We start from the raw sequence: 72,089 nt of genomic DNA, 5'->3' as shown, positions 1-72,089 counted from the left end.
AATCCGAATCAGATTGTAGGCCCCCCGCAGGTCCAGTTTACAATTTTTTTTAGCCCCCCGTATGCGATCAAACAGTTCAGAGATCAAAGGCAGAGGGTACCTGTTCTTCACCGTGATCTGATTTAGGCCTCGATAGTCAATGCAAGGTCGTAGCGATCCATCTTTTTTCTTAACAAAGAAGAACCCCCGCTCCGGCCGGGGATGAGGATTTACGAATGAAACCCCTCTCCAGGTTCTCCATAATGTAGGCCGACATGAACTGGGTCTCTGGCAAGGAGAGAGGGTACACTCTACCACGAGGGGGAGACGATTCAGGAACCAGGTCAATCGGACAATCATATGCCCGGTGTGGCGGCAAGGTCTCAGCCTCCTTTAATTCCAATCCAGGACGGGGGCGTGCAGGCGGAGCCAAGGCAAACCCAGCAGCATGGGCTTGACGGCCTTGGAGAGGATGAAACAGGGAGATGAGCTCAGCATGAAGAGCTCCCACTTGGAGTCTCAACGGCTCGGTTACGGACACAACTGGGTCAGGCAATGGCAGTCCCAGATGAGCCGCCGAGGCAATGATCAACGGCCTTTCAAGCAGCATAGTAGGCAACTGAAGAAGATCCAGCAGGTCTTGACAGATGAAATTGGCTGCAGAGCCAGAGTCCATGTAGGCAGAGACCGGATGGGGCCTCTCGCCAGCTATGATGGTTACGGGAATGAATAGTTTGGAAGAGAGTTCTTGATTCAATGTGTTGACGCCCAGGGTTGTCTTTCCAACCAAACCTAGGCACTGGGGTTTTTTGGTCTCTCAGGGCACAGACGCACAACGTGGCCAGCGAGGCCGCAATATAAGCAAAGTCCAGCGGTGCGCCTGCGCTGTTTCTCCTGGACCGATAGTTTTAATCGGTCTGCTTGCATCGGGACCTCGGGCAAAGCTATAGCAGCGGGCAAGAGGGCTTGCTGGAAGTTGGGCGCCAGTCTAGGGCACCGTAGCTCCTGACGAACCTCGTGAGATCTCTCCCTCAGCCTTATGTCTACCCGAGTAGCAAGCAGAATCAAGTCGTCCAAGGCAGGAGGCAGGTCTCGAGCGGCCAGTTGGTCCTTGATCTCGGACGACAGGCCATGCCAAAAGGATGCCACCAAGGCCTCATTTTTCCAGGATAGCTCTCCTGCCAGAGTCCGGAACTGGATTACATATTCGCCCACAGAGGTGTCCTCTTGGCGTAGGTTGAAGATGGCAGTGGCTACCGACGAGACTCGACATGGCTCCTCGAAAACAGTCCGGAATATTCGTACGAACCCCTGGAAATCTTGGGTCTCGGGTCCCTGACGTTCCCAGATAGGATTACCCCATGCCAGGGCCTTACCAGTCAGAAGGGATATGATAAATGCGATCTTGGCTCCGTTCGACGGGAATGCTCGGGAGTGCAGGGTAAAATTAATGTGGCATTGGTTCAGAAACCCCCGACATGCACTGGCATCTCCATCGAACCGAGAGGGCAATGGCAGCGAGAACCGAGGATCCGGACCAGAACTGTCAGGAGAAGTAACAGGAGGATCGGCTTGAGGTTGCATAGAGGCAGGAAGAGAAGCAACTAGCATCCCTAGCTGCTGCGCCATAGTCCACTGCCACAAAGAGTTGATCCTGCCTAGCTCGGAGATCCAGCAGGTCCGCCTGCATGGCTTGGGAGGGTGACATGCCTTTGAATTGACCAGCGGAGTCCATGACCATAGCGTACTGTCGCAAATCGGGGTGTGGACCCACTGGGCCGTAGCGCGTAGCGGGATGACAGCTGGCCAAACAGGTAAGGTACAGAGTACAATAGTTCAGTGAGGGTACCTGATGCAACGTAGACAGTAGTGAGGCAGGCACGTCCGGGACCAGGTGGCGGGAAGATGTCAGGTGAGGCGTAGCAAAGCAAGCGTAGACTGTAGCACAGCAACGGCTCAGCACGGAACTAGAACAGGATAGCACGGAAACAGGATACGAGATACAGGAACAAGGTACACTGGGAAACTGGAAGACACTGGAAAACCATTAGCCCGACAAACTATGGGTAACAAACAATGCTCTGGCCGAGAGCAAGAGGGCAGAGCCCTTTTTATAGCCCAGGGCATCCTGGGTTAGATTGCAGACTTCCTACAAAATACGCGCACTGGCCCTTTAAGATGCTGCACACAGGTAAGATGTCCATGGCTACGGCCGTCGAGGTTTAAGTCAGAACGACGAGCCGTGGCCATAGACGTTACACTCCAGAGATGTTCGATTGCTTTCAAGTCAGGGCTCTGGCTAGGCCACTCAAGGATATTCACAGACTTGTCCCTAAACCACTCCTGTGTTGTCTTGGCTGTGAGCTTAGGGTCATTGTCTTGTTGGAAGGGGAACCTTTGGCCCAGTCTGAGGGTTTTCATTAAGAATATCTCTGTACTTTGCTCCATTCATGTTTCCATCAACCCTGACCAGTCTCCTGGTCCCAGCTGATTAAAAACACCCTCGCAGCATGATGCTGCCACCACCATTTTTCACTGTAGGGCTGGTATTGGGCAGGTGATGAGCAGTGCCTGGTTTCCTCCAGACATGACGCTTAGAATGGAGGCCAAAATGTTCAATCTTGGTATAATCAGACCAAAGAATGTTGTTTCTCAAAGTCTGAGAGTCCTTTAGATGCTTTTTTGCAAACTCCAGATGGGCTTTCATGTGTCTTTTACTGAGGAGAGGATTCTTCCTGGCCACTTTGCTATTAAGCTCAGATTAATGGAGTGATGGCTGACATTCTGGAAGTTTCTCCGATCTGCACACAGGATCTTTGAAGTTCAGCCAGAGTGACCATTGGGTTCTTGGTCCCCTCTCTTACCAAGGCCCTTCTCCTCTGATTACTTAGTTTGGTGGGGCGGCCAGATCTAGGAAGAGTCCTGGTTGTTCCAAACTTCTTCTATTTAAGTTTATTAATTTTAGTAATTCAATACAAAAAGTGAAACTCATATATTATACAGATTCATTACACACAGAGTGATCTATTTCCAGCAGTTTATTTTCTTTTAATGTTGATGATTATGGCCAATAGTTAATGAAAACCCAAAATTTAGGCTCTCAGAAAATTGGAATATTAAATAAGCCCAATTTCAAAAAAGATTTTTAATACCGAAATGTTGGCCTACTGAAAAGTATGTACTGTATATGCACTCAATATTTGGTTGGGGCTCCTGTTGCATAAATTACTGCATCAATGTGATGTGGCATGGATCAGCCTGTGGAACTGCTGAAGTGTTATGGAAGCCCAGGCTGCTTTGATAGCGACCTTCAGCTCGCCTGCATTGTTGGGTCTGGTGTCTCTCATCTTCCTCTTAACAATACCTCATAGATTTTCTATGGGGTTTAGGTCAGGCAAGTTTGCTGGCCAATCAAGTGCAGTGATGCTGTGGTTATTAAACCAGGTATTGGTACTTTTGGCAGTGTGGGCAGGTGCCATGTCCTGCTGGAATATGAAATCAGCATCTCCATAAAGCTTGTCAGCAGGGGGAAGCATGAAGTGCTCTAAAATTTCCTGGTAGACGGCTGCGTTGACTCTGGATTTTATATAAGACAGTGGACCAACGCTAGCAGATGACATTGCTCCCCAAACCATCACTGACTGTGGAGGCTTCACACTGGACAGCAAGCAACTTGGATTGAGTGTCTCTCCACTCTTCCCTCAGACTCTGGGACCTTGATTTCCAACTGAAATGCAAAATTTACTTTCATCTGAAAACAAGACTTTGGAGCACTGAGCAACAGACCAGTCCTTTTTCTCCTTCGTCAGACGCTTCTGACGTTGTCTATGAGTCATGAGTGGCTTGATGTCATGTCCATGGCCGCGGGCTGTCAGGCTCACTGGCCCCAGTCTCCTCAGGAGATGCCAGGGCTCTTTTTCGCTTACCTTGGCCGGATCGCGTAGGGTGCGCACGCTCGTGCCCGCTCTTAAAGGGGCAGCGCGCGCACCTGAAGTTAATGTTAAAATTAGCCCATGAGTACCCTGGACTATAAGAAGGGCTCAGCCCCTTCCTCCCTTGCCTGAGTGTTGTTGTCATACCCTACGTTTGTCTAGCAAATGGTCTCCTAGTGTTTTCCAGTTCCCAGTTTTCCCCGTTCCTGTACCTGTATCCTGTATCCCGTGCTACCTGGTCAAGTGCCGTGCTGAGCTGTAGTCATGCTGTGCTGTATTCCACGCCTGTCCTGCTACACCACGCCTGACGTACGCCTGCTGCCTAAGTCCCAGCTGAGCCTGTCATTGCTACTGTGTGAGCTGCCACAGGTACACTATACAAACTATAGACTGTGACCTGCGTCCTATTGGCCAGCTGCCATACCGTGAAGGCAGTAAGGCCCAGTGGGTCCATGCACCCAACGTGACACTTGACACAAGGAATGCGACAGTTGTAGCCCATGTCCTGAATACGTCTGTGTGTGGTGGCTCTTGAAGCACTGACTCCAGCCGCAGTCCACTCCTTGGGAATCTTTCCCAGATTCTTGAATGGCCTTTTCCTGACAATCCTTTCAAGGCTGCGGTTATCACTGTTGCTTGTGAACCTTTTTCTACCACACCTTTTCCTTCCTCTCAACTTTCCATTAATATGCTTGGATACAGCACTCTGGGAATACTCAACTTCTTTAGCAATATCCTTTTGTGGCTTACCCTCCTTGTGGAGGGTGTCAATGACTGTCTTCTGGACAACTGTCAAGTCAGCAGTCTACCCCATGATTGTGTAGCCTACTGAACCAGACTGTTGGTCCGTTTAAAGGCTTAGGAAACATTTAAAAGGTGTTTTGCGTTGATTAGCTGATTCGAGTGGGACACCATGAATCTACAATCTTCAACTTTTACCCAATATTCAAATTTTGGGTTTTCATTAACTGTTACCCATAATCATCAACATTAAAAGAAAAAAAAAACTGGAAATAGATCACACTGTTTGTAATGAATCTATATAATATATGAGTTTCACTTCTTGAATTGCATTACTGAAATAAATTAACTTTTTGATGATATTCTAATTCATTGAGAAGGACCAGTATATAAATATATATATCTATATATACATATAAATAGAAACAAAAAAATGTTAACCGCACAGTCAGTTCATAAAGATGAGGGTGCGAGCCCGCCAGGGACACGACCAAAGTCACCCAAAGTGTATATTCCAAGAAACAGGCAGCACTCCAGAGATGTAGGAAAAATAGAAAAATTTGCTTTATTCCATCAGTCAAAACAGCAACGTTTCAGCTCTACCATAGAGCCTTTCTCAAGCTAGTTTGAGAAAGGCTCTATGGTAGAGCTGAAACGTTGCTGTTTTGACTGATGGAATAAAGCACATATTTCTATTTTTGCTACATCTCTGGAGCGCTGCCTGCTTCTTGGAAAATATATATACATATATATGTGTATATATATATATATATATATATATATACACACACGGATGTAGCCATCTTTATCTTGACTCTAATAACTTGCTGCAGCGTGATATCACTCAACAAAAGCCATTGAAAAGTCATTGCAAAAGTCAAGATGATCTTGCCACTGTGTATTTAATGCATTAAAAGTCAAGATAAAGGCGGTTATATCTGTATATATATATATGTCTATGTGTATATGTATATATGTGTGTGTGTGTGTGTGTGTGTGGGTGTGTATTTTTTTTAGCACCTCCTCCTACACCATGCTGTTTGTAGACATTTTAAGCAAGTATATAGATGTTTTAGCTTAAAAAGTCTGTCCTGGCAGATCTGCCGACCCTGAGAATGTTGGTCCTTTGAGAGTACTCTCCATTATTCTCTTTACGGCATATACACAAGTCACCAAAAACACACAATGGCTTTTGGCTTTTTCCTTATCACCAACAAAGTATAATGCATAATGCCAGCCGAACCACGGCCAACTTTTCTCAGCATATAAGGGATATGGGACTGCCATTCTTTGAATCGGTTGGGTTCCTAGTGATCAGACATCAGCCACTTGAAATCAATATTCTTGAAATGTTTGCAAAACCCCTTTAAGTAACACTCCAAGCACATACTTAAGACATTTCCCTTTAAATGCTTGTAGAAAACAAAAACTGTAGTTTGTTACATACAGTTTAACGAAAATCACACAAGGCAATGTTAAAATCCAAATATGCGAAAGTGTTAACTGTGTACAAGCTGAAGTCTGTATGGCCTATGCATTAGCTTGCAATTATTCTCGAGATGCTCTTTGTTGTTTACTGTGACACTTTGTGGGCACGACTCAAGAATTTTAAAGTGGCTGATATTAGACATGATCATATTCTTGAAATTAATCTCAAAGGCTTACTGCTCCGCAATTCACATTAATTCACAATAATCCCCTTATTATGTGGGTGAGATATCTTCACTTCAAACATGATTTACTTCTGAAGAACAGCCAGATGTTTCACGATGCCCTGTGAGGGTAATGGAAAGTGTCAGGAAGTCATCCCTGGAATTATTTAAGACCGGAAAATGACAAAGATAGTGCTTTCCCTTTATGCCTTGGGCTAAGAGCAGAGACAAAATTCTATTATAATGAGGTGGAATAAAATATATATGTTTTTTGCACTTTTGTTTAAGAAGTTTTATGCCCTGCTAAGAGTCATAGGACAATAAGTGTAACAGTTTGTCAATATTTTTGGAAATAATTCATTTCTATTATAACTTTTTTATGGTTCCAATTACTGTGATAAGATGATTAGTTGTTTAGGATTATAAAGTGGTTGCCTTCACATAGCCTATTGCGCTGAAGAATTAGGTTATTATTATTATATAAAAATAACTGTAATAACTGTAGGTGCAAAAGTGTCAAAAAGTATCATTAATATTCTAGCGCCTTTTATAGCTTGTTCTATTAAAACTGGGCATTGTACATTGACATAAATAAGTGTGGAAGCAATAAACATTTAGAAAAACCTGTACAATTATAAGAACTAGACGAAGGGGAAAATAGATTAGTTGCACAAAGCTACCATTTAGGTTGCTGCTTTAGAGGGAACATGTCAGGTCTAGGTTTGGAGCCACTAAACCAACAGCATGCCATTATGAAGCTAGAGTTTAGCGTTTAAAACCTGCCCACTTCAAAAATGGTGGTTCAGGGAATAGTTAGTAAAGTAAATTACAACTTTCAAGTGGAGTCCGGCAGCATCAGACAATGTCGCTCCTGGACTCATCTCGGTAAATGTAAGTTAATTTAATAACTACTCCTGAAACTTCAGTTTTTGACGGGTGCCGGTTGGAACAATAAACCCCAGCTGCATAATGACATGCTGGTGGTTTAGTGATTCCGAACCTGTTTAAAATGTTTTCTTTAATTTTGAAAAAGGCCTCTGAGAAATGAGAACTGGAATCGGATTGATTGATTTTTATAACTCGACCTACGTATGTTGTTTTTAGAACGCTCTACCTTAGAATGCTCTATTTGTGGCTTTTATGTGCTGATATAGTAGAATGTATATTATATATTTCATTTTAATAAGCTTCTAGTTTTGTACCCATGCTTTTATATATGAATTGCAGGATAGCTGGGATTTTTCTTCCTTCTCAAATTCACATTTTGTAAAATTGCTGTAGCAGACAGAAACATATTTTCCTAAGTAAATATATGTCTTAAATAAAGGTCATGGGGGCACTTTGTGGGTAATATGTAATGTCACGCCTTAAAGATGTATTAGATGTATTCCAAATATGAGCATGATTCCTGTTACTCCAGGAACCTATGATATGCTGCCAAGCACCCTTGTGTCGCCTTGTGAATGGCTATCTTTATATAATGATCTCCCACAAGCTTTTGTATAAATAAAGGAAGCTGACCATTCTTGGGCAGACTTCATTGTATCTTGACATATGCTGTCTAAATGCTTTGGTTGTCTCTGATGGCCAGTGTAAACACTATTGATGATTAGGAACTACTTGAGTGAACTCCATGCAGACTTACTACACAATCCAAAAGAAGTGAATTACTTTGACAGTGGAAATGTATGGGTGATTTCCAGGGGCGTAGCTAGAGGCTCATGGGCCCCGATGCAAAAATTCTTACTGGGCCCCCCCCCCCCCCGCAAACTTCTCATGGCCGACGGTCCGCTTTCAGCTGCATCGCTGGGTCTCCTAAGTGACCCAACAATGCAGCACTAGCAGCCGGGGCGTCACTAAGGCTGGGTTCACACACACTATTTACGGACGTAATTCGGGCGTTTTAGCATTGAATTACGTCCGAAAATGCGGCTCAAAAGCGTCGGCAAACATCTGCCCATTCATTTGAATGGGTCTTACGATGTTCTGTGATGATGGTCATTTTTTTTTACGCGCCGCTGTCAAAAGGCGGCGCGTAAAAAAGTGCCTGTCACTTCTTCAGACGTAAATGGAGCCGTTTTCCATGGACTCCATGGAAAACCAGCTTCAATTACTTCCGTAATGGACGCAGCGAAAGACGCCTGCACATGCCATTACGGCTGAAATTACGGTGCTGTTTTCTCCTGAAAACAGCTCCGTAATCTCAGCCGTAACGGACGCTGCCGTGTGAACATTCCCTCAGGGCTTAAAATGTCAGGGAAATAGCCCCAATACATATGTGTCCGCCCAAAAAAAAAAGTGTGCATAGGAGACAGCATAGCATATCTATAGCACTACGACCCTATAAACTATGGATAGGATTAGATACAGTGGCTCAGCAGACAGTATCACACATGATAGGATTAGATACAGTGGCTCAGAAGGCAGTATCACACATGATAGGATTAGATACACAGCTCAGCAGACAGTATCACACATGATAGGATTAGATACAGTGGCCCAGCAGACAGTATCACACATGATAGGATTAGATACAGTGGCTCAGAAGGAAGTATCACACATGATAGGATTAGATACAGTGGCTCAGCAGACAGTACCACACATGATAGGATTAGATACAGTGGCTCAGCAGACAGTACCACACATGATAGGATTAGATACAGTGGCTCAGCAGACAGTACCACACATGATAGGATTAGATACAGTGGCTCAGCAGACAGTACCACACATGATAGGATTAGATACAGTGGCTCAGCAGACAGTACCACACATGATAGGATTAGATACAGTGGCTCAGCAGACAGTATCACACATGATAGGATTAGATACAGTGGCTCAGCAGACAGTACCACACATGATAGGATTAGATAGTGGCTCAGCAGACAGTATCACACATGATCGGATTAGATATAGGGCCCAGTAGACAGTATCATACATGATTGGATTAGATACACAGCTCAGCAGACTGTATCACACATGATAGGATCAGATACAGGGCTCAGCTCGCTGACATTGCGGCTCCAGCTCTGGACCCAGGATAGGTAAGAACAATAATTTTGCTTCTTTATGTGTTACTGATTATTTTTGTGTGTTTGTGTTTTTTTTACAGGTTCGGTTGTTGGACTTCGGATACGAGGACTTCAATGACGGCGTTTTTTTTATTCTCAATAAAATGGTTAATGAGGGTTGTGTTTTTTTATTTCAATAAAATATTTTTTCTATGTGCTTGTATCTTTTTAAACTTTATTATCACCGCCTTAGTAATGGCCGCTGGCTGATTGACAACCTCCATTACTAAGGCGGGGCTTAATGTTAGCCGGTGCAGAGGCTACACTAACCCCCATTATTACCCCGGTACCCACCGCCACCAGGGGTACTGGGAAGAGCCGGGTACAAAACAATACCCTACCATCTGTAGTGACGGGCAGGCACCGGGGTGGCCGCAGGCTGGTAGTATTAGGCTGGGGAAGGCCAAAAACAGTGGCCCTTCCCACCCTTGTAATGCTGCCTGCTGCTGCTGTGTTGTATCTGGCTGGTTATGAAAATTGGGGGGGACCCGACATCGTTCTTTCCAATTTTTTTTTTTTTAAATGACGTGGGGTCCCCCCCATTTTCATAACCAGCCAGATACAATAAAGCAGCAGCAGGCAGCATTACCAGGATGGGAAGGGCCACTGTTTTTGGCCTTTCCCCTCCTGATAATACCAGCCTGCGGCCACCCCAGGGCCGACCATCACTACAGATGGTCAGGTACTGGATCGTACCCGGCTCTTCCCAGCACCCCTGGCGGCGGTGGGTATCGGGGTAATAAAGGGGGTTAGTGTTAGCCTCTGCACCGGCTAACACTAAGCCCCGCCTTAGCAATGGATGCTGTCAATCAGCCGGCGGCCATTACTAAGGCGGTAGTAATATAGTTTAAAAAAAAAAACACAAAGACATAGAAAAAATATTTTATTGAAATAAAAAAAAAAACCGACACAACCCTCATTAACCATTTTATTAATAAAATAAAAGCTGTCATCGAAGTAGTCCTGGAATCCGCCGTAGTCCAACGACCGAACCTGTAAGAAAACACACAAAAAATGATTAGTAACACATGTGTTAGGGTATGTGCACACACACTAATTACGTCCGTAATTGACGGATGTATTTCGGCCGCAAGTACTGGACCGAACACAGTGCAGGGAGCCGGGCTCCTAGCATCATACTTATGTACGATGCTAGGAGTCCCTGCCTCACTGCAGGACAACTGTCCCGTACTGAAAACATGATTACAGTATGGGACAGGTGTCCATCAGCGAGGCAGAGACTCCTAGCGTCGTATATAAGTATGACGCTAGGAGCCCGGCTCCCTGCACTGTGTTCGGTCCGGTACTTGCGGCCGAAATACGTCCGTCAATTACGGACGTAATTAGTGTCTGTGCACATACCCTAAGGCTTAGATACAGGGCCCATGTGTGATACTGTCTGTGGGACCCTGTATCTAAGCCTACCACAAGGTAGGCTTAGATACAGCGTCCAGCAGACAGTAATCTTATACAGTATAAGATTACTGTGTGCTGGGGCCCTGTATCTAAACCTACAGTGTGGTAGGCTTAGATACAGGGCCCAGCAGACAGGATCACGCATGGGCCATGTATCTAAGCCTACCATGTGATTGGCTTAGATACAGGGCCCAGCAGACAGGATCACACAATCTGTGATCCTGTCTCATGGGCCCCCTAAGCCTGATACATCGTAGGCTTAGGGGTTGTGCAGTCCCTAAACATTGATGGCCTATCCACAGGATAGGCCATCAATAGCTGATGTGTCGCCCGGGACCCGCCAATCAGCTGTTTTGAAGGGGCCGCAGCACTCGTACGACAGCTGCTTCCCCTTCATTTCACTACTCGCCCACACTGTGAATCGCAGACACCGATTCACAGTGTGACCGGAATAAAGTGACAGGAATGAAGGGGAGCAGCTCTCGTACGAGTGCTGCGGCCCCTTCAAAACAGCTGATTGACGGGTCCCGGGAGTCGGACCCCGCCAGTCAGGGATAACCTTACCTTCCTCTTCGGCCGCGGCGGGAGTTCTTTAGTCTCGATGCTGGGCGCGTGACGTCATGCGCTGCGCACAGCGCTTGACGTCAGGACCTCCGCTGCGATCCGGAACCAGGAAGGTAAGTAAAGTATGTTACTATAGTAACAGGGGCCCGCGGCCCGAGTTACTATAGTAACTTTTTATTGATGTGGTGCGGGGGGCCGTGGGCCCCCCTGGCTTCGGGGCCCGGTCGCAATTGCGACCGCTGCGACCCCTATAGCTACGCCAGTGGTGATTTCTCTTCATGGATGTTTTTTATTCCAAATCACAACCACAATATTGAAAAAGCTGCATTTACGTGCATTTATGTAGTTGTTTTTGTGGTGCAGTAAAGGTTCAGCTTCCTCCGGCACCATTAGGGAGGACTCACACTCGACAGATTTCTATGACTGAAAATCATTTTTATTCATCTGAATAGAACTTGAAGAAATCCATGCACCTGCTTCAAAAAGAACTCCATTCAGATGAATGGGACTGATTTTCAGTTGCAGAAATTAGCTGATGCTCTGCTTGGGGACTCCAGTGATAGGAAACTCCTGACGTCACTGTCCATGTATGGACAGTGACATCAAGACCAGTGCTGGAGTCCCAGGGCAGAGCATCAGATAGCTCTCTAACCCTGGACTCCAGCACTGCTCTTGATGTCTCTGTCCATACATGGACAGTGACGTCAGGAGTTTCCTATTGCTGGAGTCCCCAAGCAGAGAATCAGCTAGCGCTCTGCTCTGGGACTCCAGCACTGCTCCTGATGTCTCTGTCCATATATATCCAAATAGAGAAAATGAGCAGCACAGTAGAATAACAACCTCCAGGGCAGCAGGGTGCAGGACTCCAGGAATCTGACTTAAAACTCCCCAGGTATCAGACAAAAAATGAGATAGAGGCAGCACTCCAAAGATCATATAAAAAAAAGATTTTTTTATTCACCCATCAGTGCAGTAGGATGCAACGTTTCAGCTGGTCAATGTAGCCTTTGTCAAGTTCTTGACACAGGCTGCATTGAGCAGCTGAAACGTTGCATCCTACTGCACTGATGGGTGAATAAAAAAATATTTTTTTGATATGACTTTTGGAGTGCTGCCTCTATCTCTATTTTTGACTGTCCATATATACACCGCATTCCAAATTATTATGCAAATGTTATTTTTCGCTGATCTTCCTAAATAGTCAATGCAAATGAGTATAATGCAAATTTTATTGAACAAATCTCCTAATGATAACAGATTTTTTTTTAGAAGTAAAAAACTCAAAATGCACTGTTTCAAATTATTATACACAACAGAGATCAAAACATTTTAAAGGTTGTAAAGAGAACTACATTGGTAATTTGTTGAATTTGCAGCATCAGGAGGGCATATTTACAGAAATCAAAAGCTCTTTCAATAAAAAAAAACTTAACAGGCCAAGTTATATGTTAACATAGGACCCCTTCTTTGCTATCACCTTCACAATTCTTGCATCCATTAAATTTGTGAGTATTTGGACAGTTTCTGCTTGAATATCTTTGCAGGATGTCAGAATAGCCTCCCAGAGCTTCTGTTTTGATGTGAAGTGCCTCCCACCCTCATAGATATTTTGCTTGAGGATGCTCCAAAGGTTCTCAATAGGGTTGAGGTCAGGGGAACATGGGGGCCACACCATGAGTTTTTCTCCTTTTATGCCCAAAGCAGCCAATGATAAAGAGGTATTCTTTGCAGCATGAGATGGTGCATTGTCATGCATGAAGATAATTTTGCTACGGAAGGCACGGTTCTTCTTTTTGTATCACGGAAGAAAGTGGTCAGTCATAAACTCTACGCACTTTGCAGAGGTCATTTTCACACCGTCAGGGACCCTAAAGGGGTCTACCAGCTCTCTCCCCATGATTCCAGCCAAAAACATGACTCCGCCACCTCTTTGCTAACGTCGCAGCCTTGTTGGGACATGGTGGCCATTCACCAACCATCCACTACTCCAGCCATCTGGACCATCCAGAGTTGCACGGCACTCATCAGTAAACAACACGGTTTGAAAATTAGTCTTCATGTATTTCTGAGCCCACTGCAACCGTTTCTGCTTGTGAGCATTGTTTAGGGGTGGCCGAATAATAGCTTTATGCACACTTGCAAGCCTCTGGAGGATACTACACCTTGAGGTTCGCGGCACCCCAGAGGCACCAGCGGCTTCAAACACCTGTTTGCTGCTTTGCAATGGCATTTTAGCAGCTGCTCTCCTAATCCTATTAATTTTTCTGGCAGAAACCTTCCTCATTATGCCTTCATCTGAACGAACCCATCTGTGCTCTGAATCAGCCACAAATCTTTTCACATTACAATGATCACGCCTAAGTTTTTTTGAAATATCCAATGTTTTCATACCTTGTCCAAGGTATTGCACTATTTCACGCTTTTCGGCAGCAGAGAGATCCTTTTTCTTTCCCATATTGCTTGAAACCTGTGGCCTGCTTAATAATGTGGAACGTCCTTCTTAAGTAATTTTCCTTTGATTGGGCACACCTGGCAAACTAATTATCACAGGTGTCTGAGATGGATTACAATGATCCAAAGAGCCCTAAGACACAATACCATCCATGAGTTTAATTGAAAAACTAATAATTAAATGTTTTTGACACTTAAATCCAATATGCATAATAATTTGGAACACGGTGTAGACAGTGTCGTCAGGGGCATTCCCAGGGCCAGGGTCACGGGGCAGAGCGCTAGCTGTTGCTCTGCCCCGGGAAAGCTCCTGACGTCACTGTCCATATATGAACAGTGACATCAAGAGTTTCTTATCGCTGGAGTTCCTGAGAAGATCATCAGCTAGCTCTTTGCCCGGAGACTCCAGCACTGCTCCAGAAGTCACTGACTATATATAGACAGTGAATTCAGGAGTTTTCCCAGGGCCGGTCCCCGGGTGATCTATACCACTGTGTGCCTTACAGTGGGATATGTTTTGGCCTTTTGTCGGAGGTCTTCATGACATATACCTCTGACGGAAGGCCTAAATGTGATGTGAATGGGGCCTAATATGTATATAATGTGTATAAATTGTATATGCATATAATGTGTGTGTGTGTGTGTGTGTGTGTGTGTGTGTGTGTGTGTGTAATGCGCATACTGAATGTGTGTGTAGTCTGTGTAATGTCTATATGTGTCTAATGTGTGTATATGTGCTTGTTATGTGTATATGTGCGTATAAAATGTATACAAATGTGTAATGTGTATACGTGTGTAATATACAGTATGTGTATGTATATGTGTATGTATATATTTATATGTGTATATATATACTGTATGTGTGTGTGTAATTTGTTTTGGTATGTTTATGTACGTACTGTATATGTGTAATGTGTGTAACGTGTGTATAATGTGTATATGTGCGTGAAATGTGTATTACATGCAAACTGCACGACACAATTTTTTTGTATTATCTTAAACAGGTCCCCGTTCTCTTTCTACGCTGCTCATGTATTTCAAAACTGGTAATCAGACCGTTCCTGTAGAAGAGCTGTAACATTCTGCCTATTACATTCTGCACTCATACACCAATTCTGTGGGATTTACTAATATAAGAAATATCTTAGCAGCAGGGAAGGAAAATGGTGCTTCAGGCAGCATCGAGAACTCAGTTCAGACATTGATAATTCTAAACAGAACATGCATTGTTTTGGTTTAGATGGCGAGTGGCCCTTACCTACTATCCTGCAGCTTCTTGCTGCTCCAGAGCCCGTGCGCAGCATGAGCGGGTTCAGCTCACATAGCTTAAGACGGAATTTACTTGAATTACCTGTCATCCCCATTCCCCCCATTGGGGAACTATAACTTATAGCATGCGCTGACAGCTGTAGACCTTAAGGTCATTTTGAGAGTTATAGTTTTTTTTACAGATTGCAGTCAACAATTAATTTGTTACGTTCCTAAAAGGGTATTCCCATCTTGAAAAAAATAATTGCATATTCTAGAATATGCCATATGCCATTACTTTATGATACGTAGCGATGCTCCCGGCCACCTGGCTGTGCAGGGAACTGCAGACTGCCCCATTCAATTGTTGTCTAAAGCGTGTTCCCAACGTACCCCAGTTGACTCTGAACAGCATGCATGGAGTTATGGTGGGCCTGTTTGCTTTAAAATGCCAGGGCTGATTTTAAGTCCCAGTACGGCCCTGCTGACTACCATTGTTAAGGCCTGGTTAATATTTGACTGTGAGGCTTATCTGCAAAGAAAATGTGTGTGTGTGTGGTGTGTGTGTGTGTGTGTGTGTGTTTGCGTGCGTGCGTGCGTGCGTGTGTGTGTTTGGAAAGTCTTCAGACCTATTACATTTTTTCACATTTTGTTATGTTGAGCACTTGTGCTAAAACAAAACAAATTCTGTTTTTTCTCCATCATTCTGCACTCAATACTCCATAATGACAAAGTGAAAACCGAGTGTTAGCAATCTTTGCTAATTTATTGAAAAGGAAAAGCTAAAATATTGCATTGGCATAAGTTTTCAGACCCTTTACTCAGTATTTGGTTGAAGCACCGTTGGCAGCGATAATAACTTCCAGTCTTCTTGGGTATGATGCCACAAGGTTTGCACTTCTGGATTTGGGAATTTTCTGCCATTCTTCTCTGGAGATCCTCTCAAGCTCTGTCAGGTTGGATGGGGCCCGTCACTGGACAGTCGTTTTCAGGTCTCTCCAGAAATGTTCGATAAGGTTCAAGTCAGGGCTCTGGCTGGGCCACTCAAGGACATTCACAAGGTTGTCACCAAGCCACTTTTGTGTTGTCTTGGCTGTGTTCTTAGGGTCAATGTCTTGTTGGCAGGTCGGACTAGTCTAAAGTCCAGATCAGATTTTCATTAAGAATATCTCTGTACTTTGCTCCATTCATGCTGCCACCACCATGCTTCACTGTAGAGATGTTATTGGGCAGGTGATGAGCAGTGCCTGGTTTCGTCCAGACACGACGCTTAGAATTGAGGCCAAAATGTTAAATCTTGGTTTTATTAGACCACAGAATCTCGTTTCTCACAGTCTGAGAATCATTTAGGTGTGTTTGGGTTTTCATGTGTATTTTACTGAGGAGAGGCTTCTTTCTGGCCACTCTGCCATAAAACGCAGATTGGTGGAGTGCTGTAGTAATGGTTGACCTTATGGAAGTTTCCCTGCACACAGGATCTTTGGAGCTCAGCCAGAGTAACCATTGGGTTCTTGGTCACCTCTCTTACCAAGGCCCTTCTCCCCCGATTACTTCATTTGGTGGGGCGGCCAGCTCTAGGGAGAGCCCTGGTTACATAGTTTCATAGTTAAATAGTTACATAGTTAGTACGGTTGAAAAAAGACACATGTCCATCAAGTTCAACCAAGGGATAGGAAAAGGGAGAGGAAAAATTTCTACACATAGGAGCTTATATTTTTTTATTCTAGGAAAACATCTAAGCCTTTTTAAAAGCCATCTACTGTCCCTGCTGTGACCAGCTCCTGCGGTAGCCTATTCCATAGATTCATAGTTCTCACAGTAAAGAAGGCTTGTCGCGTCTGCAGTTTGAACCTTTCTTTTTCTCCAGACGGAGGGAGTGCCCCCTTGTTTTTTGAGGGGGTTTTACATGGAACAGGATTTCACAATATTTTTTGTATGTGCCATTAATATATTTATATAAGTTAATCATGTCCCCCCTTAGTCATTCTTTTTCTCGGCTAAACAGGTTTAATTATTTTAATCTTTCCTCATAACTTAGATTCTCCATGCCGCTTATTAGCTTCGTTGCTCTTCTTTGTATTTATTCCAGCTCCAGGGCATCCTTTCTATAAACTGGAGCCCAGAACTGAACTGCATATTGTAGATGAGGCCGCGCTAATGCTTTGTAGAGTGGTAATATTATATCACTGTCCCGCGATTCCATGCCTCTTTTAATACACGACAATATCTTGCTGGCCTTTGAAGCAGCTGATTGACATTGCATGCTGTTATTTAGTTTATGATTTACAAGTACACCCAGATCCTTCTCAACAAGTACCTGCCCCAGTGTAGCTCCCCCTACGACATATGATGCATGCAAGTTGTTGGTACTCAGATGCATAACTTTACATTTATCTACATTAAACTTAATTTGCCAAGTGGACTCCCAAACACTTAGTTCTTTAAATCCGCTTGCAATTCACAAACATCTTCCATGGACTGAACATTACTACATAGCTTGGTGTCATCTGCAAAAATAGAAATAGTGCTATTAATCCCATTCTCTATATCATTGTTTTGGCCTTAAGGCTCAGAGCGCATTTTTCAAATCTGACATATTTCACTTTATGTGTTAATAACGTCGGAATGCTTAAACCTATCCAAGCAATTCTGAGATTGTTTTCTCATGACACATTGGGCTTTATATTAGTGGTAAAATTTGGACGATATATTCAGTGTTTATTGGTGAAAAATTGCAAAATTTAGAGAAAATGTATAAAAAAAATAGAACTTTTCAGAATTTAAATGCATCTGCTTGTAAAACAGACGGTTATACCACCCAAAATAGTTACTAGTTCACATTTCCCATATGTCTACTTTAGATTGGCATCATTTTCTGAACATTCTTTTATTTTTCTTGGAGATTACAAGGCTTACAACATAAACAGCAATTTCTCATATTTTTAAGAAAATTTCAAAAGCCTTTTTTTTAAGGTACCTGTTCAGTTCCGAAGTGGCTTTGAGGGGCTTATGTATTAGAAACCCCCATAAAACACCCCATTTTGAAAACTATACCCCTCAAAGTATTCAAAACAGCATTTAGATAGTTTATTTAATCCTTCAGGCATTTCACAGAAATTAAAGCAAAGTAGAGGTGAAATTTGCAAATTTAATTTTTCTTGCTGAATTTCAATTGTATTCAATTTTTTACTGTAACACAGAAGGTTTTACCAGAGAAACACTACTAAATATGTATTGTCCAGATTCTGCAGTTTTTAGAAATGTCCCACATGTGTCTCTAGTGCACTCCTGGACTAAAACACAAGCCCCAGAAGAAAAGAAGCACCTAGTACATTTTGAGGCCCCTTTTTTATTAGAATATATTTTAGGCAGCATGCCAGGTTTGAAGAGGTGTTGAGGTGCCAAAGCAGTAGAAATGTCACAAAAGTTACCCCATTTAGGAAACTACACCCCTCAAGGAATTCATTTATGGTTGTTATTACCATTTTGACCCCACAGTTTTTACACAGCACATATTTGAATTGGGCTGTGAAATTAAACAAATGACATTTTTTTCCAATAAGATGTCATTTTTGATAAAAATTTCTTATTTTCACAGGGAACAAAATGCCCCATTTTGTTGCCAAATTTGTCCTGAGTGCAGCAATACCCCATTTGTGGCAATAAACTGCCGTTTGAGCCCATGGGAGGCCTCAGAAGGGAAGGAGCGCTGTGTATTCTTTGGAGTGCAGATTTTGCTGGATTGGTTTTCGGGTGCCATGTCGCATTTGCAGAGCCCCAGAGGTATCAAAGCAATGGAAACCCACCAGAAGTGACCCCATTTTGGAAACTACACCCCTCAAGGAATTCATTAATGGGTGTTGTGACCATTTTGACCCCATAGTTTTTTCACATAACTTATTTGAATTGGGTTGGGAATTCAAATAAAATAAATTTTTTCCAATAATATGTAGTTTTGGTTGAAAATTTCTTATTTTCACAAGAAATAAAATACCCCATTTTGTTGCCCAATTTGTCCTGAGTGCGGCAATGCCCAATTTGTGGTGATAAACTGACGTTTGGGCTCAGAAGGAAAGGACCACCATTTGGCCTACTGGGGACTTTCTGGTGCTAAGTCATGTATGCAGAAGCCCCTGAGGTACCAGTACAGTTGAAACCCTCAAGAAGTGACCCGTTTTAAAAACTACACCCCTTAAGGCATTCATCTAGAGGTGTAGTGAGCATTTTTACCGGACATACACACCATAAACTGTAATGTGGGTTCTCACGGGTATGGCAATACCCTACATGTGGCTGTTATCAGCTGCCTGGGCACACAGCAGGGCTCAGAAGGGAAAGATGAGGGGGATAAGCTGTGCAGAGTGCATCAGGGTAAGTAAAACTGGGGTAGATAAAAAAATCAAGGGATGTATGATACATTTTGAAGCACTCTTTCATACAGAGCCTTAGTTTTTCGGGACACGTGTCACATTGATATATTGTGTCCTCCCTTATCCCCCTCTTATAGCAGACTTTGTACCTCTTTTGACTTTTTCCTTTCTTGCCAGTTTGGGGAACTTCTCCTGGAAAGTGTTGCCCTGGTACGATGTGTGTGGCCCCGCTTCCAGAAGTACTGGGTGCCCCCCCTTCTTGGTCCCTAAAAATTAGTTTCTTGATAACCACTTTTGAAATTCCAGGAAAGTTCCCATCTGGCCTGCAGATCGACGTAGTACGTACGCATTGTACAATGCCATCTGTATGATGTTCACGGCCAGCTTCTTATACCACACCGCATGGCGTTGTAGGGCTTCAGGACTTGATCTGACCAGTCCACCCCTCCCATGTACCTATTGTAGTCCAGGATGCAGTCTGGTTTGGGGGTGTTTGTACTGGTACCTCGTACAGGTACATGGGTACTGGTGTGGGCATGTATTGTTGTCAATACAAGGACATCTCTCTTGTCCTTGTACTTGACACACAATATGTTGCTGCTAGATTGTGCCCTGCTCTCACCCCTTCTGAGTGTTTGCCCAAACAGAGTCTTAGGGAGGCCTCTCAGATTTCTTCTAGCAGTGCCGCATGCCGCAGGACTTCTGGATGCGAGGCACTTGAAGAGTGGGACGCAGGTATAAAAATTATCCGGGTAGAGTTAGTAACCCTGGTCCAGCAGTGGGTGCACCAAATCCCACACAATTTTTGCATTAACTCCCAGTAAGGGGGGGGGGGCATTCTGGGGGCTGAATACTGGTGTCCTTCCCTTCATATATCCGAAATTTGTAGGTATTCCCTGATGCACTCTCGCACAGCTTATACATCTTCACACCATACCTTGCCCTCCTACCCAGCAGGTACTGGCGGAATTGAAGCCTCCCTTTAAAATGTACCAAGGACTCATCAATAGAAATACACGTCTCGGTGGTGTATGCTTGGGAAAACCGGGCACGGAAACGGTCTAATAGGGGTCTCCGTTTATACAAACGGTCAAAACTGGGGTCATCTTGGAGTAGGCAATGCTCATTAGGAGAAGCGAAGTATTGCCTCATTTTTATTTTTTTTAGGTTCCAGTTCAGTTCTGAAGTTGCTTTGAGGGGCCTGTATATTAGACACCCCCATCAAACACCCCATTTTAGAAACTAGACCCCTCAAAGTATTCACAACAGCATTTAGAAAGTTTATGAACCCTTTAGGTGTTTCACAGGAATTTAGAGCAAAGTAGAGGTGAAATTTAAATATTTATTTTTGTCAGAAAATCCTTTTTATACCATTTTTTTCTATAACACAAAAGGTTTTACCAGAGAAACGCAACTTAATACTCATTGCCAGGATTCTGCAGTTTAGAGAAATATCCCACATGTGGCCCTAGTGCGGTAATGGACTGAAGCATCGGCCTACGAAGCAAAGGAGCACCTAGTGGATTTTGAGGCCTCTTTTTTATTAGGCACAATGTCCGGTGTGAAGAGGTCTTGTGGTGCCAAAACAGTGGAAACCCCCCAAAAGTGACCCCATTTTGGAAACTAGACCCCTTGAGGAATCCATTGTAGTTTTCTTGGGGTGCATGAGGCTTTTTGATCAGTTTTTATTCTATTTTTAGGTGGTGTGGTGACTAAAAAACATAAACTTTACTATTGTTTTTTATTCTATTTTTTTACAGCATTCACCGTGCGCTATAAATGACATATTCACTTTATTCTGCGGGGCAATACAATTACGGGGATACCAGATGTTTATAGCTTTTATGTCTTATGGCGTTTGCACAATAAAATAAGTTTTATAAAAAATCATTCACTTTTTGTGTTACCATATTCTAAGAGCCAGAGCTTTTTTATTTTTCCATCAATAAAGCCATGTGAGAACTTATTTTTTGCGTAACGAACTGTAGTTTCAATCAGTACCATTGTTAGGTACATGCGACTTTTTGATCTCTTTTTATTCAATTTTTTGGGAGGTGAAGTGACCAAACAATTGTGATTGTGGTACGGTTTATTATTATTTTCTTTTACGGCGTTCACCGTGCGGGATAAATCATGAAACAATTTTGTAGTTCAGGCCGTTACGGACGCAGCGATACCAATTATGTATAGTTTATTTGTTTATTTATCTATTTTTATTAATAATAAAGGACTGATTTTTACTTTTATTACTTTTAAAACTTTTATTTTCTTATTTTTACACATCTTTTTTTAACTTTTATTTTACTTTATTACTTTGTCCCACTAGGGGACTTGAGGGCAGGAGGCCCTCATCGCTATTCTAATACACTGCACTACATGCGTAGTGCAGTGTATCAGAGCTGTCAGCTACTCACTGACAGCAAGCATAGTGGGTCCTGACTTTGTCAGGACCCACTAGGCTTCCGTCGATGGCATAGTCGGACGCCATTGTTTAGTGTCCGGTTGCCATAGTAACCATCATCGGCCGCTATGGTAGCTTAACCCCTAAAAAGCCGCGATCTCTATTTAATGCGGCTTTTAAGGGGTTAATCTTCGGGGACACAGCGATCGGTCCCCGCTGTAGGAGCTGCGGCAGCTGCTGTACGAGACAGCAGCTGTCACAGCTCCTGTATGTGTCGGGAGGACGGCGGAAACGGCTGTTACTCCCGAGACGTACTATTAGGTCATGGAGCGCGAACGATACAGCTACCATGACATAATAGTACGTCCAGGAGCGGGAAGGGGTTAATAAATAAGTTGAATAATAGTGGTTCCAGCACAGAAATAGTGGATACACCACTTATATCCGGGGACCATTCAGACTAAGAATCATTGACCATAACTCTCTGAATACGGTCTCTGAGCCAATTCTCAATCCAATTACAAACTATACTTTCTAAACCTATAGTCCTTAATTTACCCATTAGACGTCTATGAGGGACAGTGTCAAATGTCTTTGCAAAGTCCAAAAACACTATATCCACAGCGGCCCCTCTGTTTAGGTTTCTGCTCACCTCTTCATAAAAACAAATCAAGTTGGTTTGACAACTTTTGTCCTTAGTAAAACCATGCTGGCTGTCACTTATTTTTGTCACATAATCCTGTATATAGTCCCTCAATAGCCAATTAAACATTTTCCCCACGATGGAGGTTAAGCTTATTGGTCTATAATTACCCGGGGAAGACCTAGAGCCCTTTTTGAAAATATGCACCACATTTGCCCTGCGCCAGTCCCTTGCCACTATACCAGTCACTAGAGAATCTCTAAATATTATGAAGAGGGGGACAGAAATAACTGAACTAAGCTCTTTAAGAACTCTAGGGTGTAACCCATCTGGTCCCGGGGCATTTGTGTACATTTATTTAATTTAATTTAGCTTGGACCATATCTACATTCATCCAATTCAGTATATCAACTGATATATTAACAGCACTGGCACCGGCTACATCAGCTGTTCTTTCTTCTGTTGTATATACAGAGCTAAAGAGCCCATTTAGTAACTCTGCCTTCTCTTGATGCCCTGTGACCAACTCCCCATTACCACTATCTAGGGGTCCTACATATTCAGGATTTTTTGGGGATTTGTTTTATTATCCTTGGCCACCTGCCTTTCATTTTGTATTTTTTACTGATTTTATTACCTTTTTACAGATTTTATTAAGCTCTTTATAATTTAAAAAGGCTACAGCTGTACCCTCAGATTTGTATTTTTCAAATGCCATTTTTTTGTCATGTATTGCCATTTTTACAGAAGGTGTAAGCCATATGGGGTTTAATTTTAGTCTTTTATACTTGTTACCTATAGGAATAAATTTTGCACTATAATTATACAAAGTTGATTTTAAGATCTCCCATTTATCATTTGTACCATTATTTGACATTAGTTCTTCCCAGTCTATATCCTGAATTGCAGCCCTCATCCTGGGGAAATTAGTCTTCATAAAATTAAGTGTTTTTGCCCTCCCAGCCTGTGTTTGTTTCTCACACAATAGGTAAAATATAACTATAATGTGATCATTCGAGGTTTTCACGAACATTGACATTCCCAACAAGCTCTGCATTATTAGAAATTACCAGATCCAACAGAGCTTCACCTCTAGTCGGGTCTTTCACAAACTGGCCCATAAAAATTTCCTGCAACAGGTTGAGGAAATTTCTCCCCTTTGCAGTTGAAACCGAACCATGACCCCAATTAATATCCCGGTAATTAAAATCTCCCATTATCACTACAGTCCCCCCTGGGCAGCCCGCTCCATCTGTTTATATATTTGAACTTCCATCTCCTCAGTTATATTGGGGTCTATATATTACACCAAAAGTAATTTTTTTCAGTGTTTACCTCCCTTTGTAATTCCACCGACAAGGTTTCAATCTTCTCACAATCTTCACCCACTATTGTCTCTTTCACAATCACCTTCATATCACTTCTCACATACAGACATACACCACCACATTTCCTATTCGCCCTGTCTTTCCAAAACAGTGTAAAACCCTGTAGATTTACAGCCCAGCCATGTAAAGAGTCCATCCATGTTTCAGCAACACCAACTATATATATATATTTCTTTCAGTACCAAGGCCTCCAGCTCCCCCATTTTGCTTGCTAGACTTCTGGCATTTGTGACCATACACTTTAACTTGCCTTTAAATTTTTCACTTTCAGTATCAGAAATTTGATTATTTGACATTATTTGGGCATTTTTATTTTCAATGTTATTTTGTAACAAAATTATCTAATATCCTGCTGTCTAGTCCTCTCCCTACAGCCTGTTTCTCCCCCCACCAATATAGTCTGACCCCTTTCTAACCTAACTACCCCTTACGTACTTTCTACATTGACCTCCCTCCTCAGCCCTAGTTTAAATACTCCGCCACCCCAGCTAAAATTCTCTCCCCCAGCACAGCGGACCTCCTTCAATTTAGGTGCAAATCATCTGCAGAATACAGTTTGCACCCCAATAAAAAGTCAGCCCAGTACTCTAGGAACCCAAAGCCCACTGCCCTACACAAAAACTTAAAGGAACAGTGTCATCACAAATTATTTTTTTATATGTTAAAGATGTTAGTGCTTGATTAAAAACGTTTATATTTATTTGTGTGTTTGTGTTTTACTTTTTCTTATTTTTAAACTTTTTCTTCCCTATGGGGGCTGCCATTTTTTATTCCATTTCTGTATGTGTCGATTAACGACACATACAGACATGGAATACGGCAGCCACAGTCCCATAGGGACTGCGAACGGCTCCCGTCCCATTCACTTGTGTGTACGGCGTCTGTGTGGGAACTGCGCATGCGCCGCTCCCACACAGTCCAATTTGAAATTGGCGCCGTCCGGCGCCATTTTCCTGTGGACCGGAAGTCGCGGCCGGACAGTAATATTACTACTTCCGGTCGCGGCTTCCGGACTTGTGCACTTGGACCAGCGGCAGCAGACGGAGCGGACGGGCCGGAGGGAGCCGCGGCGGCAGGAGCAGGTAAGAGATTTATATGTATGTTCGTGTTTGTGTACGTTTACTACTGTATGTAAACCTACTACACTGTGTGTTAGCTCAAAAAATGGCGACACACAGTATAGGAGGTTACACCGTTCAAACCCCTCGTTTATCCCGGCACTAGCCAGGATAAAGGAGGGGGGGGATGCTGAGAGCTCACTAGAGCGAGGGCTTTTTACCCAATTTTGCAATGCTGCAATTTTGGGAATAGCTCCATCTAGTGACCAGAAATGGGTAATATTATAAATTAGAATTAATTTATAATATTTCCTGACTCGTGAAAAAAATAAAAAAAATTTGAACAATGTTTAATCACCCATAGACTAAATGTTTAATTAAAAAAAAAACAAAAACATGTTTTTCTGTCAACACATTGCCTTTAAGCCATGCATTTAACTCCCTGAGCTCCCGCTGTCTTTCCTGTGATGCGCATGGCACAGGCAGTATTCCTGAGAATACAGCCTTGGAGGTCCTTCCCTTCAGCTTGTAGCCTAGTTCTTTAAAATTATTCTTAAAGCTCCTCCACCTACCATGTATTCTATCGTTGGTACCCACATGGACCACGACAGCTGGATCATCACCAGACCAAACGTCTTCCATTTAAGAATTATGGAGGCCACTGTGCTCTTGAGAACTTTCAGTGCAGCAGAATTTTTTTTTGTACCCTTCTCCAGACCTGTGCCTCCACACAATCCTGTGTCTAAGCTCTACAGGCAGTTCTTTACTCCTCATGGCTTGGTTTTTGCTCTGATATGCATTGTCAGCTGTCAGACTTTATATAGATAAGGGTGTGTCTTTCAAAATCATGTCCAATCAAATGAATTTACCACATGTGGATTTCAACCAAGGTATAGAAACATTTCAAAGATGATCTAGAGAAATGGGAGGCCACCAGAGCTAAATTTTAAGTGCCATAGCAAAGGGTTTACTCATGTAATATTTGATCTTTTCATTTTTAATAAATTTGCAAAAATCTCTAAAATTCTGTTTTCACTTTGTTAGAATGATGGGGAAAAACTTTTCTATTTAAGCACATTTTAAGGCCTCCATATAACAAAATGTGGAAAAAGTGAAAAGGTCTACAGACCTACCCAATGCACTGTATATGTGTGTGTACACATATATATATATATATATATAAATACCAGCATAGAACGTAGTAACGGCACCAGGACTACAAGGCAGATGAAAAACAGGGTGGATTTATTCACCTCAACAAATAACAGCAACGTTACGATTCAACAGGAACCTTTCTCAAGCCTGTTGAACCGAAACGTTGTTGTTATTTGCTGAGGTGAATAAATCCACCCTGTTTTTCATCTGCCTTGAAGTCCTGGTGCCGTTACTACGTTCTATGCTGGTATTTATCTAAAAAGAAGGGGAATTGATTCATCCCCTGGTGACGAGCACATGGCCTTATTTTCTTGATCTGTGGAGTGCTGTGTTTATCTGCTCTTGGACTGTATATATATATATATATATATATATATATATATATATATATATATATGTTGTATTTTATGTTATCTACATTGTACTAGTATATTTTACAGTACACGGAATACATCTGCTCAAACCAGTGTATATATTTTATGATATTAACATTTATTTTCCTGCATTTTTGAAGAGCATAGCAATTTTCTACTATAGCATGTTTTTCACACAAGAGCAGCAGGGAGCATAATGGTCAATTACATATCTAAAAGAGCATGTAGAGAAATTTCCTAGGCAAATTTGTACATTAATTCACAACAGGGAGGTACAGCACTGCGAGATAAATACACTTGTTTGATAAGAGCACAGTTTTTGGGCATCTGTTTTGGTCTCAGCTAAGTGCCCGTACAATAATTGTCTATGTAGCAGCATTGCAGGTGCCAGCAGGGAAATTATTGGGAGTCCCGCTGGCTAGGATTGAGAAAAACATTACATTGACTTCAAAATGAAAACAAATCAAGCTTTCATTATTTGTAAGAGTTCTATAAAATTAGCAATAAGGAAAAGTTACGTTTTTACATAAAATATTAAGACTTTTTTAAAATATTGGTGGAAAAAAAACTTCCGTATACAAAGTGAAGTAGAAAAAAGTAAAGTAGGGAAGTGAGGGAAAAAAAGGAAAAACTGTCTTAGACTAGTTACTGGTGTAATACAGAGGTACATAGACTGCACTACGTAGTCCATGCCATGTTCTGCCATTTGGTGCTCCCATCAGGCTACTGTATGATAGCATAGAAGCAATGTTCGCCTATTTTTTCAATAGATCTTCACAATTCCTTGAGAAAAAAACCTCACCAGTTTAGCATAAATGTATTCTAAAAAGGACTTAAAGAACTGAAATGTAACCATCTGGTCTGGGACTCACCTTTCCCTGGAAGAGTTTTAATTACAGCTGAACTCCTGCGCAGAGAAGTGATCGTCTAGTTCAGCAGAAGCATCCAAAGAGAGAATAGAAAAAGGAGAGGGGAAGAGTCCCGAACCCAAAACGCTGTTGACGGGGAAGCTTGAATGTGATAAAGGTCAAAATAGAAGGAATAAAAGGAGGTGGAAATTTGTGTGGTGGTATGGACAGTGGTGCCTGAGGGGGTCTTGATACAAGGCATATGGTATTGGGCTAATTTCTGATAGCCCTTGCAAACATTTTTCTGCTCTTGTTTCATATTCGTACAATGTTTTATGTCTGTAAAAGGCATGTATGAGATGATTCTAAAAGGTGTTTAGCCTTCAGTCTGGCACTTTGTAGGTCTCGGAGGGTAGGAGTGGAGAACACACGCTTGTGGGCCAGTTCAAGAAAAGCAATTTTTTGAAAGCCAATCTTAAGAGAATAGGCTTTCTCTTTTTTTTAGTCTAGCATTGTTTTATGAGAATACCCCAAAGGACACATTTAGTGGCTTCCCATTACTACAACGAAGGAGTGGGGTAATGAATGTGGTAAAACAAGAAATGTGACATGGTCTGAGCTATGACTCTAAGGGCAGTTTTACACAGGCAGATTCCTCCTCTGTAACCAGAACTCCTCGACAATAACAACATATCAATTGGTGCTTGTTTGCTCCATTTATATGGAGCAATGACCGTGGCTACTGTATTTGGGGATAAATGATCGTAAATACGATCATTCATCCCTATAAAGTCTGTATCTTGTCAGCAGAAGCATATCCCCTGTTTTGATGTGGAGATGTGCTGCTGAGAAACAATAATTTTTTAGGCAGAATAAAAGATCCGATCAGCCAACAAACAAATGTTTGCTCGTTTGACAACTGATCGCTGCCATGTTTACACAGGCCAATGATCGGGAACGAGCATTCAAAACTGTGCTAATTCGCCAAAACATTGGCCCGTGTAAAAAAGCCTTAATAGTAGCACCAAGCACCCATAGTGAGGAATCTTAACGTGAGCAAACAACTGGTGCGTGATTAGACCAAAGAATGTTACCTAAGAAAGAGGAAACTTGCCTGGGGAGGGTGTTATGTTGTAAAATAATATGGTCTAATTGACTGTACAAGCCATTCAGGGGTCAGTAGAGCTATTTTGACTGTCAGAGGGTTGTTGGAACCTCCAGTTGTCGCATAGTTGAAACTGTAAGAATCCTTGCTTGACACGTTTCATAGCAGCACATAGTTGGATCAGTCTAAAGAATTGTCAAGGGTTGGATCCAGTGTGAAGTTGAGGTCTCCGCACACTATAGCAGTACAGTATCCTGAAGTAGAGCAATGTTTATTAGATCGAGAAGGAAAGGGACTTGTCCCGGGTTAGGTGCATAGGTACTAATAACCATGATTATATGACCACCTATGGATAAGTAAAGAATTATATAATGGGTTTTAGTGTCAATGGTACAATCAAGGAGCTGGCAGGCGAGGGATTTATGGATGGCAATTCCTATCCACGAGACCGGGAGTGGAGATTTTTGGCAAATTGCCAGGGTGTGAAATGTTTATGTTTGATGCTGGGACAATGACCGGCCTTGAAGTAAGTTGACTGGAGTCCGATTATGTGTATTTTTTGTTGATAAAAGTGTTAGAAGAGATTCTGGGCTCGCTTCTTTGGAGTATTAAAACCTTTGGGATTTAATTATAGGAGGCTACCTTTAATTCTGCCATTTGGGTATGCATAATGGCATCACTTGTGATGACAGGGTAGTGAGCTTACGTTAGTGAGGGAAGAGTAGAGGACAAGACTAAATAGCAGACAAGTGACATGAGGTAAGAACAACAATACAAAAAGCAGTTACAACAAAACTACAACAGATACTAAGTGTATCTGAAATATACTACTAACTCTACTAGCAAGGTACATGTGTCGTATAGAACTGTGGCAAGACTCCACAGGGTACTCACTGACTTATATGTTACAGATGCGTGGTGAATTCTCCATTCCAAAGCTAGGGATTTTTCTTATTACTCTACTGCACACCAAGTCTATACAAGACTGGACTATATATTCGTATCTGATAGTTTTCTCTCTATGGTACACACAACGGGGATGGGTAATATCCTCCTCTCCGATCACGCCCCAGTTTTTGTTTCTTTTAAACTTGACAGTGTTCCGAGGGGAGATAGACTGTGGAGACTGAACAACACACTATCGAATGCACAAGGTTTTTCCAGGTGTACTAGAATACAGGAAAGCACGTACAAGCTATTAACCAGGTGGTATAAAACGCCTGTTGTAGTGCATGCTATAGATAGCACTGTTTCGGATTTTTGCTGGAGATGCAATACTTCACGGGGTACCTATCTACACATCTGGTGGGAATGTCCACTTATGACGCCCTTTTGGCAACAGATTGAACGAAAGATCAACCACATTTGCTCTATGACTATGCAACTAACACCAGAGTTAATTTGGTTGTGGAAACCCACTCCAGATTTTACCCCTAAGAAGCATGGCTTACCCACTGATTATGGCAGCTAAAGTACTCATACCAGCTTTGTGGAGATCCACGATACCTCCACAAGTGCTACAGTGGGAAGCTGAATTATTTCAGAATTGTGCTAGTTAGACGAATTAGCGCATTGGGAATTGTTGACCAGAAATAAATATCTTCAAATCTGGCTCACTTGGATTGAAAGTGATACTTAACATTGTACCCTGGTTGTCTCCTCCTAGAGATATATCCCTTTTTTATCTCTTAATTTACCTTGCCAGATTGAAGTACTAGACGTGACAATTTAGCTGCAAACTACACTATTTATTGATGTCTAGATCCAGACACCACAGCTGATGACACATAGTGTAAAGGATCTGCCAGGCACAACTTCTGTGTATACGCCCATAGGTAATCAGTCCGCACCTGAGTCTATGCCTCTGAGACTGACTCCATCTTCCACCACTCAGGATGGCAGGCTTAGGAGTGGGAGAGCCTATCGCAGCCTGGCCAGACGGAGCTAGCTCCCGCCCTCTGTCTATTTATACCTGCCTTTCCTGTTCCTCCTTTGCTTGTGATTCTTCTCGTGTGGTTTTCTGGCTCAGCTACAGCTTCTGACTATTTGATCCTGCTCCATACTGACCCTGGCTTTCTGACTACTTTCCTGCTCTGCGTTTGGTACCTCGTTCACTCCTGGTTTGACTCGGCTCGTTCACCACTCTTGTTGCTCACGGTGTTGCCGTGGGCAACTGCCCCATTTCCCTTAGCTTTGTGTACCCTTGTCTGTTTGTCTCGTGCACTTACTGAGCGTAGGGACCGCCGCCCAGTTGTACCCGTCGCCTAGGACGGGTCGTTGCAAGTAGGCAGGGACAGAGTGGCGGGTAGATTAGGGCTCACTTGTCCGTTTCCCTACCCCCATCATTACATAATCACAAGCCCTATACCTAGTCTACCCTGGTACCTGACACTACTATGGACCCCCTTGAGACCCTGGCCCAGCAAATGCAGGGTCTCTACCTACAGGTCCAGGCCCTGGCTCAGAGGGTCAACCAGCCTGACGCTACCATGGTAGTTCCCCTCACCTCACCTCTTGAACCCCACCTCAAGTTGCCTGACCAGTTCTCAGGGGACCGGAGGACTTTTCTCTCCTTTCGGGAGAGTTGTAGACTCTACTTTCGCTTAAAGCCTCACTCCTCAGGTTCTGAGAGCCAGCGGGTGGGTATAATTATGTCCCGGCTCCAGGAAGGGCCCCAAGAGTGGGCCTTCTCCTTGGCTCCTGACGCCCCTGAACTTTCCTCCGTTGATCGTTTCTTTTCTGCTCTCGGACTCATTTATGACGAGACTGACAGGACTGCCTTTGCCGAGAGTCAGCTGGTGACCTTACGTCAGGGTAAGAGACCTGTTGAGGAGTATTGTGCTGACTTTAGGAAGTGGTGCATAATTTCTCGGTGGAATGACCCTGCCTTAAGGTGCCAGTTTAGGTTGGGCCTGTCGAACGCCCTGAAAGACCTGCTAGTTAGCTATCCCTCTTCTGACTCCCTTGACCAGGTTATGGCTTTAGCGGTACGACTTGACCGACGTCTCAGGGAACGACAACATGAACGTTTTTGTATTTTCCCCTCTGACTCCCCCATGATGCCTCCCGAGGTCCCGTTGCTTCGCTCTTCCACGGAAGACTCGGAGGTACCTATGCAACTCGGGGCCTCCGTGTCCCCCCGACAATGTAGAGAGTTCCGCAGGAAGAATGGTCTCTGCTTATATTGTGGGGATGACAAGCATCAAGTGAACACCTGTCCTAGGCGTAAGAATAAGCAGCCGGAAAACTTCCGCGCCTAAGTGATCATCGGGGAGGTCACTTGGGCGCACAGGTATTTCCCGTAAATATGAAACGTAATAAAATCTTGCTTCCCTTTCAGGTCTCTTTTGGTGGTAGGTCGGCTACCGGCAGTGCCTTCGTGGATTCAGGGTCTTCTGCTAATATCATGTCTGTGGAATTTGCTATGTCTCTAGCTATGCCTTTGATTGATTTGCCTAAACCTGTCCCTGTAGTGGGTATCGACTCCACTCCTCTTGCTAATGGTTATTTTACACAGCATACCCCTGTTTTTGAACTCCTTGTTGGCTCCATGCATTTGGAGCAGTGCTCTGTACTGTTGATGCAGGGATTATCGTCCGATTTGGTTTTAGGCCTTCCCTGGTTGCAGTTGCATAATCCCACGTTTGACTGGAATACTGGGGAGCTTACCAAATGGGGTAATGAATGCTTGACGTCATGTTTTTCTGTTAATTCTATTTCTCCCCCTGAGGAGGTGAACACGCCTCCTGAGTTTGTTCAGGACTTCGCTAATGTTTTCTCTAAGGAGGCCTCCGAAGTGTTACCTCCTCATAGAGAATACGATTGCGCTATCGAATTGGTACCAGGAGCTAAGATCCCTAAGGGTAGGATATTTAATCTTTCTTGTCCCGAACGTGAAGCCATGAGAGAGTATATCCAGGAATGCCTGGCCAAGGGTTACATTCGCCCCTCTACTTCCCCGGTAGGTGCTGGCTTCTTCTTCGTAGGGAAGAAGGATGGTGGTCTTAGGCCATGCATTGACTACCGTAACTTGAATAAGGTCACTGTAAGGAACCAGTATCCCCTTCCTTTGATCGCTGATCTCTTTAATCAGGTTCAGGGGGCCCAATGGTTCTCTAAGTTTGATCTACGGGGGGCGTATAACCTTATCCGCATCAAAGAGGGGGATGAGTGGAAGACTGCGTGTAACACGCCCGAAGGTCATTTCGAATACCTCGTCATGCCCTTTGGGTTGTGTAATGCTCCTGCGGTCTTCCAGAAATTCATAAATGAGATTTTAAGAGATTACCTGGGGGTATTTCTTGTAGTGTACCTTGATGACATACTGGTGTTTTCCAAGGACTTGTCCTCCCACATTGAGCATGTCAGGAAGGTGCTCCAGGTCCTTCGGGAAAACAAACTGTTTGCGAAAACCGAAAAATGTGTGTTTGGGGTACAGGAGTTACCATTTTTGGGTCAAATCCTCACTCCTCATGAATTCCGCATGGACCCCGCCAAGGTCCAGGCTGTGGCGGAATGGGTCCAACCTGCCTCCCTGAAGGCGTTACAGTGTTTCTTGGGGTTCGCTAATTATTACAGGAGATTTATTGCTAACTTCTCGGTCATCGCTAAGCCCCTTACGGACCTCACTCGCAAAGGTGCTGATCTCCTCCACTGGCCTCCTGAGGCTATCCAGGCTTTTGAGGTCCTTAAGAAGTGCTTTATCTCGGCCCCGGTGCTGGTTCAGCCCAACCAAATGGAGCCATTTATCGTGGAAGTTGACGCATCCGAGGTGGGATTGGGGGCTGTCTTGTCCCAGGGTACCAGGTCCCTCACCCATCTCCGTCCCTGTGCCTACTTCTCCAGGAAGTTTTCGCCCACTGAGAGTAACTATGATATTGGCAACCGCGAACTCTTAGCCATTAAATGGGCATTTGAAGAGTGGCGCCACTTCCTGGAGGGGGCTAGGCACCAGGTAACGGTCCTTACCGACCACAAGAATCTGGTTTTCCTAGAATCTGCCCGGAGGCTAAACCCGAGACAAGCTCGATGGGCACTATTTTTTACCAGATTCAACTTTTTGGTTACCTATAGGGCTGGGTCTAAAAATATTAAGGCCGATGCTCTGTCGCGTAGCTTCATGGCCAGCCCTCCTTTGGAGGAGGATCCTGCTTGTATTTTGCCTCCTGGTATAATCATTTCTTCTATTGATTCTGATTTAGTCTCTGAAATTGCGGCCGATCAAGGTTCAGCTCCCGGGAACCTTCCTGAGGACAAGCTGTTTGTTCCCCTGCAATTCCGGCTAAGGGTACTTAGGGAGAATCATGACTCCGCACTATCGGGTCATCCAGGCGTCCTGGGTACCAAACACCTCATTGCCAGAAACTATTGGTGGCCTGGGTTGCCTAAAGACGTTAACGCTTACGTCGCCGCTTGTGAGGTTTGTGCTAGGTCCAAGACTCCCAGGTCCCGACCAGCGGGCTTACTACATTCTTTGCCCATTCCCCAGAGACCTTGGACCCATATCTCCATGGATTTTATCACCGATTTGCCTCCATCTCAAGGCAAGTCGGTGGTGTGGGTTGTAGTAGACCGCTTCAGTAAGATGTGCCACTTTGTGCCCCTCAAGAAACTACCCAATGCCAAGACGTTAGCTACCTTGTTTGTCAAACACATCCTGCGTCTCCATGGGGCCCCTGGCAATATTGTTTCGGACAGAGGGGTACAATTTGTTTCATTGTTTTGGAGAGCCTTCTGTAAAAAGTTGGAGATTGATCTGTCCTTCTCCTCTGCCTTCCATCCTGAAACTAATGGCCAAACGGAGAGGACTAATCAATCTCTAGAACAATATTTAAGGTGTTTTATCTCTGACTGTCAATATGATTGGGTCTCATTCATTCCCCTCGCTGAATTTTCCCTTAATAACCGGGTCAGTAACTCGTCAGGGGTCTCCCCCTTTTTCTGTAATTTTGGGTTTAATCCACGGTTCTCCTCCGTTTCTTCTGGTAGTTCCAACAATCCCGAGGTAGAGGTCGTTCATCGGGAACTGTGCACAGTCTGGACCCAGGTTCAGAAGAACCTAGAGGCGTCCCAGAGTGTACAAAAAACTCAGGCTGATAGAAGACGTTCTGCTAACCCCTTGTTTATGGTCGGGGATCTGGTGTGGTTATCGTCTAGGAACTTGCGCCTTAAGGTCCCGTCCAAGAAGTTTGCTCCCGGGTTTATTGGGCCGTATAAGGTCATTGAAGTCCTCAATCCTGTCTCCTTCCGACTGGAGTTGCCCCCATCTTTTCAAATACACGACGTGTTTCATGCCTCCCTCCTTAAACGCTGCTCCCCGTCCATGGCTCCCTCGAGGAAACCTCCTGTTCCCGTTCTCACCCCTGAGGGGGTGGAATTCGAGGTGGCCAAGATTGTGGACAGCAAGATGGTCCAAGGCTCTCTTCAGTACCTGGTCCATTGGAGAGGATACGGGCCTGAGGAGAGGACTTGGGTACCCGCCCGGGATGTTCACGCTGGGGTATTGGTCAGGAAGTTCCACCTTCGTTTCCCCAATAAACCAGTTCCACTTAGAAAGGGTCCGGTGGCCCCTCATAAAAGGGGGGGTACTGTAAAGGATCTGCCAGGCACAACTTCTGTGTATACGCCCATAGGTAATCAGTCCGCACCTGAGTCTATGCCTCTGAGACTGACTCCATCTTCCACCACTCAGGATGGCAGGCTTAGGAGTGGGAGAGCCTATCGCAGCCTGGCCAGACGGAGCTAGCTCCTGCCCTCTGTCTATTTATACATGCCTTTCCTGTTCCTCCTTTGCTTGTGATTCTTCTCGTGTGGTTTCCTGGCCCAGTTACAGCTTCTGACTATTTGATCCTGCTCCATACTGACCCTGGCTTTCTGACTACTTTCCTTCTCTGCGTTTGGTACCTCGTTCACTCCTGGTTTGACTCGGCTCGTTCACCACTCTTGTTGCTCACGGTGTTGCCATGGGCAACTGCCCCATTTCCCTTAGCTTTGTGTACCCTTGTCTATTTGTCTCGTGCAATTACTGAACGTAGGGACCGCCGCCCAGTTGTACCCCGTCGCCTAGGGTGGGTTGTTGCAAGTAGGCAGGGACAGAGTGGCGGGTAGATTAGGGCTCACTTGTCCGTTTCCCTACCCCCATCATTACACATAGAGGTATTTTTACCTTTAACCACTCCTCTTATAGGGGGTATAGCCTATTGAATGTCCACTAATGTATTTAGTATATTTGTATACCCTTACAATGCATACGATGTGCTATGGAATTCTTTTTGTTAAACAAATGCATTTGGTAATTAGCTGACCAGATACTAGACCCTACCTCCCACTTCCCTCCCTTTTCCTTATCCTACTATCCCTCTTTCCTTTTGTTCTAGAATAAGGACGTTATGTATATTTATGTTTTTCTCAAAACATTTACTTGCCATAATAATAATTGCTTTGTGTCATATTTCTTTGACTGTCTCGGCTCCATGATTTGGAGAATGTTTTACTGTTTCATCTAACCATTTATGCTATGAATGACCTTCACGTAACATGTTACATATGATTGCCATGTTTTGAGCTGCTTTTGAAAATCTTTAATAAAAACAGTTTTGAAATAAATAAGTGTATCTGAAATAGGGATGAGAGGGCCATATAGGCACCGTGGGGAGGTCCCCAACCTAGAGGGGTTCTGATAAATAGGCATGAAAGTTATACACGCTTCAATAATACAGAAATGATGCACTGGCATAGGGTGTTAACAACTCCACCCAACAGAGCAGATAAGGAATATACTATGCAATGTGGGTAACCTAATGAAAAGCATACCCCGAAACAGGTATGCAAATCTGAGCAACAGTATACAATTTCAAAGTAGAGGAGTACAAAATAATAGGACTATTAAGATAGAAGAATACAAAAGCATAATATTATAACAAAACTGGTAAACCGGCTATGACTTTCAGCTGTCTACAGGTAGTCTTGAGGTAGACATGTAGAAGGAGGCCCCTCTCACTAGCGGTGTAGCAAAAAGGTAAAGCTTATAAAGTTCTTCCTTTTCATAGAACATTGCAGTTGTAATCTATATTTTATAACCACTAATGTGCACACTCAGTTCTACATATTAAACTGCTGTGAATGAAGGAAAGACAATATTTAGAAGACTTTTCCCTATAGCCTAAAGGGATTTTAGGCTTTAACTAAGATCCAGGAGATCAAAAAGGATACACATTTCACTAGAAGCTGGATTTCAAGATTTATCATTTTCCCATTAGTGGTCTACAAGTAATCCTAGACAATGCAGGAAGGGGATTTGCTTTAGTCTGATAGCAGATTGAAATTAATTTTCAAACCAAGTTTAATCTGATTTTAAGGAGACGAACATTATTCTGTGTTGTAGGTTCTCTTTCACCTGTACAGCTCAAACAAATACTGAAATATGTCTAAGAAACGAGGGTTCCTTAAAATAAATTACATACTGACCGATTAAAAATGTAGAAAAATAATGATTGGGGTTCATGTATATGACCTACTGTAAATATAAAGTAACATTTTCCATGATTTAAAAGGAATCTGTGACCAATCTGGTACCTTAAATTAAAGGTGTCTGTAAAGTGTCCTAACAGTTGAACTAGTCAGTACAATTTCACAATATTTTTAAGTCCAAAAGTAGATAAAACTATAATATATGAACCCTCTCAATGCTGTTGCCTTACCAAGAGAGCCAATTGAGGGCAGAGGTACTAGATTAGCATATATAGAGTGGTTTATTTTTCCCATCTTCTCAAACTTTCAGATGGTGTTTAGTAAGTGCAAGTGTACCCAACAGTTCAGCTTTTTTTGAGTATTTCATAGAAGCCCCAATGTAAATGGGTCTGTTTCCCACCATATACATTTTTGGCATATTCAAAGAATGTCTAATAGATGGAGGTCCCATATAGGACTCTAATCTATCGGGAGAAAAGCTGATTGAAAATCATGCAAACTGATATAATTTTATGTATCTGTTGTTTCATCAGTTTGTGTCCGAACAAAATATACAAAAAGTATACAGCAAGTAGGTGATAGTGTGAACAGAGCCTTAAAAGGAAAAATACATTACAATAGAGTACATGATCCTGGAAAATCATCTGAATGCTAGATGTGCCAGGTTAAATTGTGAAATGACTCACCTAAGATTTTATTTTGAAGTTGACACATCAGCCTGAAAAAGAAAAAAATTAGGTATGCTCCATTGTATGCCATATGTCACACCAAGTTTTATTATATACTGTTTGAATTGTGAATTATTTTATAGACATGTGTATAAGGCATTACAACATTCACATCATATGACATAATTAAATTCCTAGGTTGCTGTAAAACTTAGGGAAATTCAAACGGAAACCTTAGCTTCCGTTTGCATCACCATTGATATCAATGGTGACGGAAACATTGCTAATGGTTTCCGTTTGTCACCATTGATATCAATGGTGATGCAAACGGAAGCTAAGGTTTCTGTTTGACTTTCTGTTGAGGTGTTCACCCGACGGAAACCTCAGACGGAACCCCTGAACGGAAAGCCAATGCTGATGTGAACCGACCCTGACTCTTGAAATGAACGCTTATCCTATGTTAATATCCTAGAAAATTGACGCATACATTTTCATTTTAAACGTTATCAATATTCGCATGAGAGTATGTTCACACAGTGCAGATTCTGTGGCAGAAATTTTACCCAGCAGAAAACATCTGAATGGGTCTTATAAAAATCACACGCACATGCTGCCGAAACAACCCAGTTCAGATGTATGGGATTGATTTCTCTTGCAGACAGTGGCGTAGCTATAGGGGTCGCAACGGTCACAACTGCGACCAGGCCCTTAAGACTGGGGGGCCCGCAGGACCCCCATTGCCGCACAGCGGTGGCCGCACGGGGTCCCACTTCCAACTGAATCAGGACGCACATTCAGTTGGATTTAATGCTGGAGCCTTGCTCCAGCACTCACTGTGCAGCGAGCGGCTCGGCGCAGGCAGGCGCGATGTAGTGACGCCATTGTGCATGTCTGCGCTGACTCACTCACAGCACAGTGCAGAGGAGGAGAAGGGTCTCATCCACCCGTCGTGAGAACGGGGATAGGTAAGTAATTATGTTATTATTTTTCTATTAGGTACATACATATGAGGGCATTTTACTGGGTATGGGAGGGGGGCTCATACGGTAGCTTCTGAGGGGGCATTATACTGTATGGTGGCATTATACTGTATGGGACAGCTAAGGGGGGCATTATACTGTATGGGACAGCTTTGGGGGGCATTTTACTGTTTGGGGGCATTATAATGTATGGGGCAGCTACGAAGGGCATTGTGCTCTATGGGGGGCATTATACTGTATGGGGCAGCTATGGAGGGCATTATACTGTATGGGGCATTATAGTGTATGGGTCAGCTATAGGGGGCATTATACTGTATGGGGGCATTATACTGAATGTGGCAGCTATGGGTGGCAATATACTGTGGGTGGAGCTATAGGTGCATTTTTCTTTGGGGGCAGCTATGGGGGGCATAATACTGTGGGGGCAGCTATGGGGGGCATAATACTGTGTGGGGGCAGCTATGAGGGGGTATTATACTGTGTGGGGGGTAGCTATGAGGGGCATTATACTGTGGAGCAGCTATGGGGGCATTATACTGTGGGGGCATTCATGGGGTCTGTTAGGCAATAGTGATATGATTATAATTGAATTCACAACAGTTTTTTAGCATAAGAACATTCTATGTGTCATAAATATCCCCAAATTGTAAGTTTCTACATTTAATTAAAATTAAAAAATTGCAAAAATAAATATTATTTTTTCTATGTAGAGAAGCAGATTAATTTTAATGACTAAAAAGCTTTTCTGTTAAATTGCTCACTGAAATGCAGTGATAACACATTAAATGAATGGCTGTTGGACCAGTATCCTGAATAGAGCAATTAACGGAAGGTTAAAATGCAATTAAAGACAGACATTCGTTAACTCATCTTTTATTTGAACAATGGTTAGCAATTAAAAACGTGATTAATAGTTCATACACCGCCGTATGGTTTTATACGTTATGTGTGACACACCTCTGACTATAAATCAAGGTGAATACAATAAGTTTATAGGGAAAATGTATTATTTCTTATACTATAATTTGTGTTTTTAAAATTTGTTTATTGAAAGTTAGATTCAGAGAGAATTCTGAAAGGAAAACTCTGAGCAAATAAGAAAAATCGTATGTCACTCAGAGATCAGGCACTTTCAAGATTTGGTTGGAGCTAAACTTGAGATCACTTGCCATCGCTGTTTAAGCCAGTTGAAGTTTTGAATGGAGTTTGTCATAAGCCTCCTCGGATCGGAACAGGAAATAAGTCTATGCACATAGATATTGTCATTTCCAGTACAGATGCCCAGGCAGCTCAAAACAGCTGTCGCTGTGGAAAAAAGAAAGAAAGCAGGCTCAATAGAAACCAGCAAGAAGGTGACGGGGGATCTCAGGATCAGCAGTACAGAACTGAGACCTTGGGTGCATGAGGCCTCTGATATTCTCTGCGTTTGACTCCACTTTTAGGCTGGGTTCACACGAGCATGTTACGTCCGTAAAGGACGGAACGTATTTCGGCCGCAAGTCCCGGACCGAACACACTGCAGGGTGCCGGGCTCCTAGCATCATAGTTATGTACGATGCTAGGAGTCCCTGCCTCTCTGTGGAACTACTGTCCCATACTAAAAACATGATTACAGTACGGGACAGTTGTCCTGCAGCGAGGCAGGGACTCCTAGCGTCGTACATAACTATGATGCTAGGAGCCCGGCTCCCTGCAGTGTGTTCGGTCCGGGACTTGTGGCCGAAATATGTTCCATCCTTTACGGACGTAACATGCTCGTGTGAATCCAGCCTTACAGGGAGGCAGAGGTGTAGCTAGGTGAACCTGCACCCGGGGCAAAGATTCAGTTTGGCGCCCCCCCCCAAAACTTTTTCCTGACATCTCCTTCCCACCCACCATGTTTGCTTTCTCTATGAATCAATGAGGTGTAACTTTTTTTTTTCACTTTTATTTTAATGTAACTGAAGCATAAAGCCATTTGTACATTTTACAAGCAGTATAGTTCTATGTGTGGTCCTTGTTTCGCGGATGATCTGTGATATGCAGCCGTCTAAATGGCAGCGGATGTGTGCTTGAGGCCTTCGGCCTCATGCCCACTTCAGTTTTTTCATCAGGGTGCTAACCGTTGTTTGAACTGATAGCACCCTGACACATTCATTTCAATGAGGCCATGCACACTTCCGTTCTTTTAACGGAACCGTGCCGCTGTTCCCTCAAAAATAGGGCAGGTCCTACTCCTGCCCCGATTTTGATGGAACAGTCTCGGCCTTTACATTGATTTGGTCCGTGAAACAATGGACTGCACACGGAAGCCATCCGTGTGAGGTCCGTGATTGACGGAACCATCATAAGCGGCCGTACAACGGCTGACGGACGTGTGCACGAGGCCATACAGTCAAATCCTTCCTCCCCACTAAAACAATTTATACAGAATCCCCTCACCCTAGACAAAAACAATACACACACACACACCTGACAGCTCCCCGTTGTCAGCGGTCACACGTTGCCGGCAGGCAGGACAGCTGTGTTTAAGACTGTTCCTCCCCTGCCCTTTCTTCCTCCATCCTCCCTGCTAGCTGGGGCTGAACACTTCAATGGTGTTCTCCTCACAGGCAGAGTGTATGGCCGGCTGCATTATATGACGTCACATGTGATGTCGCCCGGAGCACACACGCTCTGCCTGTGCAGGAGAACATCGTGCATTACATTACACAGTTCCGGCTCCTGACCCATGCGCTGCCCAAGCTTTTAAATAAATTTAACAGCAATGGGTGGCCATGCCACTAAACGTCTATGGGGGTACCGGCCCCTGGAAGGCATATGCCTCCACTCCCCTGCTCGGCGCTCCCCTTTCTTCCCTTGTAGTTGTGCCGGGGGCACATGCCCCGCCTGCCCCCCCCTAGCTACACCCCTGCAGGGAGGCATACAGTTTTTCCCTATAAAATTCTGTACAAATCTGACAGAAAACAAATTGTAGTCTGCTCCATTGTATTTTGTATGTATGGAGGTATTCTGCCTTAGAACTAATTCTTCTAGAGGAGAAAATCTCCATACTTATGGCACCCAACAGAGCCTTAAGGTGAAGATGAAATGAAAATAGGCAGTATTATCTTTAACAAAAGTATAGTTAATTTTGGACTTACTGTACATGTAGTAACTTCTGTGTCTATCTCCCCATGAGAGGCAGACCTAATTTCAATGCATTAAGATAAAGATTGTGATCATAGTCAGACAATGACTTCAAATACGTATCATTATGTCATCTAAGCTAACTTCTATCTTACTGGCCGTGGCTTCGCTGGCATGAAATTAAGTTTATTAAATATAATTTGTGAATATTAGTGGAGGTTACTAGGCATAGACCATGCACATCTGAAGCTTAAATAAAAAGAGTATGCTTGGTCTTTTTTGCTATTTCACTATTATATCAGATGCTGGTATGCTGAGAGTATTGGGCCTACCGTGTATGTTCACACTGTAATACACTTATATCCTTCTTCCCCTTCCCTTAGGGATGAGCAGAATTTAAAAAATGTCACACTACTAAGAGTCTGGGGTTAGAGGCAAACTTGAATTGGGGCCCCCCCACTATCATCGGAAATTATAATAGACACGATCCAGGGGTATGTGGACCCACTAGGCAACTCTGCCATAGCGGAGAGGTAGCTGACCAACTCACTGTCTACACACAATGTCTATGGTAGGAGTGTAGCACACGGGTACCTGGGATAGTCCGAATGGCGGCAAGGGCTCCGGCACAGATGTGGTTGGATGTGGTGTGTTGCGCCAGACGTGGCAGATGGTATCCAGAAGGACAGGCGACAGCCGATGTGGAGAATTCAAGCAGGCAAGGCAAGGTGCGCCTCAGGTACTACAAAGGCTCAGCACAAGGCACAGCACGGGATACAGGTAGCAGTAGCGGGAACACTGGGAACTGGAAAACACTAAGGGACCATTTGCAATACAGACCTGGGAAAACTACAACAATGCTCAGACAGGGAATGGAAGGGCAGAGCCCTTCTTATAGTCCAGGATGGGCAAGGGTTGATTAGGGAACTTTAAAAATGTGCGCGCGTGCACGCGGTCCCGGCCTAAAAGGGCCAGCGTGCGCACATGTTTAAAGTTCCCTAATCAACCCCAGAGGGAGCAGGACCAGCTGGCTGTGAGTGCTGGCGTCTCCTAGGAGGGAGACGCCGGCAGGAAGACAATGGACAGTGGTCGCAGGTGTCACCAGGTAAGGACGTGACAGTACCCCCCCACACCTTAAGCCCCCTCTTCTTAAGTCCGGAGGGTGAGAGAAACTTCCTTATTAGGCTAGGAGCATTGAGGTTCTCTTCTGGCTCCCAGGACCTCTCCTCAGGACCAAACCCTCTCCAGTCCACTAGGTAGAAGGTTCTTCCTCCTTTTTTACCTCAAACACCTCAGACGACCCGCTGGGAGCAACTGCAAACCTAGGAGCTTTACTGAAGCGGTACAGGACCACAGGCTTAAGGAGGGACACGTGGAATGAGTTGGGGATTCTGAGAGTGGGAGGCAACCGAAGTTTATAGGATACAGGGTTAATCCGTTGCAGGACTTCGAAAGGACCGAGGAACCTGGGAGCGAATTTGTGGGAGGGCATCTTGAGACTAATGTTTCTCGAGGATAGCCAGACCTTGACTCCAGGAGAGAACTAAGGAGAAACTTTTCTCCTTTTATTTGCATGTTTTTTCATGCGGTCCACTGCTTGTGGAATCGCAGACTTAGTCTCCTGCCAGATGTGAATAAACATCCCAAAAGAAGAATTGGCTGCAGGGTCCTGAGTCATGGCTGGCACAGGAAGAGGAACAAGAGGATGCTGGGTGTACACAATGTAGAAGGGAGACGAGGCAGTAGACTCACTTGTGTGATTATTGTACGAGAACTCCACCCAAGACAGGAGTTGCACTCAATTGTCGTGTTGGGCAGAAACAAAAGGGTGGAGATAGTTCTCCAAAATTTGATTGGTCCTCTCCACTTGACCATTGGACTGTGGGTGATAGGTAGAGGAGAATTCCAGCTTTACATATAACAGGTTGCATAGACAGTGGCGTAACTACCGCCGTAGCAGCAGTAGCGGCTGCTACGGGGCCCGCGGGCGACACGGGCCCCCACCATGGCCGGAGGCTCCGCTAGCTGCCGCTATGGCTGCTACAGCGGGACGCCACTGAACACTAAGACAGAGCAGGGAGGTATCTCCCCGCTCTGCCATTAACTGGTTCCCGACCGCTGGCTGTATTTTTACGGCCAGCGGTCAGGGTCCTTAAAACCCGAGCCATAGACTTTCTACGGCTCGGGTTTTAACTTGCTGCCCGCGCGATCGGGCAGCTGAATGTCGGGTCTCCGGCTGTCAGTGACTGCCGGGGACCCTGAGGAGAGGATAGAAGCAGCTTTAGCTGCTTCTGTCTTCTCTGATCACTTGTACACAGCGCTCAATGCGCGCTGTGTACAGGAATAGAGACAGCAGCAGCGGCGCTGTCTCTATTCCTCCCGGTGATCATGTGACTGGTCACATGATCGCCGGGTGCCATTAGTGGCAGACTGCTGCTGGGTCTAACAAGACCCAGCACAGCCCTATTAGTGACAATAATCCCTATGAGAGGGCTGATTTCCCCTGTAACTGGGGCTGCTGTGCAGCTCCAGTTACAGTGGAAAAACATGGTGTAAAAGAAAGAAAAAAATATATATAAAGTTCCCCAAAGGTCTTCTTTGACCTTTGAGGGACAGACCATAGTAATAAAAAAATAATAATGTAAAGTGCAAAAAAAATGTAAATAATAAATACACATAAAATACCCACCCCAAAAAAAAAAACGTTCCCCCCCCCGCCAAACATTGTTGTAACGCTAGCGCTGACCCAATTACCCTAATATAGACATGTAATATATAAAAATTTACGGTAGACAGTGGCGATCACAAAAAAAGGGTCTATTTTAGGGTAAAACTATGTTACTACCAACAACAAATAGCTCAAACGTAATAAAGCTTATTTTTTTACTATTATTTTCAAACTTTATGAATAAAAAATCTAAAATAGCAAAAAAGGTGTGTATAAAAACGATAAAAAATGAAACCTGCATTGTCTACGGAAAAAACTTCACAAAAATCACGTCGTTAGCCCAACAAATAAAAAAGTTATAGCCATTTAACTAACACGTGCTAAAAATGGCTAAACGTTGTCTGGTCCTGAAGGCACAAAATAGAGCAAAATACATTTATCCCCTCTCCACAGGACAGGGGATACATGTGTGATCGCTGGCATTGATAGGGAGAACGGGGGACTGAAAGTCCCCTGAAGTTCTCCATCACAAACCTCGGACTTCCGGGGTCTGTGTCGGCAGCTCCATAGAAATGAATGGAGCGCCGGTCGTGCTTGTGCGCATGCGTGACCAGCGCTCCTATTATTTTTATTGAGCTGCGCAGACGCCGGAAGTCACAGGTTAGTCATGGAGAACTTCAGGGGACTTTCAGTCCCCCGTTCTCCCTATCGCTGCCAGCGATCACACATGTATCCCTTATCCTGTGGAGATCCTGTGGAGAGGGGATACATGTATTTTGTAGGACACACTGTAGGTCGCATTTTTGTTGGGAGGGGGGACGCTGTATGGCGTTCCCTACAGGGGGGGGGTGGCTGTATGGCGTTCCCTACAGGGGGGGAGCTGTATGGCATTCTCTACAGGGGGCTGTATGGCGTTCCCTACAGGGGGGCTGTATGGCGTTCTCTACAGGCGGGGGCTGTATGGTGTTCTCTGCAGGGGGGCTGTATGGCGTTATCTACAGGGGGGCTGTATGGCGTTATCTACAGGGGGGCTGTATGGCGTACTATACAGGGGGGCTGTATGGCGTTATCTACAGAGGGGGGGGCTGTATGGCGTTATCTACAGGGGGGGGCTGTAAAAAAGGCACTATCTACAAGGGGGGGGGTTGTGTGACACCCAGGGGAGGGGGGGCCCCAGTCAAAAGTTTGCTATGGGGCCCAGTCTTTCCTAGTTACGCCCCTGTGCACAGAGCTCTCCAGAACCTGGATGTAAACTGAACGTATGTCCCCGGTCCGAGACAATATGCAGGGGAAGACCATGCAGGCGGAAGATGTGTGGAATAAACAAATTTGCCAGGCAAGGAAGACGGAAGACCAGTTAGTGGAATGAAATGTGCCATCTTTGAGAAACCATCCTCTACTACCCAGATTGTAGTACATCCAGCAGAAGAAGGAAAGTCAGTGATGAAGTCCATCACAATATGCTGCCAAGGAGCATCAGGGACATCCAGGGGTAGTAGCAGACCAGCAGGTTTGGAGCGGATTGATTCGTTCGAGGCACAATTCGTACAAGAAGAGACATAGTCCGCAATATCACCAGGCAGAGTGAACTACCAATAGTGACGAACTATCAAATCATGTGTCTTCCGGACACCAGAGTGCCCAGCTAGTTTAGAGTTGTGGCCGCAGCTGAGAATTTCCTTCCTGTCAGCAAGACGGACAAAAGTCTTTCCAGGCAAAATGTCTCTGATTTGCAGGAGGTTAGCAGCATTAATCCTAGAAGGATCTATGATGTATTGAGGGATCTCCTCAAAATCATTGGTCTTGAAGGAGCGAGACAGAGCATCTGCCTTCACATTCTTGTCTGCAGGGCGGAAGTGAAGCAAAAACTGAAATCGGGCAAAGAACAACAACCGTCTGGCCTGGCGTGGATTTAACCGTGAGCTTCTTGTGGTCTGTATAGATGATAGACGGATGACTAGCACCCTCCAGCAAGTGTCTCCACTCCTCTAAGGCTAACTTGACGGCCAGCAATTCCCGAACCCCAATGGAATAGTTGCGTTCTGCTGGGGAGAATAATTATGAGAAGAGGCCACAAGCCACCATCTTGCCTTTGGAACTATTTTGGCACAATAGTGCTCCCACACATACGGAAGAGGCGTCCACCTCCAGAAGAAATTGCCAAGAAGCATCAGGGGGATGAAGAACAGATGCAGAGGTAAAAGCACCCTTGAGCTCAGTAAACGCTGATTCTGCCTCTGGTCCAGACCTTGGCGTTCACCCCCTTTTTGGTGAGAGGCGAGATTGGGGCAGTCAGAGATGAGAAGTTAGGGATGAACTGCCGATAGAAGTTTGCAAATCCCAGAAATCGTTGTATGGAACGAAGACCCTGAGGTCGTGACCACTCTAAAACGGATCTCACCTTCTCTGGATCCCTCTTGAGACCACGGTCAGACACAATGTAGCCCAGGAAGGGCAAAGAGTTCCTCTCAAATACACATTTCTCGAGTTTAGCATATAGACGGTTCTCCCTTAACCACAAGAAGACTTGGCGAACGTGCATCCGATGTGTCAACGAATTAGGTGAGTAAATTAGGATGTCGTCCCGATAGACCACCACACAGACATACAGTAGGTCTTGGAAAATGTCATTCACAAATTCCTGGAACACAGCTGGGGCATTACTGTAAAAGGGGTTGGAGTAATAACGGGGTTCACTGGCTAGTGTCGCCCACTACTAATACTTCCTTTATATTTTGGGAAACTAGGGTTATGCCTAGCTCCCCTACCTTTTTCTTGTATTAACATCAATCTAATTGCTTTGCTACTCAGTAAGGGAAAACGATTGTAAGTAAATAAAGGTATTATTTATTAATACAAACACTAATCACTTTTAGATAAAATACACCAAACACAGTAAATAATCACAGTATAATATCAGTGCATCCCAATACACCTAACAAATTAATATGTATTGAATACACTGACACTACACGGCACAGTATAAACAAGATATCACAATCCTAATCTATACCACCACCCACTTACCTAAACATACATATATACGTTGCGTTACAATACATACAAATAAGTTACTTGCAATTCTCACACGCTCACTATTTCTGTCCCACTCCCTCCTAAATAACTGTCCCTGTACACTAAGGGTTAACAAGAGAGACAAAAGAAAGGGTTACCAGGGGAGTCAGGTAAAGGGTTAACAATGGGAACGTGCAGGCAGGTGGGAAAGGGTTAACCAGGGGATGTGCAGGTCAGCAAGGGTTAACTATGGACTCAGGGTAAGCAAGGGTTAACTCAGGGGCAGACTCAGGAGCAGCAAGTGTTAACCAGTGGCAGCAAGGGTTAACTAGGGATGTACTCAGGGAATGACAGGAAGAAAGAGAGAGGGTTAAAGTGTAGGCTATACTTAATACTTAGCGTGTACGCAGGAGACAGGAGCCGGAACAGGAGACAAAAGCATGTCGTTGGTGGAGAGAGGAAGGCAGGTCCCAGCTGGAGGTAACATTGGTGGTGTGGGTGGCAGAACCCAGCTGCTCCTCGTCGGTAGAGTGGTGAGGTAGGCAGGCTAGAAACAAGGCTAGTTAAACCCTGTCGATACGGGGCGAAGTTGCACTCACCGCCGGCTAACATGGGTAGGCATGGTGATAACATATCATGTGCGCCCTCGCGAAATCCTGCGGGAACGTGCGCGCGAAATCCCACGAGATCGCGCTCGTGCGGAAGTTTAAAATAGAGACAGGAGATCAAAGCAGTATCTCCTCTCTCAATCGCTTCCAAACAAAACTGGACAATAACTAATTGTCCTGCCTTGTTGTGAAGCCGTTGCTCATGACCAGGGCTGTGTCTCTACAGCCCTGGCTCATGAGACATTACACATATATATATGTTTCCCTTGTCTGAATTGCACAAATTGTAATAATATGGTCAAGGGTAGTACCTTTTGTCACCCTATAAGTGGTAAGGTTTTTCACCTTAAACATTTGTTGACCTGTGCTTCGTCCCACGTCATATATGTACTTCAGTGTCCCTGCAAATTAATTTATGTTGGAGAGACTACTCAGGTGTGCCGAGTTCATTTAAACAAACATAAATCTACCATTAGAACTAAAAGTGTAAAGGATCTGCCAGGCACAGCTTCGGGGTTAACGCCCATAGATAATCAGTCTGCACCAGCTTCTATGTCTGTGAGACTGACTCCATCTTCCACCACTCAGGGTGGCAGGCTTAGGAGTGGGAGAACCTATCACAGCCTGGCCAGACGGAGCTAGCTCCCGCCCTCTGTCTATTTATACCTGCCTTTCCTGTTCCTCCTTTGCTTGTGATTCTTCTCGTTTGGTTTCCTGGCCCTGTTGCAGCTTCTTGTACTATTGTCCTTGCTTCATATTGACCCCGGCTTGCTGACTACTCTCCTGCTCTGCGTTTGGTACCTCGTACACTCCTGGTTTGACTCGGATTGCTCAATATCTTCTGCTCTGCGTTTGGCACGTCGTACTCTCCTGGTTTGACTCGGCTTATTCACTTCTCTTGTTGCTCACGGTGTTGCCGTGGAACCTGGCCCTTTCTCCCCCTAGCTCTGTGTACCCTTGTCTGTTTGTCTGTCGTGCACTTATTGAGCGTAGGGACCGTCGCCCAGTTGTACCCCGTCGCCTAGGGCGGGTCGTTGCAAGTAGGCAGGGACTGAGTGGCGGGTAGATTAGGGCTCACTTGTCTGTCTCCCCACCCCCGTCATTACAAAAAGATTGGATTTACCAGTGTCATCACATTTTGTTTCAGCGGGGCATGTGGTGAGTGATCTAAAGTTTTGGATTGTTGACCACATACCTATACATCGGAGGGGTGGAGATCGAGTCTTGAGACTTAAACATAGGGAGCTTGAATGGATTTTCAAGTTAAACTCCCTAGCTCCACAGGGTTTGAATATCGATTTTAAAGTTGGCGCGGCCATAAGGTGTTGATTACACCTTTTTGACTACTATTCGTTCATCTCATGATACCTTGCTTGATCTTGAAGTGTCATTTTTCTTTGTGTGTATCAGCTGAACACATTTTGAATATATGTTGTGTTGCGAAATTATATTGATTCGCAATATTTATTAATTCTATTTTTTATTTTTTTCAATATCATTTGCAGATATATCTTGCGGATTGGACCATCTCCTTTGGTTTCGGAAACCCAAACATAATGTACTCGTGCCGAACACATTTATTCTGCTCATTTTGTATGGCTATTTTTCTGCTTCAATGTCAACAATTATTCTATCCCCGTTTTTACTTGTGGATATATATATTTGTACATATTTTGATGGTATCTATTTTGCATATACTGAATTCGTGCCAATACCTGGTATCTCTATACCGGTTTTGATACAGTATATAGGACCTTTGGGGTATACCACTGTTTCCCCTCTCTGTCCCCATAGATATGCCATCATCCTGTCTTTGTATGGCATGTATTGTTGTTGTAGTTCCCTGCCCTGATGTAGTTCTATAGTCTATCTCGGTTTATGAGGTTGCTGGCATCAATTCTAGTGATTTTCCATCTTCCAAGATGACCGCCGCACAAGTTTTTGAGCTACTGCACATGTGCGAGATTTGGATTGTATAGTCTTGCGGGATTTCGGCTCTTACTGTTAGATTAGATTCACTTCCGTATTTACATGTGGGATATACCCAGCTGCTGTACAGGGATGCCGTAATCACATTAGGAGCAGGTTCCTCCGCTATCTGCATAATGACAGTATGTAATTTGCTTTTTAACATGTACACCTGGGTGATGTATTAATCACTTATTGACTGTTTACACTTTGACTGTTCTTTGTCTGTACCAGTCCCCTATTAACCCGTTAGTGACCGGCCCATAGTCTTTTTACGTCGGTCACTAACGGGCCTTATTCCGATGCCATAGACTTTTTACGTCGCGGCATCGGAATAAGTAAACAGAGCAGGGAGCTGTCAAATCTCCCTGCTCTCAGCTGCCAGAGGCAGCTGAGGGCTGGGAGCGTCCCTGCTCTGCTGGGTGAGATCGATATTAGTATCGATCTTGTCAGGTCCATATTTCAGGGAAGCTCCTTTCTCCCTGTCATTTCACACCGAATAGCCACCTCTGTAAATTGAAAGCTGAAGGCATGTCTGGAAAGAAGTGAACCAGTCAGAAATGTTTGCTACACAACTTTCCCTTGATCAGAAAAGAGGAGAACTGAACTTTATTCATAACAAAGAAACAGACAGAGGAGACACATGCCCCTCCCTCGAGATGTGGGACTTGCTTAAGTCCCATTGGCTCCTCTGCTGTAAGTTTTCCTGTACATTCTTCTGCACACTCCTCTTTGCATTCCAGGGGGCGGTGTCTTCCATAGGCGTGTTATGCAGGCTCTTTGTGCTCCATGAATCCAATCTCTTTGTGTAATATACTGAATATATATATATATATATGTAAGGATAATATTTTTCAAACAATATACATGGTAATGATCCCTGACAATCTCACCCGTTTAACCCCTCAGATGCGGTGCTCAATAGCGAGCACCGCATCTGAGTGGTTTTGGAGAGAGGGAGGGAGCTCTGTCTCTCTCCCACCGACACCCGGCGATACGATCGCCGAGTGTCTGTGTCTCCCATGGCAGCCGGGGGCCTAATAGCAGATGCCTGTCCGTTTTAAACAGACAGGCATAATACACTGCAATACAAAAGTATTGCAGTGTATTATAATAGCGATCGGAGGATCGCATAGTAAAGTCCCCTAGTGGGACTAGTAAAAAAGTAAAAAAAAAAGTTTAATAAAGTTAATAAAAAAAAATGTGAAAAAAAAATGAAAAACCCACTTTTTCCCCTTACAAACTGCTTTACTATTAAAAAACCAAAATAAATAATTATATAAATATTTGGTATCACCGCGTCCGTAACGACCCCGACTATAAATCTATTACATTATTTAACCCGCACGGTCAACGGCGTAAAAAATTTAATAAAAAGCAACGGAAAAATTGCTGTTTTCTGTGAATCCTGACGTTAAAAAAATGTGATTAAAAAGTGATCAAAAAGTCGCATCTACTCCAAAATGGTACCAATAAAAACTACAAGTCTTCCCGCAAAAAAAAAGCCCACATACCACTGCATCGGCGAAAAAATAAAAACGTTACGGCTCTTCAAATATGGAGACACAAAAACAAATAATTTTGAAAAAAAAGCGTTTTTAATGTGTAAAAGTAGTACAACATACAAAAAGTATACAAATTTGGTATCGTTGCAATTGTAACAACCCACTAAATAAAGTTATTGTGTTATTTATACCACACGGTAAACGGCGTAGATTTAGGACGCAAAAAAGAGTGGCGAAATTACAGATTTTTTTCTATCCCCCCCAAAAAAAAGTTAATAAAAGTTAATCAATAAATAATATGTACCTTAAAATGGTGCTATTAAAAATACAACTTGTCCCGTAAAAAACAAGACCTTATACAGCTATGTCGATGCAAAAATAAAAGAGTTATAGCTCTTGGAATTCGACGATGGAAAAACTTAAAAAATAGAGTGGTCATTAAGGTCTAAAATAGGCTGGTCATTAAGGGGTTAAATTGTATGCACACATGTAATTATCACCCCTATTCATGTCTGTATTTTATGATTGCTTTATCTACAAATATTTATTTATTTGAGTAACATTTTTTACTTGATCACTGCTTTATTGCTTAATGACTCTGTGAGTCCTTAAATACTCTGTGTTTTGATGTGTTTTATTATGCTTGAGAAAGATCCTGAGGGATTGAAACGTTGCATGGGTGAATAAAGGTTTTTCTACATTTTGGAAGTGCTGCCTCCTTGTCCATTTTTCTGCCTTTTTTTTTTATGGTAGAAGTGTAGCACACTGGTACCTGGGATAGTCCGGATGGCGGCAAGGGCTCTGGCACAGATGGGGCTGGAGGTGGGTGGTTGCGCCAGACGTTGTGGTTAGGTATCCAGAAGGACAGGCGACAGCCGAAATGGAGAATTGCAGTAGTCAAGGTAAGGAACGGCTCAGGTATTTCACAGGCCCGGAACAAGGCACAGCACGGGATACTGGATACAGGTAGCTGGAGCGGGAACACTTGGAACTGGAAAACACTAAGGGACCTTTTGCAATACAGACATGGGAAAACTGCAACAGCGCACAGGGAATGGTAGAGCCCTTCTTATAATCCACGGTGGGCAGGGGTTGATTAGGGAACTTTAAACATGTGCGCACCCTGGCCCTTTAAGGCCGGGACCGCACGCACCTTACCAGAAGGAGCAGGACCAGCCGGCCGTGCGTGCTGGCATCTCCTAGGAGTGAGACGCCGGCAGGAAGACAACAGACTGTGGTCGCGGGCGTCTCCAGTTAAGGTGCAGCGGCAGTCCGTAACCATGGCCGTGACAATGGTACGGACACCCTTGGTTTGCCTATCTAGGAATGGGTCTAACAACTCCGACTTTAGTCAGGGCTTTGATAAATTACATTCACTTTCTGCCCAAATGTTAATGTAAATTCACATGACACTTCAGACATCTGTGAGCTTGTAGAATAACAATCTATGTTATATATTCCAAGTGGGCTGGACAAAAGCAGGACACCTAATAAAATTTATTGAGCAGCCATTTGAAAGCAGATGAAATTCAGAAAGATCTCACTGTAAGTTATATGAAGAAGTTATTCCATTAGTGCAGAAAATATTTATTATATCAATCTAAAATAATCGAGCGTAGTGACGAGTGCGCTCGTCCCCATGCATTACTGGTAATAGCTCCTTATGAAAGGAGCAAAGCTGTTTCAATGATCGGCGCTTGTTGTTACGACCAAAATGGGCCTGTGTAAAAGGACCCTAATGCCAAGGATGTATGTACCCTAGAGGCAGTCCCTATTTTAATGGGTGATGAGAACCTGTACGGGGTCTCAACGGGAGCTGCAATGTTAAAAAGTTTAAAACTGAAAAATGCACTTGAGTCATGAGTGGTTAGGAGTGTGGTGTCAAGCAGAACTTGAAAGGGTCCACCAATATGTATCCTAAGCATACAATAAACGATCAAGACATAAATACATCATCAAAAACCTAAAAAATGACTGAACCAAAAAATACACAAAAGTATTCCAATATTAGAAAAGTACAAATCTTTATTATCCTATATTGGGAACCCCCCTCCCCTCAATGACATACAATAGTTAAAAACATACAATTGGGGAAGTCCACCATGACCCAATATCATTTTTATAACAAACATTTGAAAATAATATGAAATAATTCACCAGAGAACAGGAATTTAGAATCTGATCTCCCTAGTACACCACAGGTAGACTACAGATAGTTATTACACAAGTATACATATATGTACAAATAAGTGCTGGATAACCAATTAACCTAAGCCATGAAGAGGAGACCACCACAGGAGACGGTACCATTCCCCCACCCACAGATGCAGTTACCGATTAAACAATATAAATTGTGAAAATTATATCAAAATGAAAATATTCATAAATATACTATGTGATAATAATTATATTAAAATGTCTTAAATGGATTCAAAATAACAATCCCCCGCAAAGGTGGATGGCCAGGAGCCCAGGTCTCGCAAAGCATAATCAATACCCTGCAAGAGCAGGCAAGCCAAACCAACACCAAAATTACCAGGGATGGATATCCGGGATCCACGCAAGCGAAAAAATTGTGTAAAAAAAATAATATATATATATATATATATATATATATATATATATATATATATATATATATGTGAGAAAAAGTGTATAAAAAAACGTGTAAAACAAAGTGAAAAAAATATATATAATAAATAAAGTGATTAACTCGAAGAGGAGACATATTCACTGAAATATATCTATTTCTCTATATGTTATGTCATTTGATATATTTGATGCATTTTTGGGATAGGTTTCACACTTTTATGTATGTTTGTGCTGTATGGAACCAATAATTAGATATGCTATAGCAAATAAATCCATGCGATATTTTGGCCACATGACACAATTGTGTTTACATGGATATCGATTTGTATATACTCTTCTTATGTAAATGGGATATTTTTCTGAAGGACTAGGAGTAAAAATGCTGATAGTACTTATTATTACAAATATATACCTGAAAATATATATATTATGAACAATTTCATAAGACCTTGCAATATACACAGCAAACCTTGATCAAGTGCGCATGCGCAGGCGTCCATGGTAACTCACTATGAGCCAGTATCTAGATGTACACGTGACAAGATGCGTTGCGATGATGCAATCATACGCACACCTCACGTGAGACATGACACCTATACCATGTGATGAGCTGCCAAGGACAAATGCGGTCATGACGCCGATGAATGATCGAGGTACGTTGCCCAATATATTCCCCACATGGGTAGATTATTTTGCAATTGGTCATCATATAGGATAAATAGGAAGGTTGAATTGTTAAGTGCCACCCCCAGACGAAGGCTGAAGCCGAAACGCGCGTCGCCAGTCTCGTGATCTAGCAACATGGGTTAGTACTCCACTCTCTATTTTAGATTTCTCTTAAATCCTTTGCACTTGGCACTTTATATCTAATATATGAAATTTAATGAAGTAGTGGTACATGCTTCGTACTGGATTCCCTGTGGGGACTGTTAACAACTTTGGTCAAATATCATAAAAAAAAGTACATATAAATGTCTGATACTTATTTTACATTATGCACTTTTTCACTGTGTTTCTTATAACATGTGTTTTGGTATACATTGATATTTTAACATTTATATAATACCTTCTCGTGCCTGGTACTCCTTTTTTCATCTGTGGAGATTAATTTTTAAAACTTTGTGTATGTCATTTTTTAGAATTTAACAAATAAAAATGTATGTTTTATATTTGACTTATAGACTCTGCGGTCTTTTTGGAAGAACACTGTACATATGTATATGGCAATCGGCAATGCTCTGGATGGGGATTCCACTCCTAGAGGGAACCCCAAAGGCACTACCGACAGGGAGGGTGGCTATGTGGCACTACCTGGGAGGAGGGTGCCTGTATGGCACTACCTTGTAGGAGAGAGCTGTGTGGCACTACCTGGGAGGAGGGGGCTGTGTGGCACTACCTGGGAGGAGGGGGCTATATGGCACTACCTGGGAGGACGGGGCTGTGTGGCACTACCTGGGAGGAGGGGGCTGTATGGCACTACTTGGGAGGAGGGGGCTGTGTGGCACTACCTGGGAGGAGGGGGTGTATGGCACTACCTGGGAGGAGGGGGCTGTGTGGCACTACCTGGGAGGAGGGGGCTGTGTGGCACTACCTGGGAGGTAGTGTGGGAGCAGCGTCTCCGCCTCCTTCTTGCTGAAGACATCCGGGAACGTGGTATAATGACAAGGCAACCCTGCCAGGGACTGAGGCAGAGGAGGCTGGGCTGGATGAATCTGTACGAGGCAGCGGTTGAGACACTTGGGACCCCACTGGAAAACCTCTCCAGAATTCCAGTCCAGGACTGGGGCATGTAGTCGGAGCCAGAGCAGGCCCAGCAGCACAGGGTTGACGGCTTTAGCCAGGACAAAGAACGAGGTGGGCTCCCACTTGGAGCCTCAGTGGCTTGGTCACAGCTACAACCGGGTCTGGCAGAGGTAGTCCATTCACCGATGCAACCATCAAAGGCCTCTCCAGAGGGGTTGTGGGCAACTGGAGTAGATCCACCAGGTCTCTTCGAATTAAATTAGCAGCGGATCCAGAGTCCAGATAAGCAGAGACCCGGTGCGTTTTTTGACACTATGGTCACGGGAATGGACAATTTAGACAAATTCACCTAGGATTGTCTCATCCACCAACCGTAGCCTCTGAGGCTTTTGGGGGCACAGAAGCACAAGATGGCCTCCGAGGCCGCAATATAGACAGAGTGCCGATGTGCGTCTGCGTTGTCTCTCCTGGGTAAACAGCTTAAACTGGCCCGTTCTCACAGACTCCTTTGGAGGATCAGCATCTGAGGACAGCAGGGGTTGCAGCAAAGTAGGAACCAGGCTAGGGAGTCTTCCCTCCCGACGAACCTCTTGGAACCGTTCTCGGATCCTTATATCAAGCTGGGCGGCCATTAGGATGAGGTCATCCAAGGTAGATGGCAGATCTCATGTGGCAAGCTCGTCCTTAATTTTAGGAGACAGTCCCTGCCAGAATGTAGCAACTAGGGCCTCATTATTCCACAACAACTCTCCCACCAGGGTGCGGAAGTGGATGGTGTACTCGGCCACGGAAGTGTCTCCCTGGCGTAGGTTCATCAAGGAGGCGGCTGCAGACGAGACTCATTCACCCATGCAAGGGCCCTGCCAGTGAGGAAAGAGAGGATGAAAGCGACCCTTGCGCCATCAGCCGAAAATGCCCTTGCATACAGGCTAAATTGGATCTGGCACTGGTTCGAAAATCCACGGCAGCACTTTGCGTCTCCATCATAGCAGTGAGGTAGCGGCAAAGAAAATCGGGGATCAGCACTGCCAGGAGGTTTAGTTGGAGGATCTGTACTGCCAGGAGGTGTACCTGTGGTAGCTTCAGATAGTAGCGAGGCAGGCTCGGAAGGGACTTTGGCAGCAGGCGGACACTAGGCATAGTGTACCAGGACAGACGTGGTACACAGCAAAGCACAGCACGACTCCAACTCAATACGGAACCTGACCAGGATAGCACGGGATACAGGTTACAGGTAGCAGGAATGGGAAACACTCGGAACTGGAAGACACTAGGAGACCATTTGCAAAGACAAACTAAGGTAACGACAACAAAACTCAGGCAAGGCAGGAAGGGGCTGGGCCCCTCTTATAGTGCAGGGTGCTCATGGGCTAATTTGGCACTTTAACTCAGGTGCGCGCACTGGTGAGAGAAGCAGAAGTGAGCGCTGGCGTCTCCTAAGGAGGATATGGGGGCCAGCTCTCACAGACCCATGGTTGCGGCTGTCAGGAGATAAGTGAGCCTGACGGCCCACGGCCATGGGCATGACAGCTGCCATGTGTTCAAACATCAGTTTATGACCACATATGGGGCATTGCCGTAATCGGGAGAAATTGCTTTACAAATGGTGGTGTTCTTTTTCTTCTTTATTCCTTGTAAACAAGAAAACAATGTATGCTTTATTAGAAAAAAATGTAGATTTTCATTTTTACAGCTTAATTCAAAGAAATTTAGCAAAAAACCTGTTTGGTCAAAATGCTCACTATAACCCTATATAAATTCCATAAGGGGTGTAGTTTCCAAAAAGGTGTCACCTTTAGGGGGTCTCCGCTGTTTTGATCCTTCAGGGGCTTTGCAAATGTGACATGGCGCCTGAAAACCATTCCAGCAAAATTGAAGCTCCAAAAGCCAAATTACGCTTCTTCCCTTCTGAGCCCTGCTGTGTGCTCAAACAGCCGTTTATGGCCACATATGGGGTATTGTTGTACTGAGGAGAAACTGCTCTACAAATATTGGGGTGATTTTTCTCCTATAGTTCTTGTGGAAATGAAAAATGTTTTAGCTAAACATACATTTTATTGAAAAAAATTTAGATTGTATGGCCTATTTCCAATTAATTCAGCAAAAAAAGTGTGGGGTCAAAATGCTCACTATACCCCTAGATAAATTCCAAAAGGGGTGTAGTTTTCAAAATGGGGTCACTTTTAGGGGGTTTCCACTGTTTTGATCCTTCAGGGGCTTTGCAAATGCAACATGGCGCCTGAAAACCATTCCATCAAAATTTGAGCTCCAAAAGCCATATGGCGCTACTTCATTTCTGAGGGCTACCATGTGTTCAAACATCAGTTTATGACCACATATGGGGAATTGTCGTAATCGGGAGAAATTGCTTTACAAATGGTGGGGTGCTTTTTCTCCTTTATTCCTTGTAAACATGAAAACATTGTATGTTTTATTGGAAAAAATTTAGATTTTCATTTTTACAGCTTAATTCAAAGAAATTTAGCAAAAAAAAAAACTGGGGTCAAAATGCTCACTATACCCCTATATAATTCCTTGGGGGGGGGGTGTAGGTTCCAGAATGGTTTCTTTTTGGGGGTGTTTCCAATGTTTTGTCACCGCGACACCTCTTCAAACCTTACATGGTGCCTAAAATATATTCTAAGAAAAAGGAGGCCCCAAAATCTACTAGGTGCTCCTTTGCTTCTGATGACTGTGTTTCAGTCCATTAGCAGACTGCGGCCACAGTTGGGATATTTATAAAAACTGCAGAATCTGGGCATTAAATATTGAGTTGCATTTCTCAGGTTAAACCTTCTGTGTTACAGATTTTTTTTTATTAGAAATGAATTTTAGCAAAAAAAAAAAAAAATTTGTAAATTTCACCTCTGCATTACTTTAATTCCTATGAAACACCTAAAGGGTTGAAACACTTTCTGAATGCTGTTTAGAATACTTTGAGGGGTGCAGTTTTCAAAATCGGGTGTTTCATGGGGAATTTCTATTATATAAGACCCTCAAAGCCACTTCAGAACTGAACTGGTCCATGAAAAAATAGCCCTTGGAAATGTTCATGAATATGTGAGAAATTGCTGTTAAAGTTCTAAGCCTTGTAACGTCCTAGAAAAATAAAAGGACATTCAAAAAATTATTTAAACATAAAGTAGACATATGAGAAATGTAAACTAGTAACCTTTTTGTATGGTATTACTATCTTTTTTACAAGCAGATACATTTAAATTTAGAAAATGAAAATTTTTGCACATTTTCTCTAAATTTTGAAGTTTTTCACAAATAAATATTGAATTTATTGATAAAATTTTTTCACTAACATAAAGTACAATATGTGGCAAGAAAACAATCTCAGAACCGATTGAATAAGTAAAAGCATTCCAAAGTTATTACCACATAAAGTGACATGTCAGATTTGAAAAAATAGGCTGTGTCCATAAGGCCAAAACAGTAAAGACTGGACCCAGCAGAATGCCCTAGGGGGAGGCCACCATGATCAGGGATGTAGGCAGGGAAGGAGTTAAAGAGGTAGGAGGGGTGGTTAGGGGGCGGAGGTTAGTGGGGCGAGGCTAGGTTACTTAAAGGCAATGTGTTGCCAGAAAAACATGTTTTTTTTTTAAATTAAACATTTAGTGTGTGGGTGATTAAACATTGTTCAAATTTTTTTTATTTTTTTCACGAGTCAGGAAATATTATAAATTAATTCTAATTTATAGTATTTCCCATTTCTGGTCACTAGATGGAGCTATTCCCAAAATGGCAGCATTGCAAAATTGGGTAAAAAGCCCTCGCTCTAGTGAGCTCTCAGCATCCCCCCCTCCTTTATCCTGGCTAGTGCCGGGATAAACGAGGGGTTTGAACGGTCTAACCTCCTACACTGTGTGTCGGCATTTTTTGAGCTAACACACAGTGTAGTAGGTTTACATACAGTAGTAAACACACACAAACACGAACATACATTGAAATCTCTTACCTGCTCCTGCCGCCGCGGCTCCCTCCGGCCCGTCCGCTCCGTCTGCTGCAGCTGGTCCAAGTGCACAAGTCCGGAAGCCGCGACCGGAAGTAGTAATATTACTGTCCGGCCGCGATTTCTGGTCCACAGGAAAATGGCGCCGGACGGCGCCAATTTCAAGTTGGACTGTGTGGGAGCGGCGCATGCGCAGTTCCCACACAGACGCCGTACACACAAGTGAATGGGACGGGAGCCGTTCGTCGTCCCTATGGGACTGTGGCTGCCGTATTCCATGTCTGTATGTGTCGTTAATCGACACACACAGAAATGGAACAAAAAATGGCAGCCCCCATAGGGAAGAAAAAGTGTAAAAATAAGAAAAAGTAAAACACAAACACACAAATAAATATAAACGTTTTTAATAAAGCACTAACATCTTGAACATATGAAAATTTTTTCTGTGATGACACTGTTCCTTTAAGGGTGGCAGACAGGAAGGACGACACCATTACACCTAACAGCACAGGAAAGCTTGTCCTGTATTGCTTTAAAGCATGGATGCACTACTCACTCATCTCCGGGCGGCAGTGGCAGAATGAGGCATGGCTTGGCTGGCGGAGGGGCTGGAGCTTTCCGGCCCGCTGTCGGTGGCTTTGAGCTCGGCGGTGAGCGGACGAGGCGAGGAGCGAGTGGAGCCCTCTGGTTCAGGGCAGGAGCGGAGGAAGTATCGGTGCTTGGATCCGGGGCACAGGCGGTGCCGTCATCTCCTCCCCGGCGGCGGTCCCGTCGTACGAGGCCTCCGGAGAGGTTGAGCCCGGAAGTAATGCCGCGAGCCAGGCGCAGGGTAAGGAGCCCCACGAGGGACCCTCCAGGCCGGGCCCCTCGCTCGGCTGCCAGGAGCAGGACGGCCCGGTCTGAGAGGAATCCTGGAAGCTGGCCTGGCTCAGTGGAGGTGGGGGGGCAGGCGCCCTTGCAGCTGGGACCGCCCTCTGCCTCCAGACGACGGGATCCAAGACTTGAGGTGGGCCGTGCTGGCGATGACCCAGTCGGGTGGCCCACCTGTCCCCAGGATGATGTCACGGGTTCCAGGCGTGTACCACGGTCGGTGGTGACACGGCGGGCAGGTGGGCAGCTACATGCGGGCCAAGGGGTGGATAAGGCCCCCGACAGACGGGCGGAGAGGCCCAGTTCATCAGCGCTAGTCCGGAGCGCTCCCTTGGAGGGTCGTGGATGTCAAGCGTGCGGCGCTTGTCCTGGGCCGGCTGGTCAGGATGAAGTTGACGACTGGGAGTTCGGTGACCAAGAGGGATGTCTGGATGTATCCTTCGCCCCGACTGGTGGGGACACAGCACCTGCGCAGCCCGGTGAGTTGATGTCTCCTACTTTTTCGTTGCCTGCTATATTTCGGTCCCCGGGGGTGGGGGGTGGGGGTTCACTTGAGCCTCCGGGGTTGCCGGGGTGTAGCGGGGGGAGTCCAGGGAGTGTGGTTGGTGAGGGGGGCGAGATTCGGGAATTGTTGTGCTGTGTGCGTGAACTTTTGGCGCGATGCGGAGGGGGGGCGTTGGGGTCCCCGTCCCCGGTTTCAGCGTGGTTGGGGCCGTCGGTGGGGCCTGCAGTGGTGGAGAGCACGCCATGTATAGCTGGGGGGGGATGTTTAGGGAATCGGGTGTGGCAGTGTCGGTGCAGATGGAAAAGGATGGGGCGGTGGATGAGGTGCGGTTGGATGATAAGGCGAAGGGCGAGGTCTATGTTTGTTTTGAGGGCCCATTGGGGGCGCATCTGAAGCCTGAAGTAAGGGAGAAAATATGGAGGGACGAATATGTTGAAATTTTTTTGTTGTTGCCGTTGGAGAAGTTTAATTTAGATAAAGGGAAATGGTTGGAAAGAAAAAGGAGAAGGAGGAAAAACGTCGGTATCGGTTGATTCCTCAAACTTTTGTCAATTGGTTGCAGGCGTTTGCGATTTTGGCAAGCGTAATTGGACAGAAGACGCCGAAACAATTGTTCCGGCCTCTTCTGTTACATGGATGCTATCGGGGAGGCTCATCGAGTTTACGGCGGGCAGACGTGGCTGCACTATGATGAGCAGTTCCGACAGCGGAAGGCAGTGCGGCCTGACATTAGATGGGATAACAAAGATATTGGGTTATGGTTGCGGGTCATGGCTCCTGTGCGCTTTGGCCAGTCCTTTCCTGGGGGTGGGGCCGGGTCAGCCGGCCCCTATTTGCCTTCTGGGGAGGGTTCAGGGGTGGCAGGAGGAAAATACGGGTTCTGCTGGCAGTTTAATGAGGGCCAGTGTAAGTTCGGACCGGGTTGCAAGTTTAAACATAGCTTCTCCTCCTGCGGGGGGATATCATGGAGCGGTTAAATGTTTTCGTAAAGGCAAAGGACGGGGGGCTGGGGGCGCTAGTCAAGGGCCGGACGCCGGTGAGGTGGGAAGAAATGGAGCCCTTTCTAAATAGATTCCCTGATAGGTCCAGGGCAAGTTTGTTATTGGATGGTTTTCGGGTTGGTTTCCATATCCCTGCCCCTGCACACAAGGTGCCGTTTACCTTGCGTAATTTGCGTTCAGCGTTGCAGTATCCGGGGGTAGTTGGGGATAAGTTGCGGAAGGAGGTGGAGTTGGGGCGTATGGCGGGTTCGTTTGAGTGTTGCCCATTGCCGGATCTAGTGGTGTCACCACTGGGGGTGGTGCCCAAGAAGGAGTCGAATAAGTTTAGGCTCATACATCATTTATCTTACCCGCGGGGGCGATCGGTTAATGATGGGATTTCTCCGGAACTTTGCTCGTTGGTTTACACATCGTTTGATGCGGTGGTTGCGTGGGTGCGCCGTTATGGGGTGGGGGCTTTAATGACGAAAACTGATATTGAGTCGGCTTTTCGCCTCCTCCCCGTGCATCCTGAGAGCATACGGCTGTTAGGGTGTTATCGGGACGGTGCTTATTTTGTGGATCGCTGCCTCCCTATGGGGTGTTCGATTTCCTGTGCCTATTTTGAGGCTTTTAGTTCCTTCCTGGAGTGGGTGGTTAGCGATGTGGTGGGGTTCTCGTCGGTGATACATTACTTGGATGATTTCCTGTGTGTTGGTCAGGCCGGTTCTTCGTTTTGTTCTACTTTGTGGAGCACGATGGAGTGGGTGGCAAAGAGGTTCGGGGTCCCTCTGGCCCAGGACAAAACAGAGGGGCCTAGCTCCTGTCTGGTCTTTTTGGGAATCACCATTGATTCTGTGAGGATGGAATGTCGGCTCCCGGAGGATAAACTGGTGGCTTTGCGGGCGGAGGTGGATCGGGCTAGGCACTTGCGTAAGATCACTTTGCGCGCATTGCAGTCCTTGTTGGGTAAGCTCAATTTTGCTTGTAGGATTATGCCCATAGGCCGGATTTTTAGCAGGCGGCTGTCGGGAGCGACGGCTGGGGTGTCGGCCCCGCATCATTTTATTCGTCTGACTAGAGAGCTGAGGGCAGATTTGGCAGTTTGGTTTGAGTTTTTGCATTGTTATAATGGGAAGTCCTTGATCATGTCCCCGGTGGTTGACAGCGTGAATTGAGTTGTTTACAGATGCTACGGGGGGAGTGGGATTTGGGTCTTTCGGCAAGGGACAGTGGTGCGCGGCTCGGTGGCCGGAGAAGTGGGTGGAGTTGGGTTTGGTGAAGAACCTTTCCTTCCTTGAGCTGTTTCCCATAGTAGTGGCAGTGGAAATTTGGAGTGAGAGGTTTAGGGACAGCAAGGTTTCGGTTCCATTTTGACAACTTGGGGGTGGTGGGGGCTATTAATAATGTGTCGGCTTCATCCCCCCGGTCGTTCGGCTGTTGAGACACTTGGTTTTACGTTGCTTGTCGTTGAACGCTTGGGCTGTGGCGGTTCATGTGCCGGGGATCAAGAATGACATTGCAGATTCTCTTTCTCGCTTGCAGTGGGACCGTTTCCGGATGGTGGCTCCGGACGTGGAGGCGGATGGGATCTCTTGCCCGGGGTGGCTGTGGGGGCTGGGTTACGAGGAGGATTTATTCGGGCCTCGCTTGCTCCGGGTACTTGGGCTGCTTATGATTCTGCGTGGCGGGAGTGGGAAAGTTGGCTGGCAGTTCTGAAGGGGGTAAGGACGGATGATAATCGGGTTGTGGCGTTGTTGGTTTTTCTGGGACAGGTCTCTATTGCGGGCTGGTCAGTCTCCAAGGTTAATCGTTTTGTGGTAGCCCTGGCTTTTGGTTCTAAGCTCCAGAGGTACAGGGACGTTACAAAATGTTTTTTGGTCGGCCAGGCCCCGAGGGGGTATAGGAAGGGGAGGATGTTGCCGGACCGTCGGCGCCCAGTGTCTTTTATGTTGTTGGAACAGTTGTGGGGGGTGTTGGGTGACATTTGTTTTTCTAGTTTCGAGGTGACTCTGTATAGATTGGCGTTCTCGTGGGCGTTTGATTGACCGGTGGACCCTGCGCTTGCAGGAAGGAATCGAAAGAGCCCTCTTGTTGGGTGGGGGCTTGCATACTTAAAGGTGTCTACGTATGTTCGTGTGGCGGATTGGGGGTCCTTGGAGCTGGTGGTAAATTACTGTGGGGGGGGGGACTCATCGGGGGTATGGTCCCTCAACCAATTTATTATGGTTGGTAGTCTGGTCAATTTGGGCTCCTGCTGGGTGGTGTCCCAGGGAGTGGTTGCGGTTTAGGTCAGCCAACTGCAGGTATAACGGTGCCCCTGAGCCAGTAGGGTGACGGCTGGGAGTAAAATACGATGCAGGTGGGCTGTTTGGTGACAGACTTTTGTAGCTCCAAGGACTCCCCTTCCATTGTTATTATTATTATTATTTGTAAATTGTTGTTCATTACGTTTGTTTGTAAATAAAATGGCTGCTGTGACCAAATTTATCCAACCTAAGTGTCCGAGTTTTATTATAGGGAAGGGGGTCTTGGTAAAGGGGATGGCCAATAATGGGGAAGGGGAGTGGGTGAAGTCACATGCTCCCCGGTAGGAGTGTACGCACTCTACAGTCCCCTGATCAAGTACAGGCTGGACCCGGCAGAATGCCCTAGGGGGAGGCCACCATGATCAGGGATGTAGGCAGGGAAGGAGTTAAGGAGGTAGGAGGGGTGGTTAGGGGACGGAGGTTAGTGGGGCGAGGCTAGGTTACTTAAGGGTGGCAGACAGGAAGGACGACGCCATTACACCTAACAGCACAGGAAAGCTTGTCCTGCCCTCCCTCACTAAATGTTTTTGTTCGTCTGTGTTGGCAATTTTGGTATTCCGCTTTGTTGCTCGTTGTTTTTGTTTTTTCCGCAGGTGCCGGATGCTGTGGAACAGTTTTGCAATGTCACAGCAGTTGTATGGCGGATTGAGGGTCCTTGGAGTTGGTGGTAAATTACTGTGGGGGGGGGACTCATCGGGGGTATGGTCCCTCCCCAATTTATTATGGTTGGTAGTCTGGTCAATTTGGGCTCCTGCTGGGTGTGGTCCCGGGGAGTGGTTGCGGTTTAGGTCAGCCAACTGCAGGTATAACGGTGCCCCTGAGCCAGTAGGGTGACGGCTGGGAGTAAAATACGATGCAGGTGGGCTGTTTGGTGACAGACTTTTGTAGCTCCAAGGACTCCCCTTCCATTGTTATTATTATTTGTAAATTGTTGTTCATTATGTTTGTTTGTAAATAAAATGGCTTCTGTGGCCAAATTTATCCAACCCATGTGTCCGAGTTTTATTGCAGGGACGGGGGTCTAGGTAAAGGGGATGGCCAATAATGGGGAAGGCCAGTGGGTGAAGTCACATGCCCCCCGGTAGGAGTGTACACACTCTACAGTCCCCTGATCATGTCTGTGTCTGCAAGGAGTTAAACAATGTTCCTTTAGTAATAAGGAGCCTAAGGCTGGATTCACACATCGAGTATTTGTTTTAGATTTTGGTGCAGATTTTAAAGCAGATTTTTAAACTAGCCAGAAGTTGATCCAAAAGAAATGAGAAGTATAAGTTCTTCTTTAATATTTCCCACTCCTTTTGAAACTACTTCTGGCTTTGGCTCAAAAATTTGCACCAAAATCTGCAACAAATAGGCAATGTGTGAATTCAGCCTAATGAGTGCCAAGTAAATATTTTCCAGACCATTACATCACCACTACCAGTCTGAACAATTGACACAAGGCAGGATGAGAGTCCAGACAGACAAGAGGTGTAGCAGATGCTTTGGCACAGATGATTTGTGGCACAGATGATGCTTGGTGTGGCAGATGAAAATGGACGTGGCAGATGACACTGGATTTGGCAGATAACATTGGACGAGGTAGAAAACACTGGACGTGGGAGATGACACTAGACACGACTCTAACACTAGACTTCAGCTCAGGTACAAACACAGTTACAGGATACAGGATATGTGTAAAGGATCTGCCAGGCACAGTTTCGGGGTTAACTCCCATAGGTAATCAGTCTACACCTGAATCTACGTCTCTGAGACTGACTCCTTCTTCCACCACTCAGGATGGCAGGCTTAGGAGTGGGAGAGCCTATCGCAGCCTGGCCAGACTCAGCTAGCTCCCGCCCTCTGTCTATTTATACCTGCCTTTCCTGTTCCTCCAGTGCTTGTGATTCTTTCCGTGTGGTTTCCTGGCCCAGCTACAGCTCCTACTATTTGATCCTGCTCCATACTGACCCTGGCTTACTGACTACTCTTCTGCTCTGCGTTTGGTACCTCTTGCTCTCCTGGTTTGACTTGGCTCGTTCACCACTCTGTTGCTCACGGTATTGCCGTGGGCAACTGCCCCTTTCCCTTTGCTTTTTATTCCCTTGTATGTTTGTCTCGTGCACTTACTGAGCGTAGGGACCGCCGCCCAGTTGTACCCCGTCGCCTAGGGCGGGTCGTTGCAAGTAGGCAGGGACAGAGTGGCGGGTAGATTAGGGCTCACTTGTCCGTTTCCCTACCCCTATCATTACAATATGATAACTCTGGGAACAGGGTACAACTAAGGGACAATTTACTTAACTAACATTGAAAGAAAACAACAATGCTCAGGCAAGGAGTTATTGCTATAGTCCGGGGTGTAAGGGGATAGGTTTGGGAACAATTAGAGGCAGAGTAGCAGAGTGCAGCCGCGTGGGCTGGTGTATCCTGGGAGGGAGGACCCGGCAAGCCTTCAGTACCCCGTGGTCGTGGCTGCCGGTGACTACAGCGTGACGGCGGTCAGCGACCTCGGGCACAACAGTACCCCCCTTATGCCCCTTCTTTTTAGTTCCAAAGCGTAGGAGGAACCTCTTGATGAGAGTTGGAGCATTGATGTTCTCTTATGGCTCCCAGGACCTCTCCTCAGCACCAATCTCTTTCCAGTCCACTAGAAAAAAACTCTTTCCTCCTACTCTCTTGTAGTCCAGAATCTCCTTCACCACGAAGACGTCAGAAGAACTGTAGGGAGCAACTGCAGAACTAGGAGATTTACTGTAGCGGTTCAGAACCACAGACTTTAGGAGGGACACATGGAACGAGTTGGGGATTTTGAGAGTAGGAAGCAACTGAAGCTTATAGGACACTGGGTTTATCTGTTTTAACACCTCGAAGGGGCCGAGGAACCTGGGAGCGAATTTGGGGGAAGGGATCTTCAGACGAATGTTCTTTGTAGAGAGCCAGACCTTGACTCTGGGGAGAAACTGAGGAGGAATCCTTCTCTTCTTATCAGCATATACTTTCATGGGATCCACTGCCTGAAGAATCGCGGACTTGGTCTGCTGCCAGATGTGAAGAAAAGTCCCGAATTAATAATTCACAATTTCCACTGTACAGGTCAGTAACATGCAGCAGTAGTTGTTATTGCGTCTGTAGTTAGGGACCAATAGTGTGCAGATCACCTTGGAAACTTACTTTGGGGGTCCAGAGTGGAAGAATTAACAGCCTTGGTATGTAAATGATACTTGTAGGTCCATTTTGCTAAATATGAAAATTTGTCCAGAGTTTCACTTTAACCCCTTAATGACCAGCCTATTTTAAACCTTAATAACCAAGGTATTTTTCAAATTTTTCCATCGTCGCATTCCAAGAGCTATAAGGTTTTTATTTTTGCGTCGATATAGCTGTATAAGGTCTTGTTTTTTGCGGGACAAGTTGTATTTTTTAATAGCACCATTTTGGGGTACATATTATTTATTGATTAACTTTTATTAACTTTTTTTTTGGGGGGAATAGAAAAAAATCTGAAATTTTGCCACACTTTTTTGCGACCTAAATCTACGCCGTTTACCGTATGGTATAAATAACACAATAACTTTATTTAGCGGGTTGTTCCGATTGCAACGATACCAAATTTGTATGTTTTACTACTTTTACACAGTAAAACCGCTTTTTTTTCAAAATTATTTGTTTTTGTGACTCCATATTTGAAGAGCTATAACTTTTTTATTGTTCCGCCGATGCAGTTGTATGAGGGCTTTGTTTGTAGTTTTTATTGGTACCATTTTGGAGTAGATGCGACTTTTTGATCACTTTATATCACATTTTTTTAAAGTCAGGATTCACAGAAAACAGCAATTTTTCCATAGTTTTTTATTTTATTTTTTATGGCGTTCACCGTTAAATAATGTAATAGCTTTATAGTCGGGGTTGTTACAGATGCGGCGATACCAAATATGTGTAAATGTTTGCTTTATTTTGGTTTTTTTTAATAGTAAAACTGTTTGTAAGGGGAAAAAGTGGGTTTTTAATTTTTTTTCTTGACATTTTTTTTTTATTAACTTTATTAAACTTTTTTTTTACTTTTTTAATAGTCCCACTAGGGAACTTTAATATGCGATCCTCCGATCGCTATTATAATACACTGCAATACTTTTGTATTGCAGTGTATTACTGCCTGTCCGTTTAAAACGGACAGGCATCTGCTAGGACATGCCTCTGGCATAGCCTAGCAGGCATTCGCTACATGCAGACCTGGGGGCCTTTATTAGCACCCGGCTGCCATCGGATCTTATCGCTGAGTGTCAGTGGGATGAGAGGGAGCTCCCTCCCTCTCTCCAAAACCACTCAGATGCGGCGCTCGCTATTGAGCGCAGCATCTGAGGGGTTAAACGGGTGAAATCGACACTTATATCGATCTCACCTGTTCGAGCAGGGATGCCCCCAGCCCTCAGCTACATCTGATATCTGAGAGCAGGGAGATTTAACTGCTCCCTGCTCTGTTTATTTATTCTGATGCAGCGCCGTAAAAAGGCTTGTGCATCAGAATAAAGCCCAATAGTGGTCGCCGTGAAAAGGCGTATTGGATGGTCACTAACTGGTTAAAGAAATAGATCTAACTACAGGGTCTTCCCTAATGCCAGCAAATCCCACACAGTTCAGTTTACCATTTGGGCATAAAGTTTATTATTCAGTGACTTGATTTCTGAACTTTTTATTGTGTAGTGAGCAAAGGCCCTTTTACACTGGCCAATTATCGGGCAAAGGAGCGTTGAAAGAACGCTCTTTCCCGATAATTTCCCAGGACAGTGATCAGCAGATGAACGGGCAAACACTTGTTCATCAGCAGAACGCTTGTTCATCAGCAGATCGTATCATTTTAAATGTCCAAAATATTTTCGTCGTCGTCAGCATATCTCCCTGTGTAAACAGGGAGATGTGCTGCCGACATAATAAGAATGTATGGGGACGAGCGATTGGAGTAATGAGCGCTCGTCCCCATACTAGCTCCTAGTGAAAGGAGCAAACGAGTGCCGATCAACGAGCTGTCTCATTGATCGGTGCTCGCTTACATGGCCCAGGTCGGGCCGTGTAATACCAGCTTAAAACTGTGCAGGTTAATGCAAATGTCTAACACTTTACATGTTTACAATAATTTACTCCTAAAATAAAACAAATTTAAACCGTCAGCTTTAATAATTCCAATTCACAATCCCCAGTGAAACACGAATTCTGTATTCTTACTGAAACACATTATTTCTGGAAATAATTTGCATAGAACTAAATAGTTAATATATATGCCAAAATCTATTTTACAAGAACTCCCAAACTCTGCCTGCTCTTCTCTGTGGGCACAATAATTTTTTTCCTTTACTTCGAATGGTTTCAGGAACAATGTTTATATTATTTCATTTCACTTAATAGATGAAATGTAATAACTCCCAGAGATGAAAATGTAATAGAATTATAAGCACAAATAAAAAATTGAAAGAAACAGAGATTTAATATTAATTGCTGGCTCAGGTATTTTGTATGTTAACCTGCCAGTTGTAGCAGATAATGTTGTAGCAAAGACCTTGAAAGAAATTAAGATTTGCATAGAATAGACAAAAACATAATTAACATAAACAGAACAGGTAACAATATGCAACGTGTTAAAGAGGATGTGAATTGGAAAAGCAGAACAGCATGGCTTCAGGTTACCAATGTTAATTGAATTGAGCTGAACTGAAAAAGAGACAGATTGGAAAGTATTTTTAAATCATTGACTGAATTGCGCAATAAAAGTGTCAGGCTGGGGAACTTAACAAGATTTACAGTCGGTGGAGAGAGATCTGTGGAGAGTTTTTGGTATAACATTTGAATGCTAAGGAGTTTCTGGACTCATTCTGGCATGAAACTATCGACAGCTGTCACGCTACATTTACAGTGGGGTTTGTGTATAAAAAAATTACAGTGGTCGGAAATATTATAATATAGTCTTTCTAGAGAATTCTTCACCAAGATAGAGATATTTCTGGACATTTACACAGTTAAAGGGAACATGTCACATAAAGGCCTCATTTACACGAGCGTGTGCGTTTTGCGCGCGCAAAAAACGCAGCGTTTTGCGTGCGCAAAAGGCACTTGACAGCTCGGTGTGTCATCCGTGTATGATGCGCGGCTGCGTGATTTTCGCGCAGCCGCCATCATAGAGATGAGGCTAGTCGACGTCAGTCACTGTCCATGGTGCTGAAAGAGTTAACTGATCGGCAGTAACTCTTTCAGCACCCTCGACAGTGCATTCCGATCACCATATCGAGTAACCTGTTTAAAAAAAAAGAGGTTCGTACTTACCGAGAACTTCCCGGCCGTTGCCTTGGTGACGCGTCCTTGGTGACGCGTCCTTGGTGACGCGCCTCTCTTGACATCTGGCCCCACCTCCCTGGATGACGCGGCAGTCCATGTGACCGCTGCAGCCTGTGCTTGGCTTGTGATTGGCTGCAGCTGTCACTTGGACTGAATTGTCATCCCGGGAGGTCAGACTGGAGGAAGAAGCCGGGAGTTATCGGTAAGTCAGAACATTTTTTTTTTTTTTTACACATTCACGTATATTGGAATCAGAAGTCACTGTCCAGGGTGCTGAACCAGTTTAACTCTTTCAGCACCCTGCACAGTGACTGTCTCCTGCCGGGTTCGGTCAAAATGAGTTCAGCCGAACCCGGTAAAGTTCGGTTCGCTCATGTCTAAGACACTCCGTTCGGATGTTTGTAAACAGAAAAGCACGTGGTGCTTTTCTGTTTACATTCAGTTTGACAGCTCTTGCGCGAATCACGCAGTTCGCACGGAAGTGCTTCCGTGCGACCTTCGTGGTTTTCACGCACCCATTGACTTCAATGGGTGCGTGATGCGCGAAAAACGCACGATTATAGAACATGTCGTGAGTTTTACGCAACGCACTCGCGCTATGCAAAATTCACGCATCGTCTGCACTGCCCCATAGAGTAATATAGGTGCGTACGACACACGTGAAAAGCACGCGCGTCGCACGCGCGTATATTACGCTCGTGTAAATGAGGCCAAAAAATGCAATCTGATCTGCGGGTAGCATGTTATAGAGCAGGAGGAGCTGAGCAGATTGATATATAATTTTGTGGGAAGATTTTTTTTTTTTAAAAAGATGTTTTTAGTCATTTTACAACATTTTATCAACAACAATACAGCATCCACTTCAGGTTTCAGTATTATACGTCATATTAAATTCGACATCTCCCCCTACAACAATTTCTGTTCGTTATACCAGGCCTCCCTGCACGGGAGATCTATTGTAGTGGTACACTGTTAACTTAACATTTTCAACACATATAGACCCGCCGCCTCTACCTCCAAAAATAGCATGTCTCCCCCTGTCCCACTATCCCATGTCGTCTGGTTTCCGTGCTAACCCCAGGACTACGATGCACCTCTCAGGGCATTACAATGGAGCTTCCCCCAACAGTATTTGTTTTTGGTACCATGTTGTTGAGCAAAAGCATGTGCATATCTTATCTTTAACATTCTGTGGTAACAGCGCGATGAATCCCTCCCAGATCTGAAAAAAATTTTGTACCTGTTTTTCTTTGTGGTGAGAGGCTTCTACCCAGTCCATTTTCATCACAAACGACAACTTGTTCAAAAAGATGCGAAAAGTCGGTGCCTGTGTGTGATTCCACACCTGTAGTATTGCCTTTCTACCCGCTGCAGCTATCATGTGTAGTATGCGGGTTTCCCGTCTAGTGTGCTCCTGTGGGTCCGATTCCGTACTACCCAAAAGTGC

Source organism: Rhinoderma darwinii, chromosome 3 (genome assembly GCF_050947455.1).
Source record: "Rhinoderma darwinii isolate aRhiDar2 chromosome 3, aRhiDar2.hap1, whole genome shotgun sequence".
NCBI lineage: Eukaryota > Metazoa > Chordata > Amphibia > Anura > Rhinodermatidae > Rhinoderma > Rhinoderma darwinii.
The sequence above is the reverse complement of the archived record's forward strand: the minus strand, read 5'-3'. Positions refer to the sequence as shown.